Raw genomic sequence first — 60948 nt, 5'->3', positions numbered from 1 at the left:
TCCGAGGTGAGCTCACAGTGTTTGGTGGAGAACCGAACGCTGGCCTTTTGCAAAGGTATGGGTTCCTAAATTACTCATCTTTTCTAGCGAACTTGCAGGCACTACGCACACACACAGACTGTACTACACACTACACATAACAAGACAGGACTCAATGCAAAAGGCGAAGGAAGCATGCATTTTTATTCCAGTATTTGCTGCTGTACAAAAGGGTACTACGTGTTCCCTGCTGTGTAAACAGTTATAGGCTGTATATAGGCGTCACGGAGCGCAGCAGGTTCAGACGAAACACTGGTTTTGCATTTTGCTATTGCGCCAGTGTTCCGGTACATCATGATGGGACAGTAGCGCCAGCGACCGAAATTACGTCTTAAGTGAGCAAGGATGGTCATCCTTATACTTTTTGTTTAGTGTACAGTTGTGGAAACGTTTTTTGTGTTACCAGATAAGTACCGCGTCCTTTGCTGAGTTCTTTGCCTATGGTTTCTCAACACATCGTTTTACTGTAATCAACATCATGCTGATTAAAAAAAAAGACCTTGTAGCTAGATATTTAGAGTACCGGTCTTTATATCCAGATACCAAAGGTTGCACCAGCAGTGCATGGTGTCATTTGCATTTACGTTGTTATCTTTCTGATGACCACGAACTGACCAAATTTTTGTTCTTTTTTTTTTTTTGCGAGACGGTAAAAGAAACCGGCTGAAACTTATATGACAACACCTACAAAAATTTTTCTGGGTAGTTCTATCTACCGAGACTTTACGAAGCCCATCGGCGCTGCCACGTACGCGCGGTGTTTTTGTGTCCTAGTGGAAATATTTTCTTGAAACTTTCGTCTTCTATGGGCCACAGTACCAGGCAGCTTTCCTGTCCCGAGCAACTCAAATTGCTGTTTTTTTTTATTTTTTTTTTATTTATTTATTTCATACTGCAGATCATCTTACAGATCCAAGCAGAACAAGATAACACAGATACACGGGTAACAAGTAAAATAAAAAGAAATAACAAGTAAAATAGAAAGAAAAACTAAAAATAAAAATAAAAAAGCATGGAGTATGACTATGCGCTTACATTTTATCATGTCAGAGAATTCCACTCACTGATGGTACGCGGGAAAAAGGAAAATTTAAAAGTGTCAGTTCTAGCAAAGTACGGGGTAAGTGAACCGGGATGATGGTGACGTGTGATGCGTGTAGCTAAAAACGATAAATAGGGTGCAGGATCAAGAGCCAGTTTGTTATTTATGAGCAAGGAAAGAAATTCTCGTCGAATATTTTTTCTTCTTACCTCAAGAGGTTGGATACGGTTAGATTTCATTAGCTCAGACGGAGAATCAAAAGGTGAAAATTTAGAATAAATAAATCTTATGGCTTTTCTTTGGATTCTTTCAATTTTCTTAATATTAGTATTAGTATAAGGATCCCACACCACGCATGCATATTCGAGCTTAGGCCTGATTAGTGAGTTAAACGCGAGAAGTTTAACCTGAGGGGGAGCTTTGGAAAGTTTATTTCTTAAAAAATAGAGTTTGCGAAAGGCTGTAATTCGCAATTACAGCCTTTATCTGCAAAAGAAGCCATGCTCCAAAGAAGCCATGCTCGGCGCTGCATTTTTGCAGCCGAATCCAGCGAATGTTGCTAGTTGAGTCTGCAAAGAGTTCAGCAGAGGTTCTGTTCAAAGCTTCCTGACAGGAGTCACGTCATTGATCGGATGTCAGCTGCTCTCCGTACTTCTTTTTCTGCTGCATTCACGCCCAAAGTGATGACGCTCTTGACGCAATCTGTTGTTTGCGGTGCAGTACACTTCTTTTAACGACAACGAAGCTGCAGAAGTTGGTCATTTGTGGCGCAAACGACCACTCTGAAGCGTCGGGGGCCTTTTGCGTTTAACTCGGGGGTGGGTACGGGAGCGCGGCCGAGCCCAGCGGCAGCGCGGTGTGCCAGCGAGCAACTATGGCCGCGCTCCACGGCACCCGGTCGATCTGGGATCCTGCAATCGATTCAGGCAGCGACATCCGCGCCGGCGGAATGCAGAAGCGGACGCGGTAAACAACCAGGCCTGGCTCCGGAAAATGGTCCTCGCGTTGCACGCTCCGTCCCTGAGGTTCCTGGTGCTCTTCGGCGTGGCATGTTTCCACCCGGCGCGGGTGACACCCAAGGGTAAGGCCGTCCCCAATCCCTCCATCTATCGCGGCTGCTACACCTCGAAAGTGGGGCGCTCTTTCTAGGTGTGACACCGGACCTAATTACATGCGGCCGGAATTTCCTCCACATTCAGCTTTTTCTTTTTTGTCTGCGCTGCATCTGAGGCAGTTCGTTGTCGAGTGCGGCGGAATATCTCGCGACTCGTAATTGCGGGCACACTCTGCCCGGCTTACAGGGTCGGTTAGTGTAAGATGTGTGACACAAGCGCGCACGATGCGCTCACGCACGCATGTACACAGGCTTTTGGCCCAAGTTGTGCGTCATTTCACCGAGCCGTTCTGGGCCTTCTGAGAGCACGCTTTCAAGCGCGGTTGGTCAGTTGGAAGCTGTAAATACTGAGCGCACGACGCCTGCTCGAGAAAACTGACAATTTAATGGAACGAGGCGGTCTCTCGGTTGTCGCGGACGATTCCAACAAGTACCCCTGGTGCGTCTTCTTCAGTGCGGTTCTAGCGAAGCAGACGACAGCTAGCATGGGAAGGCATTCGCCAAAGCGTGCGAGACCGCCTTAGTCGGCGTGCTTGGGACGACTGCACGATCACATAACTAGCACTTTGGGACCACAGTGTTATGCCCGCGCATTTTGATTGCTCTTGGCGTACCAACTGCTCACATTTCCCAAGCGGTTTCGTTGAAATGCAAGGGCAAAACTGAAATGCAGACGAGCGGAAAACTAATCCTGCCTTTCAGTCCTTTCTCTCTGCTTTGGTATGAAGAACAAAGTTTGCTCGACTTTGCCTTTAAAGCTTATCTACATTGTATACTGACACGAGATATTTTGCTCTCATTATCTCTTCTACAAATGATCAATGAATGATGGAGCCTGTATGCAGAAAGAAAGGCATTAAGAGAAAGGTGAAATATTTAAGGCGAATTTAATCTGCGTAACGTTCAAACTGCCAAACGACCTGCCTCCTCCTCATTTTGTCCACTTGAGCTTACTGCCCGAGACAACTCAGTTGTTTACGCGCTTTTGGTTTTGGCAGTTATGCTGGGAACCTTTTAGATTTTAAAAGGCTCCCAAGATAACTGCGGCAGCTCGCGCAGACGTGGTAAGAGTAAGCCACTCACTTACATCATCATATCAGTTGTTGTGACACCTTTTATACTTCTAAAGACATTCATAGTGCTGTTCTCCCCACGAGTTCAGTTTCGAGGCTGTGTAGCGGTTTAAAAAGAAAAAAAAAGTACATCCAAGAGTTCTCGCACATCTCCGAGGAGAAGAAGGTGAGAGCGATGCGTGTATCGCATCCGATCTGATTCCTCACAAGCGCAAGACCACTCCCAGTGAGATCACTTGATCGCAGATGGCACTTGCGCGAATACACTCGCACTCTAGTCCAGAGCTCTGTGATCGTATACCACTTGCGATGCTCTCCGTAGGACCCATATTTTGAAATCCGGCGCTACGACTGGGCCAGAACTTTGGGTTTGACAGATTGCCACGCCACTTGCGGCGCTGAGATGAATTGCTCAGCGCCGCTTAAAACACGAACATGGTGGAGAAATGGCAGGCATGACAGCAGAGCTCAAGGCGGCGCGAACGTCTGATAAAATCCGTGATGTGGCCACAGAGTCTACTCAAGGTTTCAGCTGTAGTTCCCCAACTGACGGGATCAAAGAGCTCTCGTCCACATATCCCTTCTGGTTAGGGCCAGCTGGACAGCACTTTTTTCAGTTCAGGCGGCAGGTGAACGCTGGTGTTTTAGTGACGACACGCGAAGGCGACGCCTCTTATCTATCCCTTTGAAAGTCACCTGTACAGCTGCCGCTGTACTGACGCAAGAAAATTGCTAGGTCGCTAATTTACCATTACCCGACGACATTGCGATAGCATTTGGTCTGTTGTCTGAATTTCCCTGCTTCTAATCTCCCGCCGTTTCACGTGTCTTGATGCATGCTCGTCTGAAGGCGCTTCCACGCACAGGGATGGAAGGTTATGAAGATGACGGCTTCGCAGTTTAACACGTGTGAACGCGGTAGGCTGGCGAAGACGACGACATTCCAGGCACAGTGCGAAAGACTTTCAGTTAACACGCGGAATGTTAAGCTGCAGCGACGGCGTAGTTTTTTTTTCTTTATTGCTTTTATTTCAGAAAACAAAATACAGACTGGACGAATTGTAAAGGCGATATGGTTCACAGATAACTTGGTCTTACTATAAATGATTCAAGTTCTTCACTTTCTGCAGTGCACTTATCGAAACCCCTTCGAACGTTTTCCAAACGATTTCATGAACAGAATCACCAAAATACCGACGAATATCCCTGACATAAACATAAGCATGTTGAGCAGCAATTTGGAGTTTCGGCATGATATATGTAAACCCAATAGCATTAGCATATGATACGGAACTGATCTGTACGCGCCACCGCGGGTTCGGATCCCATTCACCGGCTATTAAGTTTTTTTATTTCCCAGGTGTGAAACCGGTAGACACCGGCTTTTCGCTGCATGAGGCTCTTAGGCTGTCGCGTAATATCTGAATTGCATGTACCAGGAAATAACGCCAGTGAGCGTTGCGCACGCGTCATTTAATTTAGGTCTCCCTCTCCTCGAAAAAGTGCGTGATGCATATTTGAAAAAAAAAAGAAATTAGTTTCTCATTTGTATAGTCTAAACTAGAAGCTCACTTCGACTCTGGCACATCTGGGAATTCTTGCCGTGGTACTACTATCTTGGTCGCATGCGGCCTACCATCGGTACCTGCCAGTGTGAGATGGGGACCTCCGAGTAAACAGGCGTGCTTCAGTGGCAAATGAAGTTTGATTTTATAGCAATAAAGGTCACGAATATAGGATATTTACGAAATGCGGATCAACAGGTGGCACTGAGCGCAGGTCCTGTGGTTTTAGTTGCCTTTCTATGTCTTCGCCTCCTGTTCCGTCCTGTTCTCTTCAACTGATTGGAAGTGTTGCTGGAATGTGGAATGGTATACGGGGCTTAACGTCCCAAAGTGACGCATAGGATGTGAGGGACGCCGTAGTGAAGGGCTCCTGATTAATTCGATCACCTAGGGCTCTTTAACGTACACTCCAGTCTAACAGTGCACGGGCACCTTGCGCTTCGCCTCCTTCGAAATGCGGCCACCGCGGCCGGGTTTGAACCTGCGTCCTCGGGCTCAGAAGCCGAGCGCGCTAACCACTGAGCCAGTGGTGGTTGCAGGAAAGTATCTGCTGTGCTATGTGCAGGCGTTACGCCTCGCAGAACACTTATTTATACTTGTGACAAGCGATCCGTGGTAATTTTCATTACTTATTTCCTGACAGCCTTCTCACGCGCTGTCGATGATCGGCTGGCTGCCAGATTCTGGTGCTCAAAACTTTTATGCGCGCCTCTAGCGTCTTCCATTCCAGTTCCGTAGAAAACAAAGTTGTTTGGAATTTCGTTTTTGCATTTTCTTCATTTTGCTTGTGTCGTTTATCCCGTATTAAGACCTCAACTGGGTTCAGGCTAAAAATACCGCCTCAAGAACATTCGCGGAAATTTCTGGCGACTGTTTGTGTTTCACAACAAACACTCGTCATTTGGGAGAGGTGGAGGGACGTCACTGTACCATGACACAGCGAGAGTCCATCACGAACTTTACAAGTACGTAAGCTTAAGAAGCTTATCGGACTTACGATCTCGCTTTCTTCCTTTACGCGCTTACGCTTTATTATTTCTTTATTCATTTGTGCGCGCGATACAGAGGGGACAAAAGTGTAGAAATAAAAATGGGGATACAGGAAAGGAGAGCCGTGCGAACTTCCTCTTGAGGGTTGCGCTCTTTCGCGCCCAATAGTGCAAGCGCAGAGACGAGGGCCGGCGCTACCAGGTACCGAACGCGTTCGGAATCGGCTTTCCCCCGAAGTGCCGTGCCAGGGTTCCTGAGAAATGAAATGTCGGAACGGTGTCGCCTTCCCTCGTTCTCCCACTGTGCTCGCAAGACGTAGTGCGTGCGCCCCGTGGACGCACTGTTGTCGCGGGTGTTCTGCGATGCATGGCGACATTCGTTCTCTTCTCTTCCGCTGCCTCCAACCCTCCAACCCTCCTTTCATCGTTCTCTTTCTTCTCCGGCTTAGTTTTGTGCAGGCGAACAAAAGAGCAAAGAAAAAGGAACAGAGAAAGCGCCAAAAGGACTGCAGAGTTCGGGGAACGGTCGTCCTCCAAAGCCGCCACATCACAAACACCTCACAACGCGTGTTGTTCGCTCGCAAGCCTCTTATCCACAGGCCGCTGCCGAGAAAAGCGCTCGGGCTATAAAACGGCTTGAGCCGAGAACGTTTCGTTCGCACTATAGAGCGCCGCGGGCAACGCAGTGTCAGCTATAGGTCCCGCTATCTGGCTCAGCAGTAAAACCGTGACGGCAATAGGATATAGCCACTGCGACTTGACGTAAAGCATGTTCGCTGAGCGGAATGAATAACAGGTGCTGCATTTTATTGCTCCGAGCGGGCAAAAAGGAATGATGGTGGTGAATGCCGACCCCCTACTCGCCACTTTCTCTCGCTCCTTTTTTTTTACCGCGAAGGAGTTGAGAAGAGCGAGGTGCACATAAGGTCACGCGCTCCGCATGACTGACTTTTCCATTTGCTGTTGTTATGCGTGACGCGCTTACATAACACGTACACGTAGGCATGGTACGTAAGCACGCTAGGTGATGTCGCTTTTTTTTTTCTGCGCAATAAAGCCCCTGCCGGTTATGGCGCATCTATGCTTGGACAACCGCGCGCAGAGAATTTTAGTCTGCAGACGGCTGGCTAAGGGTCAGAAGCGAACTGCCCCAATATTGAATTGTACCTGCGGTACAGGAACTAGAGATAAAGGAATTAGCATGTGTAATGCTTCGAAAAAACTGCATTTTTAATTTGAATAGACATGGTACTGGCATAAAAACGTTACAGTCAGTGCAGCAGACTCGAATTTGTGCTTCAAGAAAGCTGCGTGCAGTTAATTGTGATAACAGCCAAGGCAGCAGATGTTGACAATGGGATGGCTAGAAGTGAAATTTATGTTTGAAAGCCTCAACGTCGCTTCTCAGAAAATGAAAGCCTTGAACATGACATGCGTACATCTACAGGTAATTCAGTTTCGACGTACGGCATTCTTCCGTACAAAATTATAAATCCCCATCCCCCTACCAATAGGTGACAAGCGCTTTTTCTGGCTGTTAATGACTTTTCGCTGCTCTAATTCATTACCAAAACAAACTCTTCATTTCAGCCACCTTTGCAAACTGTCGTTTTGGGAATACACAACACCAGGGTATCAATCCGTTGCCATTTTAATCAGTCGACCGGCTCAAGAAATCATAAATTCTCCGCGAAATGCGGCGGGGTTATGTCATGCGCATCAGCAATGATTTGCATGCGTAGGAGCTTGTCCAACCTTGTTCCTCGTGCTGTATTGTAGTGAGCGAATGGGTACGGCACAAAAAGGAATCGCTGACCCTTTGCAGGGCATCATCAGACATGCTGCGAAATTCTGCAAGCAGTGTTTCCCACACATCCACAGTCAGGATGTGGCTAATAATATGGCCGTGCTTCAAGAAAGTACAAAGCAGCGAGCACTTGCGCAAGAAGTTGTGGCAGCGAGGGAACTAAGTTTCAAATCTGTTTGTCAACGGTGGCGACATTTTTGCTAAGAAAGCCGAGAACGCCTCCTTTATTTGCATCACTAATGAGCACAATGTCGATCAAATTAAGTGAACAGCACAGTGCAGTGCTGCATGCAATTTTCAAACTTCAGTGAGCTTATTACGGCTTAACTCCAGGTCGAGATTTCACTTTTGTGAATACCGGTGTAACCTAAGGTAGTACTGTGAAGAAATGAAAGCTGCTCTAGACTATATTACTAATTATGTCGGCGCGTTTCACCTCACTGAAATAAATTCCAAAGGCTGCTGTTCCGATCAGTTGCAGCATGCATGAAGGTTGCCACATTAATTTTATGACCAGGGCTTGGCGCTGTGTTGCTCGGGTCGGCATCTTTGTTACAGACTAGTAAAAAAAAAACAGCGTACCACCTAGAACGGTATCTTGCGCATGACACGTACTCCGCCGAGTGGCATTTACCTTTGGGTGCTATGGTCTGTTTCGCTCTTCTGCCAAGTGGGTTTTTTTTTTCACCGACTGAGCGCCGAAAGTCGTTGTGCTGCAGCGCCAAGCAGAATCTCGGAATTGAGTTTTCGAATTTTAACCACTTACGCGGCTATTGCAAATGGACAGCTACAAATCGTCAGACTGAAGCGCCTAACCATAATAGTTAAGTATTAACGTTTAGAATTTACTTAACTAGTTTACTAGGCTTGCTAGTAGATGCTATTCACCTGTTTTCTGACATCCTTAAGTGTTTATACTGCGGTTGCGAAGAGGCCATCTTCTTACCCGGAAATCTGAATTTCTAAACATATTAGCGCAAATATTCTATGGAAGCCCCGGCATAAGCATGATTGCGATGCAGGTCTCAGCTTGGTGAGCATCATTTTAAAAGAAAGAATAAAAAAAAAAGGCACACATGGTGGCCGTCAGCTTCAGACGAGTTGCTTGACAAGTTACGCTGTAACCGAAACCTGCCGGGTTGAGCATGTATGCACGCTCAGCTCACGCCCGCGCTGAGGAACTTTTTCCTGTTACTGCGAAGCGCGTGTACTCCACGCATTCATGCTCCGAGTGTCTCGGCGACCTACCGCCGTGGCAGAGCTCTCTCTCAGTAGGCGTCGCCCTCCCGTGCAGCGGTGGATGGCAGCAGCGGGCCAGCGACCACGACCAGCGGGCCGCCGCAGCCCGTGGCGCCGAGAACCAGCTGCCCGCCGCCGGAGATCGTGTTCAATGGCTCGCTTTTCCAGACCGACGGCACAGCGCAGCAGTTCGGCAACGTGTACGAGGTGCGCTTCATGGGCCTCTTCGGAGGCGTGGCCAAAAAGCGCGCCTGCAAGATCAAGTGCGTCAACGGGGTCTGGCTCGGGCCCCTCTGCGCCGTTGAGAGCCAGGCCGGAGGTAGGGGCGCCATGTTTACTCTCTCACCCCTTCCTCAGCACCTCGTCATTACCATCAAGCATCAAAATCATTATTGATATTGTTATTGTACGGTTTGGAAGCAATGCTTAAAAATACACGGACGGGAAAATAGAGGAGAGAAAAAGAATAAACACAGAGCTCACTATGCGCGCTCTACACCACATCCCTCACAGCGTAAGAAGCACCTTCAAGCTGCTTTCCGAAGCACATGTGAACAGTACACATTTGCGCCATGCTGCCGCGGCATGCGTAATGTTTGTAGCTTACCTTTTTCTTTGTTCTCCTGAATTGCCGTCCGGGGAAACCTGCAAAAGTACAGCAGGAGTTTATGCTTTGGGGGGGGGGGGGGGGGGGGGGGGGGTTACGTCCGCGCGCGATTCAGGCTATGAGGTACGCCGTAGTCAAGGGCGAGAGTAAAGCACAGCATTTGTCAGAAGTTTAGAGCCCAGGGGTTTGCTTCTGGGCCACACTGCTTTGCTCGTAATGCGCGCTCAGCGTCCCAAATCTCCTGAAGGTAAGAATATTTTTTGTCCTGCTCCCTCCGATGCGTAGGACTTCCATGAGTGCTACAGGAGCGCTACAATAGTGCTTTGAAGCAAACCCCCTGGGCTCTAAACTTTTGACAAAGGCTGTACATGTAAAATAGTGTGTACACACGGACCTCATAGGCGTTTTCGCTTTTGTCCAGAAAACTACGACCATGGTGCCAACAGGGTGTTATATGTTATATATAATTATACCTGCTCTTGTATAGCTGGGTCGTGACTAATTTAATCGCGCCTATTCAGCAACGTTATTCAAGGGAATGGAAAGTGAACCGCTGTAGCATTGGAAAAGAAAAAGCAATACTTTTGTAACTGAGCTGCCTTCAGTGTTCAACACAGAGCGTACAAAATTAACTGCAACGTCATCAAAGGCGCAATATTGCGTTAATCCGAGCCGGTAAAGTCGGAAAGCTTTTTGGAATTCAAAAGCATTTTTAGGGCTTAGAGGAGCAAGAACATTGAATTGAACCTTTAAAAAAATCTAAAGTTTTTTAATATTCTAGCTTATACGTTATAAGAAGTCTGTCAGATTCCAGAAAATTAATAGGTAATTCCATACAACCCGTCCCAGCCATGGCGGCCGACCATCTACATTTCTTCCACGAAATCTTCAGCTTTATGTGAGCGATGTTTCGGAAGATTGTTTGTGAGGGAAAACTTTTTTAACGATGCGAGCGCCATTTCAATTTTATCACAATGCACAAAGAAACAATTTTTCTAGTTTCACTGCCAAAGACCAGATGTGTTGTACAGCTAGAAGCATTATTAGAGGGAACACAGGAGCGCGTGGCCACCGCCCTTCGCTCAACACCGCCGTCTACAGCCAACGAGAATGGGCATGCACGGAAAAAGGAGCGGGCCATGCTTGTATGCACCTTTGCCACCGATTCTAGCCGCATCTCGTCGTCAGTTGTTTGCGAAGTGCGGCGGCCTCGCGCTCTCGTGTTCCCTCTCATAATGCTTCTTGTTGTACACATATCACAGCCAGACTTGCCTTCTTATAACATATAGTGATTATCCTCTCTTCGTGAAATGATGCCTTATTATTTGCCTTTTTTACGATTTGATTTATCATGATTTCTTGTTATTTTTATACACTACCAACAGTTGACAAATTAGGTCGTGGTCGAACGTTTTTTAGAAAACATTTTTTAGACTGGAAAATGGTTACAAAACAAATTTTTAGAATATAAACTAACGTATGTAATATTTGTGCTCAATGGTCGTGAGCCGTTGTTTTTAAACTTATTTTTACATCTGTGTATTCAGTTACAGCAATGAACGGCGACAAAGTTGTTCAAATTTCTGTTTTGTATTGTGTTTACCCGGTAAATCCACCTCATGATCTTAGAAGCAAACATGTGCTGCTTAGTTAATCTTATCACCATTTTATTTTTTACCTTATATATATTTAAAAAAAACTGATGTCCTTTCAATCCATGCAAAAAATATTTTTTAAGTTGTTTTCCACCTGTCAGATATCATAGCATTATAGTTCGCTCTCGCTGTAAAGTACCTCAGTCTCAGTAGTGTAGAGAATTTATGGGCCGGCGCGCCCGCATGTGAGCTCTAGAGGAACGTCTATGGTGTTATTGACTTTACGATTGAATAAATGCACAAATTTTGATTGAGAAATGGTTATTTCTTTGTTGCTGTACATACAACTGTTGCAACTCGGGCGTGTGCGAGGATCAATAGATATTTAGTTATTTTTTTTAAATTTTTCCTGCTGTATGTATTTGTAGATCTCGGTGGTTCAGTTATGTTTTCTTGTATTCGTTTTATCGCTCTGCGAAGCGAAACAAAATATTTCATGCTGTCAAAGTTCATGCCGCCGTCTAACAACGAATGATGCCTTGGCAGGATTAAAGGTGTCTCAGTTTTAAGGAGGCGTAATGTTTGCTGACAGAAAGCTGAGCATAATTTTGCGCCATATTTTTGGCTCTGTACAGATAGCTCCAACATAGAAAGGAAGAGTCAGTTTGCACTTGAAAGAGAATGTAGTTGATATATTTTTGCAGTAGGTTTGGAAATCTGGTTATTGAGCATCCAGAGGAAAAGTACGAGGAAAACAGAAAAAAAAATGTGTTCGGCGCTCATATTTACACAGTAATCATTAATTGAAGGCTCGTAATGTGTTCGTACATTGGTTTGAGCTACGCGAAGCGAGGTGTTTAGTATGGTTATCGTCGCTTACGTGTCTACGTCTTAAGGCATCGTGTAAGGAACCAGTGCCCTAACCAGTCGTTCTTGTACGGGCGGGCTTCGTATTATTTCCTTGGCTGGAGTGGAAGGAGATGCTACCATTAAAACCTGTGAGAGTTTTTTCTGAGCGAAAACACTCGGTACGTCTAGACAATCCGCTGATGGAGAAAAATGTTCCTCAATTCATGCAACCGCCTTTCTGGGTAAGTGTTATTTAACAATTTAAGTTTTAAGTTTTTATGTGAACGTTAATTTTTTAACAGTAAAAAGAAGAGTGAGGACGTAGCCCTCACTGCAGCAAGATTTTTAGCCGGCGAAGCCATAAGAATTGCTGAGAATTGGTCCCAGCGTAAAAATATTTGCACTCCTAAAACTGGCGGGGCTGAAGCGGGCGTCCGAGAAAAGGGTGAAAGAGGGGAAAGATGGAGAACACTGGAGTGTGTTCATATTAGAAGACGACGACGTATGTGGATAACTTTGGGGGTAAATTACCCTGGCTCTGCAACGACAAGTGGTCAAGTAAGCGAAGCCCTCTGTTATCATAAAGAGGTGCAAGACATCCCCACGGTTCAACTCCTAGAAACGACGCACCACCTACAGTTCACAAGCGTCGAGCCAGACCAGTGTTTTTTGAACGACTAAACAAAGGTGAAAACGGAGGGCTTTCTATTTTCGCGAATTTGCGGCTTTATATTTCCTCCGTTGTGGGCTATGAGCTGTTAGTTCAATTTTGAGACGCTGGTGGGCAGTTGCCATAAATTATAATTTACCGAGAAGGTAAATATTTTTTAAACAGTTTTCTAGCACACCCCAATTTGGTCGCTTTTATTAACGTGTAGCAAGCTTATTAGGGCGTGAAATTATTTTCTGATGAAAGGAAAATCACTGAAGATTGTGGAAAGACAAGGTTGGCGGGCGACATGCCATACCTTTGTATTTGGGATAATGTCCTTTGAGCACAACCAGATTTAGAGTTTGTAAATAAAGTTAAATCGCATTTGCCTCAACAAATTTACTTTAAAAAATATTTTGCAGCAACTTGATCTGCCCGCCACCGTAAACCGAGAAATCAATGCTTGCGGCTTTAGTCCTTCCTGAACCTAACCATAAGCTAGGTTAAGGAGCAGTGCCCGAAATGTCAGACAGTGCGTAAAAAACGCCAGTCGCCGACGGAATTTCACGTAATAGGGCTAGTAATACTTTCGCATTAAAAACGAGAGCGAGGACACAAAGTTCCACGGGCCTCATCCTGTTGTCATATTTTCTTCAACCTGTTTCAAGTTGCCACCTATGCCGGGTCGACTATCTCAGTTAAAAGGCTTGCCTGTGTTTCCCCATCGTTACGTCAGCTTGCCCGGGACGCGCAAGTTATTTCCTCTCAGGACCTGTATTCACTAAGTGGTTTCGATCACTTAAGAACGGATTGCGATTGGGCGGCGGATTGATTTCTGTCCCGTTGTCTGATACGTAGTCGTGCAGCAACCATTCGCGATCCGTTCCTATGTGTGAAAGGCTTTGTTAAACCGGATCTGCATTCTGATACCTATGGTGTCTCGTTTCGCGCTTCAAGTCAACCCTTCTGTGAGCTCAGGGCGGTACGTCGCGTTATTTAATTTTTCTTATCACTGGATAGCAGGGTATCACTGGTTAGTTTATTATGTTCTCCGCGAGAATCAAATGGATGTCTACGAGGTATATCGGAATATGCTTGATGGTTTTCATTCTTGGTTCGTGTCCTGCACAAACACATCTTTTGCGCAAATCATTATTTACCAGTATCTTACTCAAGCAAAACGTGGAAGGCACGCGACTGCACTGCTATTTGCACATAGTTTGAACCTTTTTTTATATGTTGGTCTTCCCTACTCGTTAGCTCCTCTTAACGGTGATCCTGTGTACTCGCTTCATTTACTTCTATTTTCTCGATTAATTGTCCTGTTTCGTAGCAATTGTTTTCAGTACGTTTTGTACTGGCATGGCTTATTCAGTTTTAAATTGCCCGGTGGGCACATGTCTGTTTGTTCATTTAATCTGGCGTATTAAGCTGATTGTCTAGCTGGCTTACATCTCCGTCTCTCATTAGCCTTGCCTATTCTAGGTCCATGCCTCGCTTACAAAAGTAATTAAACACTGTAGCTATTCACTTGCGCAAGCATGTATTTTTCAGTTTCCCCGGGACAAATACTGCTGTGCGCTTTTCCTCATTTGAAGGGCTGCTTATCCCGCACCCTCTCGTTTACTCTTCGGCCTGCAGACATCGGACGAGGCCCTAATGCCAGGCACGCTGGAGCCCGTCGGCCAACTTCAGGACCTAATTGTGTCTCTGCGCATGGTTTCACATGCCGACTGTTAAGCCCTCGGAATCTTTCCTTCCTTTTTCCACAGCACTCTCGTGAATGCACTGTTTCCCGTATAGTGATTGCTCTGTGATCTCTGACAACCACGTTTTTTTTTTCTTGCGGTCTTCTTCGTGAGCGGGCAATTTGTGCCTGCTGTCCTTTTTCCAGGCTTAAGGGTGTTTGGCATTTTTTGTTGCCTATATCCATCGCATTCCAACTCGATCCTCACCCATCACTTTTCCCCGCAGTTCACTTGATTTGAACCCCAGGAGTACAGCTTTGATTTAATTGCACATGTATGCCTATGTGAAGTAGCCGGCGATCAACACAATGCTCACGAATATACCACACCTCAAAGGAGGTATTGTTCGACAATTTACGAGCTTCAGCTAGGTCTTAGGTTAAGTTACCAGGCTTATCCAGCCTTTCTTTATTTCTACAACACAAAGCATGAGCAGCAGCTGGTAGTGTTAAGCGCGACTGTCTTGGAAGTGCCTAAAAACAAAGCCCTTCTTCAAGAACAAGGGTTCCCGGAGGTTCAGAGTTGCCGGCAGACCATTTTTCTCTCCCCTTCGCAATTGTTGATGTAAAGAGTTATAACTAGACCTCTAATCTGCGTTCCCCAAAAAAGTACGCTTCTGCCATATCAGTTTAGTTTTACACTGTTGGTATAACTGAACGTGTACGCTTGCATTTCCTTAAAGCGAACATCGTAGCGACGCCTTCCCTATAGCCAATACGCTGCAAGAAAATGATGACAGATTTCTCAAATGAGGCATACAAGACATGCACGAGCAATTATACCGCTTGTCCTGAGGGCCTAGAGCGGCATCACGCATCAGTTACCAGCTACCGACACCCTTTCGACATCGGCATGCAGTCTTTCTTGGCGATAGCGACAGTAGCGACAATAAGGGGCGGAATCACTGTACTCTGACCCGTATATAGTGAGCAGTGATTCATGTTTCGGTCATTGCTGCTGCTCCCAGTGAAGTTTTCCCTTTCCACCAAGGAAAGAAAGGAGTTTGGTGCCCTAGATATCTCCATAGCACGCCCCCGAACCTTTTCGGGTCACTCGCCTTCTCACGACAGCGACTCGCCTTCTCACGACAGTGACTCGCCTTCTCACGACAAAGTTTGCTCGTGCAGGAGTAGCTTCAAATGACCACTGTGAGAGTTGCGCTGTCGTTCTCGCAGACGGCGGCCGGTTCCACTCGGTGCTGAAGCCTTGCCCTCTGCGGCCCCAGAAGCCGCACCTGGTGGTCCACCACGATGGGCGGCCCCTCGCCGTCACCGGACTCACGCAGATGGCGCACGAGAGCACGCTCAGCTTCCGCTGCGCCCAGCTGGGTCGCTACAAGTTCGTGGGCAACGCGACCGTGCGCTGCCTCAACGGCCAGTGGTCGGCCGCCATGCCCAGCTGCCTCGAGACCTCGCAGCAGAGCAACCTCTCTGGTGAGAGCCCCGGGCACCTCCCTCTGGTCACGCGTACTGGTCGCCTTTGGAGTTTTGCGGCAGCGAGCTCTCTAGACGCTTACCGCAACCTACGAAAAAGAGCTGTCCTAAAAGGGCTGATCTTCAAACTTGGACAGGACAAGCAGTAAGAAACCACGCGATTCGCTTCCTGGAGGTTTAAATAATAGTTGTATGTTGCCAGCACTCACATATAGATATAGGGCAGAAACCTGGAGTCTAACGAAAAGGCTTGACATTAAATTGAGACATAGGAAGGCAGAGAAAGGGTTATTCCTAAAAAAAAAGACAAAACGGCCGGAGCTATAATTTTCTGGCCTGCTAATCCGCGCTGAAAGTGGTGGGGCGGATGTGGAACAAAGAGGGTTGTGATGGGTGACGATGCGGATTGAACAGAGGAGCGAATGTATGCAACCACGTCATCTGTGTGCCTGATCGCAGCCGTGAATCGAAGTCCGCGCTGCTTAGGGAGCGAAGGAACGCTCTTGCCTGGAGAGCGTGCCAAGCCTCTGGCCATGTACAGTCTTGGTCAAAAGTCCTAAGACCACAGCGTTCACCTGCAGCGAAATGAATGTCCCTAGAATGCTCCCTAGGTGCTGCAGCGGATTCAGAATCCAAGCTGTTGAAGAAACATTCCGCTTTAAGTTACAAAAGGTGTGATGCGATCATTATAATCATGCCTTTTGACTCCGTGGGAAATGGGATGTTCACTGGATGCTGCCTGTTTAGAAAAATAATGGCAGAATAACAAAAAGTTGTAGCCTCTTTTTTTTTTTCATTCTTTGCTACGATTGATTTTAAGCCCATGGTCGTCATACTAACGAGACCTGTTCCCGGCCCCACTGCGCGCGCGTGTTAAAGCGCAGACTATTAAAAAATTTGTTCCGTGCGTCCCGCTTTTTCAGTGAAGACTACCGCACTAGCGGCGAAAAAGATGGCGTGATCGACACTGTTAAACAGACAGCGTGATCGAGGCACTGACAAACTTACGACTGCCGCAGTGAGCGTCTTCACGCCGGCACTCCTTCGAGGGTTGTCGCCTGCCACGTGCTCTTGACGTAACGTGCGTGAGCGTGAGCGGTTCGACTAGAGCGCGAAGACATACACGCGACTCGGTGCGTGAGCGTAGGAGCCTCGCTGACTGGTTGCGACAAAGAGCGAAGGGCAACCGGAAGAAAGCACGTGCTGTCACGACGAGTTAGGAGGCTCAGCCTTGCGTTCGCAACTCCATGCACCCGGTAGCTGCGCTATACAACATTCGCTCTTGACTTTGCACAATGCGGATGTTGAAAAGCGATGCAATTCTTGCTGCATTAACCTTGCGGATTAAAAAAAAAGGAACCTGCTTCAATAACCTGTCGGTGCAGATTAAGTAATTCGGCAACAACATACGTAAACCAGGCGGCCTTAGGCGCTCTTGCGCCTTGCATAAACTTAACGAGAGGGGGCGGGTTTTCTTAATACTTTGAAGCACTGCAGCAGAGTCACTGGACAACAGCGCAATGCCGAAAAAAGTGCAGCATTGGCCACAGTTAATTTAAAGGAAGACGTTCCGAAACCGCTACAGTTTTTTTTTGCACGTTTGAAAAGAAGAAATTGGCAGCAGTTTCGAAACCTCTTTCTTTCAACTGTCTGTAGTAGGAGGCTGCTGTTTTATTTTATCGAACAATTCTTGACCAGGCGGATTTTTGTAGAATTCTTGACTACGCTGGTTTTTTCACCGGTAACAGAGGTCCGCTTTTTTCTGATTTACGGAATCAATAGCCGCCATGCTGCCAAAAAGTTTTTCAACGTTCATAAAGTGTTATTGTCTCTCATCGCAAAACATTTCCTTCTGGCGTCTCTACCGGGGCTCAAGGCTAGATAGAGACGAAGTTCACCTTCGTGCGAGGTTCACCTTCGCTGCATTCTGTGGGACTTGGTTCATGTGGAATATGACGAGCTGTGTCATGAGGTGAAACGATGCTCGGACCACCAGGGAGGAGTCGGAAGTCACTGTTATCTATTGTAAACAACCACAAGACGAAAAGTAATCCACCCTCACACAAATCACGAAGCTTAGTATACTTTTCAACACGCATACATCACTGCCTCGCATTGAATGAGTGGCCGCTAAATTAGAACCACAGCACATGATGCGCCATTTTACGCTTGAACCATTGAATCACAGAGTAACAGAATTCAGAAAACTTGCTCGATGCTTTTGCGAGTGGTCTATGCTTTGCAGATTCCATTTTATGTGCCGTAATTGCACTCATTGCAAATCGTGGTGAAGTTAATGTCACCTGAAAAGGCCTGCTAAAGTTTCGGATCTTCCATCTCATGGGCAGCAGCATCCTGCGCCACACGGGGAACCTAATGGAATGTTCGACCTTATCAGGCTATAAATGAAACCGTGTCTAGTACGCATGCAGCTTAGTCTGCCACGCGTTTGGTGGGCCACTGAAGTGGGTAACGCTGCTAGATAACGCCAGTAGTTTTCTTACGCGCTGGAGCACGTGCTAGTTGACCAGTCACTCTCGAGAAATTCCCGCTTACATTTCTTTACTTTTCTGACGTCCCGTAAACAAGCCGCTTACCTTCTCGCGGAAAGGCCTCGAGTGAGTCCGGAGTGTGGCGGCCTCTGCCGCGCAGTGCAGGTGCCGCCGACCATCCTGTACTCGGTGGAGAAAGGTGACCACGGAGTCTCCGAAGAGGGCGAGCTGGTCGTTTACCCGGAAACCAACGTCTACCTCTACTGTCTCTACCAGCGCTTCAGCGGGAACCCGCAGTGGGCCTGGACCTCACAGAGGTACGGTACACGCTGAGCAGTCTCTTCACGAAGCGCCCCGCCTCTTCTCAGTCTTACTGAGTCGTAGAGCCTGCCGCACTGACTTGTCGCGTCGTCCTGAATGTTGGAGGAGACACAGCTATAAGTTATCGCCAGGAATGGCTAGCAGAAATTGATTTGCTCTTCGAGCCTCTTTCAATGTTTAGTGGCGCAGAGAATGAGCCGTTAAACATTGTCCCGACGCTTATCGAAGCGGCTCTAAGAAAAACACTAAAACAGTTTTCTTTCGACGATTTGTTCACGTGTGTACTTTGGTACCTGCTGCGAAGGGCACCGACAAATTGGAAACTTTTGATTTCGAATCTAAATTGGTAAATTATAATAGTAACCTTGAAAACTGATACAAAAATAAGGCAGCGTTTAACGCTCTGGGGAAGGAGCTTAAGTTTGCGATATATATAATGTTGCATTCGGAATAGAGCAAGTATATTTGTGCATTGTTTCTTATCTAGCAGTTTCTGTAAGTCTAGATCATGCGAGAAATAATCAGGAGAATAAGAATAAGTTGAAGCACACTTGGTGGGCTCTTCCTAATTTTTAATATAATTTTTTATTACGAACATCCCAATGCACTTCTGGGTTCAATACGTACTGAAGTTCTCGAGTGCTCTAAATGGGAGAAAAATTAGCAGCAGCCTCTACAGCACTAGTCCAAGTACTGCAAGTTGCATACGTTTTTTCTAAAAAACATTCGTTATTGTACAAATTTCTTCCCTTTGAAAAAAAAAATTGCAGAGGGCACTTAAGACCACTTAAATGTGAAAACATTGTTTTAATTCTTATTCCTTTTTTGTTTTTATTTTTCTCTTTCCAATGACGCATCTACTCATTAGCATACAGTCGTAAGGCAACGCATACACCAGGTTCACCTTTGTTCGCTAGGAAGCAATGTTGTTTTGTGGCCCATGGGTTGCGTGCTCGCCTCGCAATTTGAAAGATGGACGACTCGCCGTGTCGTCCATCCAGCAAGGTGGGAAAGCGGTAGAAAGAAAGGAGTGTTTCGGGCGGATGTGCATAAACGCGCTACATTTCTCACGTTCTAGCTGTCCGGAAAAATACGGCAAGACATGCAAACGCAAAGAAGCAAAGAACTTGTATCAATGCTAAATGTATTCCTTGAGACCTATCGTTAAATTTTTTTCTATCAATATTGCGTGCTTTACACACTGATGAGGACCTTATAGGAGCCAGGCAGCAGTGGCCATTCTGTCGTCTGTACCGTCGTATCGCCGGACGTCGTTATAGTCGATGGCGTCTGTTTTCCCGGTGGTTGGCTCCGAGGTCGATTGGGTGGGGAGGTATAAAAAAGGGGTGTGTAGCGACATCGCACTATACGTTTCCGTGGCCACTGTGCCTTGAGGTGCGCTCATTTGGGGCGGTACCCAGTACGAAACGTCAGCGTCAGGAGTGCAGGCTTCGCTCTCGCTCTCGAAGCGTTAAGCCTCTACGCTGCTCTCCTCCCTCGCTTCCTCTGTTGTAAAGTGAGCGCACAAAGAATGCCGCTTACTGGGTGGCTGATTAATCCGTGCATTATCTAATGCATTCGTATACATTAGCCGTACAGTGAACTAATGTTGATGCGTGGAATAGTTTGAAAAGTATGGGACCCTTTCTCATTCTTATTACAGTGGTCCAATTTTTCCAAGAGCCGTGATGCGAAATTTTCCAGGCATCTTTGTTACCTATATTAACATTACTTTTCGTGGTTCGCCGAAGGTCGCTTCCTCTCATAAACACTCTCTATGTGGCAAAGCACGCTTTACACCACGAGGGAAATTATGCTTGAGGCTTGAAGCTCTTCCACACCATGTTCATTCCCTTTCGTTCTCTGCACGCGGCTCCACTTCTTCCGTATTTTCGGGGCGATCTCTTCATTCCTCCCCACCTTCTATCTTTCTCTCTCTTTTTTTTTTTGCTTTCTAGCCCCAGTCTTCTCGTTTTCAGGGAACTTTAAGGGCGCTCGCTCTCTCGAGTCGCCTGCTCCGAATCACAGCGGCACAAGGAAGGGGCCGCCGAATTCCGCTGCGCATATGTAAAAGGTTGGAGACGCAGCAAGGAGATCTCCGTTTCGCTGCTCCCTCTTTCCGCTCTGCGCGTAATGTTTGTGCCGCGCTGCTGGCTCATTGAAAATTCACCCTGCACCGCCCTGGGTCGAACGGCATGAAAATGTTCGCACATTTCTTTCTTTTTTTTTGCGGCTTTTGAGCCGTTTTTTTATTTATTTTACAAGCCTGGACGTCAAACAAGCCGTGGTGGGGAACATTTATTGGGCTCATTTAGAGACTACGCCAAGGGCTGGATCCTGTCCGCCGACGAGAAACAGTGGCGCTACGAGCTGCTCATTTACAAGGCGAAAGAGCACGACTCCGGGACGTACACTTGCACGACGCCTCGGGGACAGACCAACGAGATTCACGTCAGAGTCAGGGGTAAGCCACACCCTTCTGCGGTGGCCTGCTGCCTTTTTCTCTCCATTTATCTCGCGTGTGCCTCGTTCTCTTCTAGTAAACAGCGAATTGATTATTCCGCTTTAAACAAAGTAGCGAGGGATCGCCTCCGCTATGCAGAATTTATGCAGCAGTTTCGGGTTTCTGTTCCTGATTTAAATACACCCCAAAATTGTTAGTCGCTGACATCTTTGTCGTTTTCGGTTGCAGAGAGGCTGAAAATAGTTACATTTTGGGATCAGTGCAACCTAGAAAGTGTAGCGAATATTGGTTGCAGGTTAACAGGCCTGGCAGTCAGCAGCCTAGTGAAAGAAATATGAGCCATAGATGACACGGTTTGCGATTACGGGCTTCGCTGCTTGGTAGCTCAGTTTCAATGGGAAAGCGTATTTTTATTCTTTACTTCATGTTGTTTGTTCTATCTCACAGAATACTGTTTGATTGCCGTCGGAGAATCGTATTGTGGTTGTGGCTGCATTGAGATTGTCGTCTCACCAAAAATTCCGGCTTCTTTGTCACGAAGTTCCCTGAGTGGTCGTGAGAGGTCACGTGACCTCTTGACGTCATCATAACTTGCCCACCTGATTGTGAGCAAACGGCCCACCGTTGCCAAATTCGATGCAGTTACCACCTGCCCATCATGGCACCTGCATGAGTCTTACGGGAGCTTGTGAAGAGCAACCTGGATCTCACAAGCCCCATCGGCGGCTGTGCTCGAAACAGCCACCTGCCGGGACAGTGGTTCATCGCTTAATCGCTGCACCATTGGGCCAGTAGTGGTATGAGGACTCCCCGCAATCTATGAATGTGATTGTGAGGGCCGTGACGTCACCAACATCACGTGACTACCAGTGGACCAATCATAGGGCGCCACAAATTTTGAATATCTAAAGGCCTCCTAATTTTTGGAAGTAGGCCCACCCCAAAAAATGGATTAAAATGAATTAGTGGGGATTGTCTGTGAATTAAGGTGGATTAGTGGGTCGATCTCATATGGTAATTCAATAGAAAGTACTCGAACATTCTAGAAGGTGATGACTGATGCATACCATATAAGGGTAATGAAACCGGTTCCAATCGAAGCTTTGGCGGGAAAATTTCAAGAACAACACCAAACACTCACTGTAGAAGCTATAGCAGGCATCCTAAATGCTATCGAATTTTCTTCTTTAAGACTCTCGCTAAGAAGGCCCCCAAGTTTGTTTGTTTTTCATTTGCTTATTATTTTCACCAGGGATGTGCGAATATTCAAAATTTTCGATTAGAGGTTAGAATACTGTCCTATTCAATTCGCCGAACGAATCAGATAGTGCATCGTCAAAATTATTCGAAATGAACCCAACGTGTTCTCAAGTTTTTTAATACTTTTAGAATATACTGGCATGAGGTTAGTAGAAGGCACTCCGTATTTTTCTTCGATGACAAGTAAAAAACAGAGCTCACTCCGACGCCGTACAGAGTGTAGCCGCGATGGCTCTGCGTTGGATGGAGAGTTCAGCGCAGCGACGTAGTCCATTTGTGCGGCAGCATTCATAAGTCTCATACAAAGTCTTTACGGTTGGAGGATGCGTCCCTGTACAGGCACATTTAGCAAGCCCTATGTTAATGCCTCAACTTGGAGGCTATGGCTAATACGTAGCTCTCGCTCCCTCTCTTCCACTGAAATATGGCTTTAGTTCATTACCTGTCGTAATATATACCATAAGGTAGTTTTTATTATACATATAACGTGACGGCCAAAGAGTTAGTATGCTGAATTTGTGTTGCGTGCCCCCAGTGGAGTGCAGTGTTGAGTGTTTTGACTACTGTAGCTACAACTGCATAAGGTTCAGCGCCTACCGAAGCGCCGCTGCTAGCAGTTCGCTGTTTCGCATGACTGACCGTTTTGTATAAATATTCGCCACTTGTGTGAATATTTGTGATTCGTATATGACTCGGTTCATTCACTATTCATTTCGTATTCAAAGCGATTGCTAGCTACACTGTTCGTATTCGACTCGGTCTTGAAAAATTACTATTAGCGCACTCCTATTTTCATCCCACAAGTAAACCAAAACTCTTTGGTACAGGCCCTTGAGGGACGTCACAGAGACTGAGATCATTAACTTTGCTGGAAAGATGACTGTGAGGTGAAATGTTCTCAAAAGCAATGATTCATTGTGGCGTATACGCAAGACCCCTTATCAAATATTTGTGTAGTAAACTCCATAAATATCGAAGCTTTACGTTATTATGAAAATGCGAGCTTGTTTCGAGTGTGAGTGATTGTTTTAAGGTGACAAGTGTTCATAGGGAGTCTGTTAATCTTTTTTGGTTTGTTTTACTATGCGGTGTTCGCAGACGTAACCTGCCCGCCGATAGAAGGCTACGGGGACGAGAACCGCGTCACCAGCGACCATGGCAACCGCATGCATAGCAAAGCCAAGTTCGCCTGCATGGAAGGATACAACTTGGTCGGGTCAGAGGAAGTCGTCTGCAGCCCTTCGGGACGCTGGTCCGACAAGGCGCCACACTGCGTAGGTGGGAACCACAGCAGTGCTGCTCATCATTTACGCGAACTGGGTTGGGTGGCACACACGGGGTGGGTGTCCCTAGCGCGCCAACGTTGAGCTTTGACTGCAGGTGCTGCAGAATCACAAACTGAAATTGTTATAAGGTCGGGCAGTTCGGTCCTGATGGAGCAAAAATAATATCTTCATTCACGTCTGTTCGTTCACGCATACGATCGCATGCGTGCATGCGTACGTGCGTGCGTGCGTGAGTTGAGTTAGTGAGTTAGTAAGTGAGTGAGTCGGAGTTAGTGAGTTGAGTCGGAGTTAGTGAGTTGAGTCTGAGTTAGTGAGTTGAGTCTGAGTTAGTGAGTTGAGTCTGCGTTAGTGAGTTGAGTCTGAGTTAGTGAGTTGAGTCTGAGTTAGTGAGTTAAGTCTGAGTTAGTGAGTTGAGTCTGAGTTAGTGAGCTGAGTCTGAGTTAGTGAGTTGAGTTTGAGTTAGTGAGTTGAGTTTGAGTTAGGGAGTTTGAGTTTGAGTTAGTGAGTTTGAGTTTGAGTTAGTGAGTCTGAGTTAGTGAGTCTGAGTTGAGTGAGTGAGACTGAGTTGAGTGAGTGAGTGAGTGAGTGAACTTCCTTGCCTGCAAGAACAGCAAGTGCTTGTTAGTACTTACCCGTTACCTTTCCTATTAGTACCACCTATAATATTTTTCTGCATTAAACACGAAGGTAAAAAAAAACTAGGGAAAACCATTATTTTTTTCAGATCTTGACCTGTGCAGGGCAGTGGCAGGACTTAAGGTTACTCCGGCGGCAAGCAAAATTTTGAGGTGACAAACTAAAAGCTCTGAAAAATTACATTTAATTGCGCCACAACCGCGCCGGAATAAGCTAGTCAAAAAAGTGTATAGGGCGCAGTTTGGTACTTTATGCGCATGCTCAGTGACACGGTTTTCTGAAGCCCCAGCATTACATCTCCTAAGCGCCGTTAAGGTGCCTATCAACGCGCCTTAATTCGAAGTGTGCAGTGCAGGGATCGCGAGTTGTGCGCGTTCGCAACGTTCAGACCGACCTGCTCCATCTCGCGGCTTTTCTCGTGGTGCTTTGTAGGCCTCAACTTGTCCCATGAAGTTTCTCAGATAGGCAAGTTTAGAACGCGAGAAACCATGGCTCTCCATGCATCACATATAGCGCTTCAGTGCGGCGACCTGTGGTTGCATTTCAGGAACGGACCGAGAGCAAATAAAATAGAGTGATGTTGTTGCATGGTGCGCAGTGATCCAGTGCCCGACGATCCCAAGCCAGGGTAACCTCAGGATGAGCACCCAGAATAGGACCTACGGGATCCGCGTCCACTTCAGCTGTCCGTCCAACTACAGGCTTGTGGGTCCGCCGTTCGTCACCTGCTGGAAGAACGAGTCCTGGTCGGATACGCCACCCACCTGCGAGCGTGAGCCTAGAGGCCTTGTTTTTTGTTGTGTGTGATTCTGTGTTTTCTTTCAGCTTGAGTTTTGATAGCCGCTTCAATTAAAGTTAAAAATAATAATTGGTCACCGAATTTCCATCCACAAATTGGTATGTCAAATTTTTTGCAGTTATCTTACGAGTTTTGCGTTCACTCTATGCAGCGCATCGGGTAAAGGGAGAGAGGGGCATGATTTAGCTTCGCGGCGGTGCCCTACAGCGTTTGGTTTTTTTTCTCATTGTGGTGACGCTGCGACAAAATAAGCACTGGCTGTTGAGCAGGCACATGCGTCACGGACGTCTCATTGGCCCGGCTCATTCCTGAGCAGCCCAGTGTCATCGCTGCAAGCTGTGTTTACCCGTCAGTGACGTGTTTAATGCAGATTTCTTGTTAATGACGTTTTTTTAATGTCCTGTCTTTTTAACAAATACACTTTTCAAGGGATGAACTCTTCATGTATGCCTCATCACATGCCCTGGCAGTTTAACTGTCCTAAAAAAAAAAGAAAACATTGTCAGTGATACACTACGATTAGGATGTGCTGTTTTTTTTTAGTTTGAGTGCCGTTTGCTTGACTAGTTACATGTCTATTAAGGTGCTGTCTTTATAAAGTATTTCCGTTTTGAGGTGTGGCGGACCTCCAAGCGTCACTGAAATAAAGCGGAATTTTTAAAATTAAGCTGCACTGTGCTTGCTTGCAGCAGCAATGAACGCAATTTTTGTTTTTTTACGCGTACCCCAGGCAAAGATAGGGGAGGGGGGGGGGGGGGGTGCACCTGGTAACGAGATGTGTTTATTTTGAGCTGGAGATAGGCTGCTAACAGCGCACTTTTTCTACGGCTATACCCAAGAATCTCTCCGACCAACGAGTGCCGTATGGTTAGGCACCGAAAACTGAGTGTTTTGGACGCAACAGTTGGGCACTTAAGTAAGGCTACGTTTTTTTTTATTATACCCAAAACGGTCAACACTGGCATTATGGTGGTAGCAAGAATGGTGTTCTCATTTTTTTTATCACTGTTTATTTTTTCGCAGTGCAAGCAACGGCGAAAGTTCATAGAAGGCTGTGAGTAGAACATTGGTAGGGTTTACAGTACGGCCGAGGCGCCACAACGCGCGTGCACATTTGCATACTTGTGATGCGCACCCGTGCATTGGAGTTGCACCCATGCTCGGCCTGCTAAATGAATCTCTGACCCTTTGCTACAGTCAGTATTCACGAAACTAAACGTTCAGACATGACGTACGAAGCCCCGCGAAGAGCTCTCGTGGAGTTTCCATATGCACCTCGAGTCGCTGCATTGGGCGCAATATAGACTGCTAACAACGTATGGGGCGAGGTTCACTGAACTTTTTGGTGGGTGTGTTTCGTGATTGCGCGTTGGCTGTAATGATTGGGCTCTCGTGACTGGCTGGAGCTTTGTGCCGGCTTGTAATGTAGTGCTGTTACGCGATGGAAGTTTTATGCATTTAGTGCCTCATTTTTTTTTTTCGCCATGTTTAGGCCTTTGTGGCGCTTTTTGGCAATATAGCATAGGAGCACTCAGAGTCGACATCTAGATAGCATTACAGAAGCCTTTTTACAGGAACGACGGATCGGATGTTTAGTCATCTGAAAAGTCATTTTAAGGCCTTTAGAAGTAAAAGCCATATTTATAACTTGCAGTTGCAGTTAGTGTCCGCTTGAACAGGGTCTTTTCGAACGCTTTGCGAGTTTACAATCTTGTAAAAGGCATGAAGGCCGTTATACAGTGGTCTTCCACTGTATCGTGGTAGGCCATGATTACGTATTTATGTTACATTTAATCGTTCCTCATAAGGTAGTAACCGTTGTTACATAAATTAGGTCATCCACATTATGGATTCAGTTTTTATGCCACACCGACACAGCACACCGTCAAGCCGCTGCGGTGGATCAGTGGTTACGGTGCTCGGCTGTTGACCCGAAAGATGCACGTTCGATCCCGGCCGTGGCGGTTGAATTTCTTTGGAGGAGAAATTCTAGAGGCCCGTGTACTGTGCGATGTCAGTGCACGTTAAAGAACCCCAGGTGGTCGAAATTTTCCGGAGCCCTGCTCTACGGGGTCCCTTGTAGCGTGGGTCGCTTTGGGACGTAAGACCCACTTAAGCCTTAAGCCGTAAACTATAAACAGCACACCGTCATGAGGAGCCACAATTGAAAAAAAAAGTGTGATGTAGGCAACTTTTTAGTGACGTAAAACGTCCTTGAGCCATAAGCCATTAACCATAAACAGCACACCGTCGTGAGGAGCCACGATGGAAAAAAAAGAGTGATGTACGCAGCTTGCTTAACTATGTCACAGTCTAATTCTTAGTGGTTTTGCAGTTGCCGCTATTACTGTACTAGTGGAAACAGCAGCAGCAAGTGAAATGCTAGGTTGCCGCGGTTATTGAGCTAAATCACAGGGTTTCAAGTGTCCGAGTCGTACACGTATTAAGAGGACGTTTGAGGCATCACGTTTGTTACAACGGATTTTGAAAGGTTAACTTTTCATGGGAGCAAGGAAAAATAAAGGGTGGAGGGGGGAGATATTGCCCTGAAGGGTGGCGATGGCGGAAAAAAAAAAAAAAAGAGTGCATTGCGAAAGTATACCATCCGCAAACCTTTCACTCTGTTATGTAGGGACCGGCGCTTTCTATGAGGCAAGTAAAAGAGTTTGAAACTTTTTATGCCAAACACTCTTGACGACAACAATAGACCGGGAAAATTTGGCACCTTCGTGTCATGGAACGCTAAAGGAGCCACAAGAAGAGAGCAAGTTCTTTTCGGCGCAGGTGAGATCTCACCAGCTGTGCCTAGCCACACTGAGGAAAGGCGCCTGCTGTGGGGAAAAAAAACGATAAAGAGAGAAAAAGTCTGAAAAACTAGCACGAAAAGAATAATGCTACGTCCATTTGGCAGTGCTGAGCCGATTCAGCTCGAAATCCGATTTAGGCGTTTTTGTTTGCTCGGCACTCGGAGAGTTAGCTTCACTGACTCCAGGATCTTAGACCGGCTGCTGATTCCGTTGGAAGAAAGAAAATACATGCCTGCGAAATAAAGCCCAAATGAAATGTTTGAATGCAGAGGCGTCCAGGAAGAAAGCTGCAGAACAAGGCGGATTGTAGGGGTAGTTTTTGCAGCATGCTTGGTTCAGTGACAGCGCAGGGAGCAGACGACGGACAAGAGAAAGAGAAGACGACACAGGAGATCAAAAGACTCGCTAGTCAGCGCTGTTGCGTCATGTTCTGTTTTAGCTTGTCTGTGGTCCTCGTTTTTCTTTGCGTTAACAGAAACAAACTGCAGCGCCGAACTCGAGCGTCGCGGCTCAAAGGCGAGGCTGCGAAACTGGTGTATTTGGGACCGGGTCTTTGCAAGGCTGGTTTAACTGGAGTCCTTCGCTGCGCGAGGCTATGGCGGTCGGAGAATGTTTTCTTAAGTCGACTCACCAGTGTTTGAATGCTATTTGTTGGTGTTTTCTTTAGTTTCTGTAACACTGGATTCTACTTTTGTAGCTGTAATGTGAGTTAAAAGAGCATTTTGTGCAAGCCAACAACTGTTATCCTGCGTCAACGATGAGTTAATGTAGTGAGAAAACGCCCGCTAGACGGCGACACAAGGTCTCTCATGCTTTTTTCTTTGAGTCCGATGTCCCAAGTGACACTCGTCACCATGTGGCTGATTTTACTTCTAGCTCAATGCACAGTAGTGTGAATGTCCTTCCCGCCATACGTAGAGCCGAAACTGAGGTTGACGTGACTACTCGGATGATCACCTCTCGCGGAACTGCTACGCTGTAGAAGAATACGGACGGTGTTTGCGTCTGCTGAAGATTACAGTGGCGCATTTTTTTTTTCTGCCCACAGCGATCCGTTGTCGCAGCCCGCTTCCACCGGCGCACGGTCGCGTGCTGTACGGAGGCCGGCAGTACCCCGGTGACAGCGTCCACTACACGTGCAATGCGGGCTACGTCCTGATTGGAGAGTCGGTCAGCGTCTGCCAAGCCAACGGCACTTGGTCCAACAACCTGCCGAAATGTAAGCCAGTACTGCAAGCAGAATACGAACTTTGGCATTTTTTTCCTGCAGAAAATGCTTCCTGTGCCACAAGAGGCAATGAAAAAATACAGGGGGGAACTTCGTTGACCTAAAGTGCGTTGAAGCGACAGCGTTTTTCGCGGTGTTGCTGCTTGTGTCACTGATTTGGGGTTAAGATGTTAATTTAGTACACATTTGTTTGTGAACCTTAAATGTTGGAGACACTGGAGGGCGTTTGGGAGGCATCCGTCTGATTCGATGCCTTTCTACAAACACTCTCCAGTGTCCTAGACAAGGAGAAGTACACATGCGTTGTCAGGAAGTAGCGTATCCCTTAGCACGCTCGGCTGCAGAACGGAATGGCGGTGGTTTGAATCGCATAGTGCAAAAAGATTTTTTTTTTCTCGTCTGACTAGAAAAGCGTGACACCTTTCCTGACAACCTTCTGTCGACAACGATGAGGCATTAAAGGCTTTCGCCTTAAAAACACACGTGGCGGCACCGTGCACGTCTTTTAGTCTTTTTTATATGAAGGTCACTCGTCGTGGCGACGACCGAACGCTGCCATAACAGGCCGTAGACATCTGGATGCATTACCTTACAGTACATGAGCTAGGCTTTATTAAGTGGAGCTTATTCTTCGTACTGCGGTCTCCAAAATATTCATACCTGCCTGCTCCTAGGTTGCTTCCCTGAAGGTACGATGGCACACTTAGCAGCGCAGAACTCGCCTGTTTGCATGCAACTATTCCTTACGGTGGCTGCATGAGGAATAATTTGCTGTCCCTACGTCGTTGTTTTCGTCACAATCTTAAAAACAACAGCAAAAGCTGAACTGCGTCACCATTTCCAGATCACTCCGTCACCTTGTGACCAATGACGCTGAGGCACTGTCCCGTTCGCAGGCCGGCCATTGTGCCATCTGCGCTCAAGTCCTCTATCTGCGCCTGCACCTGGACCTTGACTGCCGGGGAGTGGACCGTGCCACTAGAAGAGAGCGGGAACACGTGGTTACATTTCCGATAGCGCTACACTATTGCCGTCGCTTGTTTGCTCAGGCGGAGGCCTCGAAGTCTCGGAAGATTTCTTTCTTTAACGCGATAGTGTTAAGGAGCCCGTGTCGCAGAAAATCCGGCTTCGCCCTCGGCGTCATTGACCGTGAGCGAAAAATCAACGAAAAATTCCCTGAGAAGCAACCTAGGGGGCAGATGGGTGCACCCTGCAGATGGCAGTTAAATTAATGATTGGTCGCGGAAGGTTGCTCGGGAAGAGCAACCTAGATGTCACAAGCCCCGCCGGTAACAGCACCTGCCATCGCAGGGCAGTGGCGCATCACTTAATCTCTGCACCGTGGCACCAGGAGTGGTATGAGGACTCCCAGACATCTATGATTGTTAAGTCGGCAATGACCAGTTACGCATGTATGGACATTAACCCATTAACTATATCACATCGTACCCTTAAGGTGGAGCTTAAATATCCCCTTCATTTTTTTTTCTTTCTCGTACTTAAATAACGGTATCAACCGTAAATTTTCTAGGCCCCTTCACTAATGCTTCTCTCGTAATGATGCTTGGTTCTCCACCGTCTACACACAAACGGCAATCCTAGTTGTTCTAGTGGGCAAAGCTGGCGTGTCGGTGCCTGGCGCATGATGGAAACAGCGAGCTGTGATTGGATTCCGCAGGAGTGGCGAAGAAAGACTTAGAAATAGTTCACAAGCGAGTCCGTGCAATATATGGAAGCTGCACAGTTAGCAGGACGACTGTTAATTCAATGCTAGACTAAGAGCATAAAAAAAGAAACAGGGGTACATGATGAGTCGACGGCTTATACGTCGGGATTGTCATGATCACTGTCTTCTGAAGTGTTGAAGGCATGATCCTTGTAAATATCATGTCCATGAACGGGACGATAAGTTCAAATGTATGCTTAAAACACCATTCAGATGCTATATCAGTGTTACTGGCTTTTTTCGTCCCAGAGGAAATTCCCAAACCATTTTATTTCAACTCTGCAATTCCCGCCTATGCGCAGGCTTGAAAACAATGATTTCGACTATTAAAAATGATATTTCATGACGTTTCGGCTCCCAGCACGGGGGCCTTGTTCATGATAAACACATCACCAAAAACAGATCGTTTTAAATAGGTTTGAATAATCACCGCAAGATGTATGTATAAATCGTGTTTAGATTTCCATAGGTTCGGTTCAACATGTGTGATGTGGTCTGTATCATTAAGGGTTCCAGATGTCGCCGTGATGCTATCAGGTTCTTGGTTGCGACGATTCTTGTCTACTCGCTGCGGATCTTGCGACCGTTTACGACTGCGTGCTCTGCGAAAGGGCTATTACGAACGTTTTCGTTTCTACATCACGAGCGTGCTGCTACACTCGCTTTTTATAACTTTCTGATTCACCGATGTAAATACCGTTTGTCTGCGCTGGGGATTGCATAAACAACTCTGGGGAGTTTTTCCTTTCACAACTTGGCCATCGCACTTACCAGCTGATGACACATTTTTTTTAAAAGACACATGTTCCACCTGAATGTCATACTCCCGTTAGACACGGACGATATACATTCACTTTTTTACCGGAACATACGGCACAGCAGCCCGTTTCTTAGGAAGGGGGGGGGGGGGGGGGGGGGGTGCGCCCGGTTGTCCACGTCGTGACAGCTGTCGTTCCATGGGTTGGTGAAGTGCCTTCGGTATCCGCAGCTTCCGAAGCCGTTCCGTACACTTGCCATGTCCAGAGTCATGTCCTCGGTCTTCGTGCATTATCTATTGGCGTGCTGCATCGAAGTGCTAGCAACAGTCCTCTTGTGGGTGTCGGTGTGCACCGACCTGAAATGTACGTAGCGATCTGTGCGCGTCTCCTTTCGGTATGCGCTAAAAGATAGTTTCTGGCCTTCCCGTTTCAGCTTACATTTAACCATGCTCTCCGCTGTCGTGCCAATTGACCAAAAACCTTGCAATGAATGCATTTCGATAAAGAGCTCCGAAAGATTACAGTTAGCGTCCGTCGGCCGCCGTCTTCCTCGCCGTCATATGAACACGCAGCAGACGACGACTCACGTCGCTGTAGTCATAGAGTTTCTTACTATTACCTAGAGGGAAAGCTGGCAGCGCTGCACTTCAGCCACCATGGACGCTCAAAGCATCATGGGGCGGTGAGCTACTTGTTGCGGGACAGTCGTATTTTTTCGGGAACGTGGAGTGGTACTACTGAGATGTTTCATTCCGAAACCACTGTTCGTGTGTGCGCAGACGACTTTCGCGACAACGCAGGGTGTAAAAGCCATAGTAATGAAAACGCAATAGCACACGACGTCAATAAAAGGTTTCACTTTTCTGAAATGCAATGAAAAACCTCTTAAAGTGTTTAAGCTACAACATTTTTTTAAAAACATATTTACTTTTAAAAGTGCGCCTGTTTCGCACGAAATATTAGTTTTTGTAGTGTTCACTACTTGGCTAATAGGAGAGCTAGCCGCCTCTTATTTTGGGCAAACTTTGCATTCACATGCTTTTCTGCTCGTTTGTTGCAATTTACAGACAGGATATTGAATGTTAGGACATTCCTGATTATCGAATAGCGTTTATTTTAGCATTATTTTTTGGCCAAAAGTTCTGCAGTTGGTAGCTCACCACCCCATGATGCTTTGAGCGCCCATAGTGGCTGAAGTGTTCTCGAGGGACCTACATGCAAACTCCCATAGACGGGTTGCCAGCTTTCCCTCTAGGTAATAGTAAGAAACTCTATGGCTGTAGTAGGAAAGAAATCCAAAAAAAAAAAAACAGCAGTAGGTAACAGCGGCCACAGACCGCGGCGTCCTGTATTACTGCGCTGGCAACAGTAAACGAAATCAGCCTTTTAATCTTAGACTATATTAAACAAGCAGGCATCAAAATTCTAGAGCTCATAATTTTTTTTCTTGTGATTAGCTTTTTGTTTATGTAACAAGAGTTCTAACAACGGACTACTTTTTTTTTATCGTGGGGGAATTCGCTGCGGGGGTTCCGAATGTGGGCGGAGCTTGACTGCTGACTTAAGCTGTGTCAAACTGTAGCGTAGACTGTCAATGCTACGCAGCAGACCCATTGCTGTATTTCCTGACCCGTGTGTTGCGAGTCAGACACGCTACCGCAAGGCCAAGCAGACATGTTTGTACGGCTTGATTAAAGTGGGGCTTTATACGATATGTATGTCGTGTAGTCTTTTATATAATGATTGTGAAAGAAGAAACAGTGTCTGTGTGGGCAGGAGGAACCGCTGTCGCGTCGTACCCTTAAAGGCGGCGTTTAAGAGCCCCCAGATTTTTTTCTATCTCTTCGAGTGTATTGTATACTATCATCTGCCTAGAAAAATCTGAAAATTTGTCTCTCTATATTTTGTGAGGTTTAAATAGGAGGAAAGATGCATTTCCCCCTTTAAACTGCGGTTGACAGCCCACACTGCCTACCCCATCCCGTGGTCGCGCGCGCTACCGAGCATGTGCTGACCACGGCGGGCCTTGCCCTGAGGGAAGAAAAGAACGACGGCAGTGGCTAAAACAGAAAGGCATTTATTGCTGCAACAACAATAACGGCAACTAGCAACGAAATTCACTAAGAAATCGAGGGCGTCCGACTCACCAGCAAGGTTACTAGCGAATGTTCACTCACGCTAGAGAGGGGAGATGCAGAAGAACAGAAAACTGAGCGAGTTGGTGCATATTGAAGAAGTAAAAAACAGCGCAGCGATGACAGACACATAGAGTTTCTTACTACTACCTAGAGGGAAAGCTGGCGGCGCTGCACTTCAGCCAACATGGACGCTCAAAGCATCATGGGGCGGTAAGCTACTTGTTGCGGCACAGTCGTAGGTTTTCGGGAACACAGAGTGGCAGTACTAAGGCGTTTCATTCCGAAAACGTAGTTCGTGTGTGCGCAGACGACTTTCGCGCGAACGCAGTGTGCAAAAGCCATAGTAGTGAAGACGCGACGACACACGACGCCAATAAAAGGTTTTACTCTTCCGAAATGCCATTAAAAAACCTCTTAAAGTATCTAAACAACATTTTTTTTGAAAACATATTTACTTTTAAAAGTGCGCCTGTTAATTACGAAATATTAGTTTTTTTAGTGTTCATTACTTGGCCAATAGGAGAGCGAGTCGTCTCTTATTTTGGGCAAACTTTGCACTTAAATGCTTTTCTGCTCGTTTGTTGCAATCATTAGACAAGATATTGAATGTTAGGACGTTTGTAGCTATCAAACAGCTTTATTTTTTTATTATTTTTTGGCCAAAAGTTACAGTTCCGCAACAAGTAGCTCACCGCCCCATGATGCTTTGAGCGCCCATGGTGGCTGAGGTGGTCACGTGGGGTCTCCATGCAAACTCCCATAGACGGCTTGCCAGCTTTCCCTCTAGGTAATAGTAAGAAACTCTATGGACAGACAAGACAGAAGAAAGAAGAAGGACAAGCGGTGACTAACCACTGAGGTTTATTAGAAAAAAACACATGTATTGATACCCTCCAAAAAAACAACCAGGACGCGTGCTACTCCGCAAACACTTCTAATCATAGGAATCAAGATACTTAATCTCACAGTCATGGAGAAGCACCGAGGCAGTGCTTACACACGTGTCACCACTTCCGTGGATGTGATATGCCTCACACAGTTCCCTTGTTAATTTATCGCTATGCCTGCAAACAACTTTTGTTTCATTGAAAAGAGGAGTGCACATCTTTTTATCGGGGGAACCCGGGATATTATTCAGGGGGCAATGTCTGTTATGTAGCGGGATGTTGGACGATGGGAGACCTTTGACGAGGTATTATCCTGACGTAGACGGGTGTTGACACAATTTCCGGTTTGGCCGATGTATTTCTTGCCACATGAAAACTCAATGTCGTAGACTACCCTTTCAGCACATGGCACGGACTTATTTCGGCGTTTTATCTTGCAGGCTCTACTACCGGTTGTTTTTTTTTGTTTTTTTTAGCCTTTGCTTTCCTATCTACTATGGCACATATTTTTCCAAGTTTTTTCGGGGCTGAGAACAGGACTTGAATGCCATATTTGGCGCCTACACTATTTAATCTATGTGACAAAAGGTGAACATATGGTATAACCGCATGCCTCTTCATACCGGTCGGCTTAGGTGGATAGCAGTTCTTAAAAGGATTTAGTTTCCTCAGAATTTTATTGCATGCAAGCAGGATTATCTCTTCCGGAAAGGCTGCCGATTGTAATCTCCTAACCTGCTGACAAAAACTATTTGCCATTCCATGCACACAAGATTTTGAAAGCGCTGATCCTAAACATGCAACGGCTATTCCACATTTAACTAACTTAGAATGGGCTGATCGATAACTTCGCAATGGCTTCTCTGAGCGCTGCTGGAACGACCAGCAGTCGTGATCACGGCTCAGGACCAATCTTAAGTCCAAAAACTGTAGATCGTTGTTTTCCAGGACTTCGAGCGTAAATTTTAACCCTTGTCCGCAACTATCAAAGACCGTCAGAAATTCTTCTACATGGCGCTTGGAATCCATAGGCTCAACAAAAATTAAATAATCATCAACATACCTAAAGACCTGTTTTACGCAATTTCCAAACTTAGATTTTATCACCCTATCAACATGACGCAGAAAAATATTACTTAGGACCGGTGCTACTTTAGACCCTATGTACACCCCCGCTTTTTGAGCAAACAGTTTACCTTCCCACTCAAGAAAAGTTGACTGCAGGTAGAACAACAAGAGTTCCAAAAACGACTGAACAGATATCCCACAATCCGAAATAAATCTCTCTTCATCATTGTCAATAGTTATGCTTTTCTTAACACACTGCAGAAGCTTATCCTGAGGTAGGGAATAAATCAAAACCTGTGCATCGATGCTAAACGTTCCACTCGAACCCGAGTTACAGCGTTGCAAATACTCAACAATGGCGACAGAATTCGAAACAAGAAACGGATCATCAATCACAAGACTGCTGAGGTGCTTTTGCAAAAAAAAAAACTTGATATCGAATGTTGCCAGGTGTCACGGTTTGTAACTATACATCGGAAAGGAATTTCGGGTTTATTAGTTTTCGCAGAAAGGAAAATATCTAGACAATTTTTTTGCGAACTACTAACGGAACGCTGAAGCCCTACCAAATTCATTTTCCCCAGTAACCGCATCTGTCTTCTGTCTATTGACGTTAATACTAACTTGCTTAATGTTTTTTGCGATGGAGTTCTCGGCTCTTTCCCGAAAGAGAATCTCTGGAACAACAGCAAAATGCCCTTCTTTATCAGATACCAGCAACTGTAAATCCTCCAACTGTCCCCTTCAAAGCCTCAACACACTCCACCACGCACCTCGGCTGTTCCTCCTTCCGGGCTTGGCGGGAAACACTCGTTCCAAGGCACAACATTTCTTCTTTTCCTAGGGATGGTTGGACACAAAATTTCGGACCTTGCTTGAGAACCTTTTGGAACCTTTCCGGCACCTGCTTGTCACCCAGAACCAGTAACTTGCCCTCAGAACACGGAGGTTTCGTCTTCGCAGGAATCCAAGGGCGTGAACAATGCCAGAGAAATTACATGTGTTGCTTCGCTAGGTCACACCACTCACGAAAACGTCGCACTCGGTGGTTGTCCCTGCCACATGCCGCCCAAAGGCAGTCCTTGTAGAACCGATGCTGGTGCCACCACTTCGATGCTATTATGCGGCACATTTGGCGACTGTGTCCTATCGTCGGGAGCAGAGCTCCGCACATCTGTACCTCAACCGGGCAAATGGCACGTCTAGCATGCCAGGAAGCCAGGCGAGCTTTTAAAGCAGTAACTGTGATTAGAGAAGCCAGGGCAGCCTGATTGTCGAGAAGAGCGGTGTTCACATAGATTGAAGGCATATAATAGCGGTGTCACATAGATTAAAGAGTGTAGGCGCCAGATATGGCATTCAAGTGCTGTTCTCAGCCCCGAAAAAACTTGGAAAAATATGTGTCATGTAGATAGGAAAGCAAAGGCTAAGAAACAAAAAAAAACAACCGGTAGTAGAGCCTTCAAGATAAAATACCAAAATAAGTTCGTGCCATATACTGAAAGGGTAGTCTATGACATTGAGTTTTCGTGTGGCAAGAAATACATCGGCCAAACTGGAAATTGTGTCAACACCAGTATACGTCAGCATAATGCCTCGTTAAAGGGTTCCCCATCGTCCAACCTTCCGTTACATAACAGAGATTGCCCCCTGAATAATATCCCGGGTTCCCCCAATAAGAAAATGTGCACTCCTCTTTTCTATAAGACAAAAGATGTTTGCAGGCATAGGGATAAATTAACAAGGGAACTGTGTGAGGCATATCACATCCACGGGAATGGCGACACGTGTGTAAGCACTGCCTCAGTGCTTCTCCATGACTTCGAGGTTAAGTATCTTCATTCCTATGATTAGAAGTGTTTGCGGAGTAGCATGCGTCCTGGTTGTTTTTTTGGAGGGTATTAATGCATGTGTTTTTTTCGAATAAACCTCAGTTGCTAGTCAGCGCTTGTCCTTCTTCTTTTTTTCTGTCTTGTCCGTCGTCGCTTTGCTGTTTTTTACTTATTCAAGGAGGGGAGATACACGGAGGCCGACCTGGATGAGTTTGTGGGGTTCGTTCCTGCGAACCCTCGCCTCGCTGACGGAGAGCACTGGGCCGCGTCGAAACGTCCGCGCGCGGCAAGTGGCCGTGGCTGAAGAGCGAGAGAGCTGTCCTCACCACGCCCGCAACAGTCACGCCGTCTGTTGGCGCTAGTGTCGCTGCGGCGCTGGCGTGCTGCCTCGTTGGTTACGGTACCTAGGGAGGACGACGTCGCGGAGAAGCAAACCCAAAAGGGCGAAGCGGAGCGAGTTCCCAAAATTTTTAACACCCCTATTTCACAAAAATAACATGAATGGCTCCAAAACCTTAGGAATGCACGCACGCCGCACACTTCCACGTTCACGCAACTGCAGCCCTACTTCAAAAAATCTCATTTATGCCCAATTAATTACGTTATTTATCATCCGAAGCTGTTCCCGGAACGAAAACTTTGCTACAATGTCTTTTAGTAATACATTCCATCTCGTGAGAGAAGAAAAACGTTACAGAAAATGACAGCGCTTCCTAGGCGCTCCGCAGAAGTTTGCGATGTCCATTTTTATTTCTTGTTTTTTGAAAAGCGATCCTTTTTCAAAAGCGCAAATGGATCTGAAACGTAGCCGGCATCACTGACTTCGTGAAAATAGCTCTAGACGTTAAAAAAAAAAAACATTGAAAATCACGCACACAATCGTGGACGACATGCTGCAACGGGTTGCGTATATATTCTACTGCACGGATAAAACCAAAGCTTGACATTACTGCGGCGCTAGCAGACGAGCAAATCTTTCTGAGGTTATGGTTAACAGTCCTCGTAGGTGGTCGCTGGAAACTGAGCTGGACACTTCAACCAAGCTCGGATGGCGAGGTCGAAGCAATTTAATCCCAGCTTGAAGCGAGGTTCGTGAAGCCAACCTGTTGGCGTTTTGTTCGCAGGCAAACCGGCCTGCGAGTTCCCGGGCCAGCCAGCGCATGCACGCGTGGTGCCCTCCAAGTTCCACTACGACATCGGCGAGCTGGTGACGGTGGCGTGCAACGCGGGCTTCCGGCTTCTGGGCTCGGCGCAGCTGCGCTGCTCGCGTGACGGCCACTGGTCGCACCCGCTGCCCCACTGCCGGCGCCTGCTGCTGCACAAGTAGTACCAGCGCGTGCAAGGGGGCATCATCATCCAGCACATGTCGCCGCCGCACCGAACCTGATCCCTCGAACCCGCGCCAGCTACCGTATAGCTCCCCGTCCGCGGCCTGGCCCGCTCTTAGATTGCTTCTTTTTTTTTTTTCACTCTCGTTTTATTTCTCAGGAAGACATCCTCGCTCTCGCGCGGCCTGCGGACAGGATTGGTGGTCGAACCAAGAGAGGCGCGGCTGTTTTCGCGCGGCAGTGAGCCGTGATAAAACGTGTGGCGCACCAGAAGCAATCTGGCCGTAAAGTTTTCCAAAGACGGCTGGAAAACATTCCGTTCTGGAAGAAATTGGCGAAAGCTTTCGAGGCTGTCGGAGCGTTGCCGATGTCCTTTGTTAGCGTTAAGGCTCCAGGAGGTGAAGAAAACTGAAAGCCTTTTTCTGTTTCGTTTATTGCCTTCATCATTCGTTCGAAGGAGCACTGGAAATAAGCTTAAAGGAAGCGGCGAGTGTCGAAGCCGGGGCGAGTTCATGTCGCGGTATTTTTTTCGGCTGTAGTTTCACCTTCTTTCCAGCTTTTTTTTTTTAACGCACACTGCGTCACGGGCCTGGTCAATTCAGACTCCGCGTTATGCGATGAGCCGACGGATGGCAGAAGCTCAAAACTATTTTTTCTCGGTTTCCGCCAGTGCTAAGCTTCCGCCTTGAAATCTTCTGATCACACAGCGGGTGCGATAAGTGGCGCTGTTATCGACTTGCCTCGTGCAGGGTATTCAAGTGTCTATAAACCACACGTAGAAACTTTCCTGGCGACTCGCTTAGCAGCATCGCGATAGCCTCGCGGCGAATCGTGTTATGCAGCTTCCAACTTCCATGTGCAAAGCCCACGCGCTGAGCCAACGGGCAAATACTTCTACCTGCAGACAGATTTAACGATGTCTGAAATGGTCTTTGTTATTTCCACCAGTACCGTGGTAGCGCTGACATTAGCTGTCGTTTATTTTTGCGGGCGTTTATTTTTATATCTATCATATATCAAGAGAGGCCAAAACTGTTTCCGGATTTTGTTCCTTCAAAGACACGTTCTCGCGTGAAACGTCTTCGCCAAGAAAGGCTCACCGACAGCCTTATCATTCATGAGAAAAAGAAATGATCGAGTCAGTAATTTATTGTGCAGAACATTTTTTTTCTTCGTGCATTCGAAGTAACGCAGGCGTAGTTTAAAGTTAATAGAATCTTTTTGTGTGTTTTTCATTCTATCTTATTGTACAATGCCGTGTCTGTGGAGGAGTCGACGTTTTCGGCGGAATAGTAGCCGGGCCTAAAGCGAAGTTCGGACTTACGGACGCTATCGGGGTGGGAGAACGAACGCAGCGCCAATTTTCCGCCTAGAGGTAACTGTATAAGGCATGGGGCGTAGCTTTCAGAGGTGAAAGTCGACAAAAACAACTCATTGAACGCATTGGAGCACTGAAATTAAATAACGTTTCGTACCATACATTTATCCGCTCTCGCTGCGCGTTTAAAGATTCCTTCGGGATGACATTTGTCGTTCTACGCCTTACTGGTTATAATACACTCCTTGTATCTGACAGCAACGTGTTTCAAACAACATACATACATGTAATTTAACTTTCTTACTAATATATGCGCGCCTTATACTATATTTTTTTTTTCTCATAGGAGTCTTTCCGGGCGGCAAATTTCAAAACGTGGTTTCGTTTGCGAATAGTGCGTTGGTTCTATGCAATGTGCCACTACAAACAATTCACTAAGGCTTCCATGTTCTACTGCGGTCAGATTCGATGTGCTAGCACAGACAAGACGGCTTCCTGAGTAAGTATTCGATGTATAGAGAGTGTTTCAGTGAAGCCCGACTGCAGTTCTTGGAAACAAACTTTTTGATCCATAACATTGGCTTTAAGGCATAGTAAAACCAGTAGTGGAGGGTGTCGCAAAACAGGTCAATAGCGTTAGCTTGAAGCTGGTTGATGAAATTATAATACTTTACTTTTCAACGATTACACCTAGGCGCCAGTTTTTAAGTAGAGGTTCGTAGCTGACCGTTAGTAATAGCCGTAATAGTTTTTACAATTTCGGGATTGTGATTCTGCTTGTCGCTGCGGCACAGCAAATTCACGTCCTCCGGGCGCGCGAAATGAAAACTGCGCGGCCGCTTTGCGCGGGGCTACACTCACAAGCAAAAGGCACTCGGCGGCGCACATGCCATGTGGCCCTGGCTTCGAGGGGGGAGAACTGGAGAAATTAGTAGAGGCGAGCAGCTGCTCAAGCCCTGAAGTGTTCGAATTAAAAGAAAAAAAAAACTGCTCGAGCGGGACAGAGCAGGTATCACGTGACGCGTACACCACCATGTGACGTTTGTTTGTGCATGTGGCTTCGCGCGCTCAGCCGCCGCGTGGCTTCGATTGACGCGCCGGACACGCCAGAACTCGTTGTGCTTTGGCGACAAGCAGAATTGCGTTTTTGAAATTGCATAAAGTGATATGGCTGTTATTAACGGTCAGCTGCAGGGTGCTAATCACAACCAGATACTTACTGTAATGGTTGTGAAGGCAACCATTGCAATTAAGTTGCCAGCTTACAACGTAATACGAATCGCCTTTGTTGTTACGTACACCGCTAGTTGTATTGCTGTGGCACAAAAACCGACTTTATTTATCCTCAAAAAGCCTCCCTTTAAAGGGTCAGTCTACTCGCCGAGATGAGTGTATAAATAGTGGCATATTCTGGTAGTTGGCACTCTATAACATCAATAACGAGAGAACTGCTCTCGGTTTCGGAAGGAATTTATATTTTAATTTGGCGTTAAAAGTCGCGTAAAAATGCATGATGGTGACCCCAAACGTTCATATTGTTGATGCAGGTGGTAGCCTTTTTTTGTAGAAGCATAAGTGAATATACTACGTACCGTTAGTATGCCCCAATGTCATAGAAACGTACGTTTTGTTCGAGTAAACTGTAGAAGGCGTACCGCTCGCTTGTTCTGTAAATCACATGAATATTTATAGTTATACGTACGCTCAACGCACGCACATTCCCACTTTTAGTTCAGCGTATTCTAGCAGAGACACAAAAATAAACTCAGCCTATAGTGGCGCCATCTGATTGTCAGGACGGGAACCATTTCTGTAAACAAACCGACTCTCCACTTAAGCCTAGAAGCGGCAGAATCTTCACTCTGATTATTAAAATAAAGCAAATTTATCACTTATACGTTTTCTTATAGGCAAGATGAGACGAAGCGAAAGACCGGCCCCCATTTATGGCCAGTGAACGCACTGAAAAAGGCAGCAACAACGAGAATTCAGTCTGAAGCTATATGTCCGGCTTCGACGGGCGCCACCATGTTTGTCGCCGCACGGCGGAAATCCAGATGGTTGCCAGATGAGACTACCATCTCATACAGATGTGTTCCCACATCAATAAATTCTGTTTTAAAATGTTCTTCCGCACTTCTTGGCACCCCACCTGGCTAAACGGTAATTTGAGTAAAGAGCTATCGGTTGCCGCAAAGAAAATATGGCCGATAAAAATCAGTAGACTGACCCTTTAAAATTATTACTGACGGTCTTAGTTAAAAATCCATATCTAATACATAGGACGCAATACTAACCAAGGAGTCTTATCACCTGACGGTTGCTGTAGAAAGCGAAACGTAAAAAAAAAATGGAACATGTGCAGTGCAATCGACAGGGCCGCGCTTTCCTTGTATAACAACCTAACGGATACCTCCAAATGCAAAAAATGTAAAAAATAGATTTCAATTCAAAAACGGTCTTTGTTCGTAGCATTTTTTTTTCTTTTTTAAAAGGAAGCTGCCAGTAAAAAAGAGAGAGAAAGAGAGAAAACCTAGGAGAGCTTCTTGCACGTATAAATTCAGCGTTTTTGAGTGCGCACGTAAAGCGGAAAAAATGTGAGCACAAATTTGGCCCTTACCCGAAGCACCATAAAAAGGCGGGGAAACGCGCCATTTTTGTTTTATGCCTGTCATTCTATGCGCTGTACCGGAAGCTATTGCGCGACCATCAGCTCACGTGAATGGAAGCCGCCCCATTCTGCTGCAGTGTAATGGTGGAACGAAACTGGCTCTCGAGCCCATAGGTGCTTGTGTAATAGCATCACATAACACCTCCGCGCGTTATGAACAAAAAAGGACGTGATGGAAGGTGGGGCGTAGTTATGCCTATTCCCTGAAAAGGCGCATCGCGCCTAGTTTGGAGCGACACACTTAAATACAGGCAGACGATCCTTATACAGGCAGTTCAGGTTTAAAAGGAACCCGAAACACATTTATCGCGTTAAACACTCGCGGGAACTGGCCTTTTGAAGAGCAAGTTCGTGGACGGTGAATTCATATGACGGAGGCACTTAGTGTGGGTGCCAAGTCACGTGATAAATAAGTGCGTCACGTACGATAAAATAGTATATAGAAAACAAAAGTAAACCTGGGGCTATTGGCCAGGACGTTCCCGTCTTGCTTATTAGGGAAAGGGATTTGTGCCAGCACCGCGCTTTTGGTGGGCGGATATGGGTGCGATACTTGAAATTAGCTGAACAGCATATAGTCTAGACGTGAGTGGTATTACTTCACCTACAATAATATACCCAAGCCTGTTAAAGCTGACAGGATCGATGTCTCGGATTACTCTGCAAGATTACGCCATGTGTCAGAGGCGCCATTTTTGTTTTCGTTTGTAATTTATTATTCTATTTTCCTCCACACTTTTTCCCTCATCCTTATCCCGGGCTGCGGTCTAACGCAGAAAAGTAGCGGGTAGTGGCATTCGCGTCAGCTTCTCCTTTGGAGTGCGCCGAAATTTTCAAATGCGCATTTGCGACTCTGACCTGGGTGACTGTCTTTTACTTCGTCTAGTGCGTGTGGCATCCAAAGACGTGTGACGTGTGCGGTGACATCCTCCATGCCTCCTTGCAACAGGCGCCACCGCTCTGCAATACGCTGGCTCTGTCTATGTCAGCCATCGACAATAGTTTCACACACGCGAGAGATTTCTAAGCGGAGGAGTGCGTCTTGGTCGAAACGCAGCTGTGGTAAAAAGCTGTCCAGGTGGCTTCAGTACTTTCGTATTTATTAACGATTGTTGGCACGATCATCGATGACAACAAAATCGCGGGAAAAAAAGGTCTACCCCAGCGTGTTTAACGCCCTCACCTTCGGTCACGTCGTACCTCTGTCGTGTCTCGCACTCCTGCTTTCCCTTAGACCTTTTTGTGCCAACGTCGGTGTCTCGGGCGGCCAACTAGCTGTTGAGGCGCTCGGTTGTGCAAGTACGTTGGCCGAAGGACGGGCAGATGAGCTGGTTGGAGCCGTTGCATGACGATGATGGGTGCACTGGGCGAGAAAGCTGCTCGAATCAGGGGCCAATGTAGTGCCAATTTAGCGTGGCTGCTCGTAGCGATACTAGTTCTTAAAGCGATATCTCGCGGCACATCCCCGGGTAGCGCCTCGTTCGGGGAAACGTAGTCCCTCGTTTGGTCGTAACTCTGCTTCGGTCCTCTCGCACGGTATGTATAGAGACCTCCCGCTGTGTTGTTTGGCTTTTTGCTCCTGTACGGTTTACTGTTGAATGTATTATTCCCGCGATTGTACAAAGGTGTTTTTATATGCACAGTGCGATTTATATTTGCGTACTCTGTTAAGAAAAACTCTGAAACTGGTGTCGTGCAGGAGGTAATAAAATACTTGTTATACCAGCTAGACCCTGTATTTTTTCCTTATGCGCATGAGAAGCAGTTAGTAGATTTCCGTACGCTGAGACAGTTGCTCCATGCGCGCCTCTAGTTCAACGCCTGCTACAGCTGCAAGATAAGGAAGATAGTGGGAGGGGCCTGAGAAGCAGCACTACCACAATGAAGCGAATTCAAGCTCCGTGCGATTATAAGCATTCTCTTCCATCCTCCAGCTTTTGAGGTCATTTTATAAACTAAAGCGAAATTCTGAATGCAAGCACGATACAATTCAAAATTCTCATTGCGCACCACATCTTCACTTCCAGTCTTCACAAATTAAACAAATTCAGGGGGGCACTTTGTTGCCTAAACTGCGGTCAGGCGAAAGCCTTAAGCGCGGTGTTGCTACTTGTGTCCCTGATGTGTGGTTAAGATGTTAAGCTTCGACTCTAAGAGTGGAACGCGACAGCGTCTTGCAACGCTGCCAGAGAGTCCACAGAACGCCATCGCCCGTTCGGCTCTACGCCTTGCTCGTCGGTAAACTGGTTTTTGAGGAAAGGAAATGTGTCTCGCATAACTCGGTGGAGACTTGAACCTCGCCGTAACGGGAAGGGAGGAAGATGGAAGTGAACGAAGACACCCTATTCTCTAGACGCGCCTTTGTTCATTCCAAAGCGTTGAGCTGGCATGGCGGAGTGGTTGCGCGCTCGTCTCGCACTCCGGAGACCCTGGTTCGATTCCCTAACTCGACCAATTTCGTACTCGGTTTTATTTATTTATCTGGCCTGACTAGAAATGTTAATTAGACTAATTGGTTAACGAATCAATTAACTAAACTCAGTCCCACTTACTTGGAGCATCACTAAATTATCCCTTTAATTAGTTGCATGGTTACTAGCCAAAGTGCAATTGGCCTCGTTTGAAATTCGCGTGCTGTGACGTCACGACCATTTCGACTAATTGAAAAGCGGGACATTTCTGTCGACAACTCCTGCTTACAATGATGAGGCATTAAAGGCTTCCGCTTTAAAAAAATAAGTGGTTAAATGACTTTCACACTAGAATTTAATGCATCGTTCATGCTCTAGTTAACGAGAGAAAAAAACAACCAGGCCATGCCAGTCAAATGGAACCACTGTCTTAAAAAAAAAGAAGTGTTTCCTTTTATGTGTTGAACTCTGAGTATCCGTGGTACTTGTTGCTTGATCACCAACTTGCCCCTGGTAAGTGGTGTTGAATCTTTGGCTATTCACAGCTGGCAATATCGTTTGTGAGGTGATGTTAAATCTATTACACGACGAATAGGCAGCTCAAGGTCACATGTTAGAGACAGAGTAGAAAACATGTCTAAAACACACGCACGCCCCCCGATATAATACGATGCGTGGCGCAAATTAACAAGCCGAGGTGAAAACGGGAAAAGAATTGTAAATAGTTAACTATAAAGCCGGCGGGGGGAGGAGGGGGGAGGTCACGTGCATATATACCGCCAGTAACATAATCGTAGAGCGGTTGATAGAACTGTTGTAAAAGGTTGCTCGATGAGTATGAGCCCCTCAACGCCGGTCCTTGAGGCGCCACTTACTGGGTGCAAGTGTCTGCATCCCCTGAATTGGGGAGGAATAGCCCTCATCATGGCGTTAAGTGAAATATGACAAAACACAAGTGAGAGAAAGCTCTCAGGACTCAAAGATGCAACGCGTACGCAGTTGCGAAGTAAATATATACAGATCGGAAAGAGAATTTCATACTTCTCGACTTTTACCTTTTGATGATTTCCAGTTAGTTCGAAAGGCTGAAGTAAAATATCAGAATTAGGGTATGGATTCACACAATTTTTTCTTATGTTTACGTACTATCAGCGTCCAATGAAACGCGAACAAAACAACTGGACCGCGAGCACAAAAAATCAAGCATATTAGAGGCTGGAGATGAAATACAGGCGTGGGCTTTTAACATTTCAGAAGAGCGGTCTTTTCGGCTTCGATGGGAAAATGAACTGCTAATGTATTTTGCCTCCCTAGTATAATATCTGCGAGTTGTGCTGTTCGTGTTTCAGTTGGCTTGTTCGCGTTTCAATTGACGCTGATAGTACATACACAGAGTGTACTGCACGCGGCGTGTGGTACTAACACGATAGCGTTAAGGCTGCCGTTGTGCAGAAAATCCGGCGTCGTTGGCGTTGTCGGCACTGTGAACGAAAAATCCCCAGAAAGCAACCTAGGTGGGCAACATAGGTCATGTGACCTTGTGGCACTATCATCATCATCATCATCATACCCTGCCCACCAGATTGTGAGCAAGCTGACCACCGTGGCAGGTGGCAGTTAAATTAATGATTGGTCGCTAGGGAAGAGCGACCTGGGCTACAAAAGGCCCACCGCTGGGAGCACCTAGCATCGCAGGGCCATCGCTTAACCGGTGCACCACTGCGCCAGGAGAGGTGTGAGGACTCTTAGAGATTTATGAATGTTAAGTAGAGAATGACCCATTCCGCATATATGGGCGTCAATCCATTAATGCTATGACGTCATACTCTTAAGGCTGAGCTTAAGTGTCCCCTCCGATTTTTTGTCTTCCTGAGATAATTACGCAACTAATCTTCACCGATAACAAAAAATGAAAGCACTTTCCTATGCTTCCCTTGGTTTCAGTGACTGTTGGATTCATTCATACGAACAGAGAGTAGTGAGGAACACAATGAGAAACGGAGTTAAATAAAGTAATGCAGGCCTCCTACGTTCATGCGCTGCGCCATTGCCAAGTTTGAAAAACATTTTTGTCAATCGTTCAGCGCGCGCAGTTTTCTGATTTGATGAACGGTTCTCTGACCATTATTAGTATTTTGTTGCGGGTCAAAATTTATGTTTGGGCACAATCACAATAAATGGCAAGCTTTTGGCGCAGCTGCGCGGTTAACACTTCGGCCATGCTAGAATATCCACGTGTGCGTCCACAGGTACAGGTAGCGTCAAATTTGAGAGTTGACCCACCAAGAAGCCTCCACAAAAAAGCGATGGATATACGTAGGACGGTTTAATGCCTGCGTGAGCCAACAAGCATTAAGAGCAAAATCGGCGAGGTTGCTGGCACTTGAGGCGCGTGCGCTTTGTCAGGTGGCAAGAAAGAGTAACCGTTTCCCATTTATCTTAAAACGAAAAATAAATCAAGCTCATAGCACTATAATGAAATGGCTGACAGACTGGCTGGAAAAATAACCAGCTATAAAATTCACAGCATTCGCCTCCTGTGCAAAGTGAACCCGTGTGGAAGCGAGTGCAATGCACTTGCGAAGAACAAACAGTTTGGGGATGCAGACGCATTTACTAGGGACACATGCATTTTCTCATGCATACAGACGCACGTCCCCGTCGCCAAGCCTTGAGTGCATATACAGGTAAGACAATGTGAAAGCGAAACCTTAGCATGTAGACAAGAATTGCTTCACACGTGTGAGTGACAAGCATACCCTTTTAGACCAGTTCCTCACTAATAGATGTACGGCCTACACCCTATAGGCGCCTGCGCGGGCCGTCTGAACGCAAAACTGAAGCGCCTCACAACGGTCGCAGCGCGAAGCAAGGAGGGCGTCTACCGCCAGTTATCACAGTGTACGTATTACGAACAGCGAAACCAGGTGGAGAGGGAAAAAAAGGCCCGTGTCCGCAACTGCAATATGAGTACCGAAAGTGCCCATCAAGCGGCACTCTCTTATGGTGAGGTCACGTGATTTAAAGGAACATGAAAGGACACGACGCCCTTTTATACCACAGGCAGCTGTTTTGTACTTTCTGAGCGGGATTCGAAACCACACCAGTGCGGAGCAAGAACTCCGCTTGGTTAACGCCTTATACCACTCGGCCATCACGACGAGGTTGTTAACGGTGCGTTTAACAGTTATTTGCATGCAAGAGTCATGGTTTGGTCTATCGGGGTTTAACGTCCCAAAGCGACTCAGGCATGAGCCATGGCGCCTGCACGCTCGGTGGCAGTAGTGCTGCACCCGATGGTTGGGGCTGGATGATTCGACGACCAACAAGCGTCTCTAAAATCTAAAAAGCAACGCGGGATTGACGCCGCAGAAATGAAGTGCTGGACAGCTCGTTAACGGCAGCAATTTGCGTGAGAAGGGGGGGGGGCATGTCTCTCAGGCCGGGAAAAAAAAAATTCAGGGGGGCACTTTGTTGACCTAAAGTGCGGTGTGGCGGAAGCCTTAAGCGTGGTGTTGCTGCTTGTGTCACTGGTGCGTTGTTAAGATGTTAGGCTTCGAGTGGAACGCGGCAGCGTCTTGCAACGCTGCCATCGCCCGTTCAACTCTACGCTTTTCTCGTCGGTAATTCGGTTTTTGAGGAAAGGAAATGCATCTGTCTCGCATACCTCGGTGGACACCTGAACCTCGCCGTAACGGGAAGGGAGGAAGATGGGAGTGAACGAAGACACCGTATTCACTAGACGCGCCTTTGTTCACTCCAAACCAGCGAGCTGGCATGGCGGAGTTGTTAGCGTGCTCGTCTCGCACTCCAGAGTCCTTGGTTCGATTCCCCAACTCGACCAATTTCCTACTCGCATTTATTTATTTATCTGGTCTGACTAGAAAGGTTAATTAGGCTAATTGCTTAAGTGAGCAATTAACTAAACTCAGTCCCACTTACTTGGAGCATCACTATACGATCCCTTTAATTGGTTGCATGGTTACTAGCCAAAGTACAATTGGCCCCGTTTGAAATTCGCTTACTGTGACGTCACGTCCATTACGACCAATTCAAAAGCGTGACATTTTTGTCGACAACTCCTGCTTACAACGATGAGGCATTAAAGGCTTTCGCCTTAAAACAAAGAAAGTGAGCGAAACGAACGCCAACCTACACACCTGGCAGAGACCGATTGAGAGTTTGCGGCTGGCAGTACCTATGACTCGTCATAGAATGTGTTGTGTACACCCTCCGAAGAGCTGGCCTTGAAAGTTTTCACAGCTATCGCTGGTTAGGGCATCTTACGTATCGCGTAGGCTGTCGGCAGATTGCCATGTCAACAAATCACTCACATGAGCACTTTAACAATAAGTTTGGTTCTTTAACACAAACTGAGTTTTCTTCTCCACATTGCTCATATCTGCACGCAGAATTCTCGGGTTATTCTTATTCCAGTAAACCCAAGAAAAAAAGTAAAAAAAAAAAACTGATGCAGTTGAACAGCGCCATTCGCACAGCGTGGAGTGCCCACTTGTACAACTCCACGCACTCACTTACGTCATCTCGGAGTCTCACTTAAGGGGACATCAGAATCTTCCTCCCGTGAAATGATCAGTTTGGGCTATTTGTTAGTAGCACATAACCAATACTTTCTGATCCAGTTTCATCCAAGCTTTCCAAACGCGTGTTGAGCACACGGGCTGCCTGATGTCGCATCAGGCAAACCATGCCTTTTATTCAAAATGGCATGCTGCCTCCGTACAAGTACTGCTTGTTATGTGGGTGCATGGCTGCTTGCAAGCACCATTCCTTGAACTGGCTGGTATCTTTTCTACCAAGGCTCCAGCTCACGTCGAAAGCCACTTTCTAACAGGAAATTTGCTATACAACGCGTCCATCGTTAACAGCAATGTGTCCATTTATTAAATTATTTAAGCAACGCTACCGGTTGTGAGCGCACAATCTCCATAAGACAAAGCGCTCCTAACAGGTCGATAGTGAGATTTTCTGGAGTTTACATACCTTCAGAATTTGCCTTGAGCTCTACTGATGACCAAACCTCACGTGGCGCTTTTGGAGTGGCATCTGGTGAAGACGCCAATTGTTACAACTCTTCCCATTAGATTGAGGTCTAAGATTCTAGGAGCAAAGTAAAAGCGAAGTGTATTAAGCAAGATCGATATCTAAATACACTAGAGTAAAAAAACTATTAATCTGCACTACTGGTATCACTTCTTTCTTGCACATCTTATTGAATTGTCTTTGCGTACATGAACCTAAACTGTACTCTAAGAAAACCAAGCTTGGAGAGGTAAAACCGCGCTCATTCGGACATGAAAACTATGAATTTCTTACGACTACCATTCCGAGGGGTCAAGGCGCAAGGTGCCAAGGAGTGCGGCAAGCGGTTGCGAGGAGCGAATGCTACAAAAGGAAGCCCACCACCCCCCTCCTGTCAATCGTGCAAACCGCAAATGCAGGCTGCTTATAAAAGTTGAAATACGTTTACGGGGAAAATTGAACTGTGGTCGGGCGCACTGTACTGACAGCGTTCCATTTGGAGAAGGTCTACTTCATCTGCACAAGTGCCCAAGCTGCATTTTACGGGCCAAGAATTACATTCTTTATTTGTATAAACGTCGCTCTGCGTTGGCGTCTTCGTCGCAGGACGCGAAGCGCCCGCAGTTCAGCGGCTCCTTCATCTTTGGAAGCAGCCAGTAGTCGGATGGCCATGAATTGGGTGAGGAAGAACATCAGAAATATGATTATGGCACGACACTCGAACTCTGCATTGATGTATTCAGGAAATTTAAAGCTTATTGTCTCGTCATCTATGGTGCCACCAGCATAACAAAATGTCCGCCAAGAGAGAAAGTTTCGGAATTTCATTTGAAGCTATCATCTTTGAATTCTATAAATTTTCAATTTCAGACTTGCCCGCGTGGCAAGTCTTACTGAGTACACCACGAGCCCCGTTTCCTGGAGCACCTCTGGAGCCCCGGGGTCTAAAGAAAAGCTTTTAAGCCCCGCCGTATATTCCACAGCAACGTAGTAGGTCTTTCTGTGCGGCTGCGGAAACGTTGCGCTTTCAAAAATGGAGCACCCTGAAGCCAAGATTTCAACAACTAAAAAAGCCACACGATGAGGAAGACCGGAAGCGCAGGGCGAGTCAAAAGGTCGCGAACAACTGACCCCGGTAGCATCCGAGTGTTTTTGATGGGTTATAGCTACTCGGACATAAGAGAACTTTGTTGGGCCAAAAATTACAGAAAGATGTTCCGAAGTAATGCAGCTGAAGGCATCGGCTGATATTTTGAGGACACATAGAGGGCAAAACGCTTGCCTATAACACGTTCTTGGCGTGTTTCGGGCTCAACACGTGAAATCTAGCAATAACATTAGGTTTAAAATGGCCTGGATGTAAGCATGTTCAGTTAAACTCTTAGGATTTCGTCGTCATTTTTTGCCTTCCTGGTTGCAGCGGCTTTGGGAGCTGCGGAACACACAGTTCGGCTGTTCTAGACATGCATTTTGACCTCTGTACACAGATTCTACTGTAGCAGTAGCGATAATTCACAAACCAGTGACGACTTTGTACTGGACAAGTGGCCAGGCTAGAAAACTAGGACTAGGAGATCTCCTTTGGAGGAAACTCTAAAAGCCTGAACTGACCCCAGACAGGTGTTAATATTCATGGACGATGTCCTTTCTGCGGACGTTCGGAAAAATATCATTTTAAAAATTTCTGTAAGAGTGATTGCGCTTGTAATTGTTATCGCAAATAGAGACAAAGATACAATAGAACCAGCGCTGGCACTGCGCTTAGTATATAGGTAGGAAGCTCGCAAATATAGCTATTTCTGCCCTCCTCCGCGACGACAGACAGCTAAACCGCATTTACACGTCCCCCACTTCCCCCACCCATTCGGACCATAGATTGCATCTTTCCGAGGGAGCCCGCACGCTCACACATCCCTTATGCCCAAGGCCGATCTGAAGCGCATTGTTGTTGGCCAGCAGGTGAACTTTGGATAGAGGAAATCGAAGGCAGGTAGGTCAACCGGAGGACAATTAAAGCTGGCTACCCCGCAGTAAGAGAAGGAAAAAAAGGTACAAAATGGGATAGACTCAAAAGAATAATGAAATACGCAAACAAAAGAACGCGGGAAGCGGGCGGTGCTGTCGCTCCCTGTCATGCAAGCGTGACATCTGCGGGAAGCTGAGTTGTGCTTTTCAAGCCTTCAGCCAGCTTCTGCTACCGTCTGGGGTTTTAGTGCGACAGCTTGAGAGTTCTCAACATGCGATTTCGCGTCCTGGGTCTGTCACAAAAGTCGCTGATTGATCAAGAGTGGTCAAGCGACCTTGTAACGTCATCACAACTTGCCCACCATGGCAGATGGCGATTAAGTTAACTCAGGTAAACTCAACGCAATTGCCAGCTGCCCACCACGGTACAGAAATTAAAAAATTAAAAACATGGGGGGAGTGCGCCACCGGTAAAAGATAAGACAAGCAGTTTGAAACAGGTTCTCGGGGGACTCACTGAGCGTATGATTATTTGTGTGCAAATAAAGATACGACGACAGGGACATTTTGTACGGGGTGAAAGAACTGACACAGACATATAAACATGTAGCAGCAACGCTGCTTCTATAATGATGTCGCATTGCGCTCTTAAAATAACTTTAGCGCCTCCAATTTTTTTTTTGTCCTACGTCAACGGGCGAGGTTTCGGGATCACAGCGCTTGTCTTTTGGTACTAAACACACGGCATACGCTAAGTACGTGTTCAATTGTCTCGTCACAGACGCCGCAGGCGAGGCTGTCGGCCATATACTATCGAGGAATAAATAATCGCTCGCAAATGCGACGCTGAGCTACAGACGACAAAGCAAGTTTTGCTCCACTAAGAGGTATGCCAGCCGAAATACGAAACTGCAGGTCAAGGTCTGTGCAACGTAGACGTGAATTAGCAAATGTTTTCAAGTCCCAAAACGACAGCGTGACCTCATGCACCAGTGAGCGAAGCACTCCTGCGTCGTCCACATTCCATATGGGGGTGTGCACACACAGGTCGTCGTCGTGTGCAGACGGGGCGGCTTCGAACGCAGGCAACAGACGATATGGACGCCATAACCACCGGAGAAAAAGTCCCTCAGGAAGCTGTCGATTTGAAGGAAGAGCAAGGATGTCATTACATGGAGAAAATAGTGACTGCAAAATCAAAAGATGAAAAACCAAATGTCAAGCCTTGGATCAGCGCAGGACGTTTTGCACTAAGGCTTCTAATGCGGTGACAAGGAGCGTGCATCCTCCTTTAATAATGTAGTAAACAACAACGACTCGACAGCGTCGGGGCTATCCGATGGGGCAGACTTGGGCGTTTCGCGAATATCTTACAAATAATAATAATAGTAATAAAACTCTGTGAATATTCACCTATTCCTCTAAGGCGGAGAACTGCGAGCGGTAGCTGTGCCGCCGTCCCTGCCCCATGACAGCGCTCGCTTCAAGGCGCACATGGCCCCAGCTTAGCTGGATCGGATGAAGACACGAAGCACGTCCTCGGGAGCATCCACATTTCCACGGCACATCTGAGCAACACTGCCCGTGGCTAGCTGGTGAACGCTTGTGTTTTCGGTTGCTCTATACTATAGCGTCGACGCCGTCTAGCCCAGAGAAATTCCTGTACAGAGCTATAGTTGCAAAAGCTCTTCCATCTCAATCAGCCATGGAAACAAAACGTTGAGGGTGTCCCACTCAAAGTCAAGAACGAGCCGCATATGTACGAGATAGAGGACACAAACATGCTGCCCTGGTGCGAACAAGTTACAGCTATAGTTGTACCGCGGCCACACCCGACACACGCATTGATGCAGATGCTCGCAGGCTCACCTTTACCATGTGATCACATGTGGTGGCGCTTCCACAACAGGGCGCATTCTCCCCTCCATGTCTCCTAAGTCTCAAGACCACCTGAAAACCCATTGTCCCTGGACAGCGGGTGAACACCGGAGTTTTTAGGTATACGTCATACTGCGACGCAATTTACACCGGAGAAAGCCCTCCGAGGGGCTATTACTCTTCAAAAAAAAAAATGTCAGAAGACATTTTTGCCCAGATTATGAGAGGCCTATTTTGGCTTCCAAAGCGTATACCTGATAGGCAGGTTAATGAAAGTTCTGTGTTCTTTCCGAACACAACGAGTGAGGTAGATGGATGAGATAAGGATAAGTCCGCAAAAGAAAAATATTGAATTAGCTGATCGATTGATTTTATTTATTTATTTATTTATTTATTTATTTATTTATTTATTTATTTATTTATTTATTTATTTATTTATTTATTTATTTATTTATTTATTTATTTATTTATTTATTTATTTATTTATTTATTTATTTATTTATTTATTTATTTATTTAATACTGCAGAGTCGCTCGTCTCCAAGCAGGCATTAGCACGGGCATGAGCACAGATACAAATAAAAAAACAAGATATGCACGAACTCCATGCAAGAGCAAACGATGATGCGAAAAAAGAAATCAAAAAGACAAGGGTTTCACATAGAAAAGGCTCTCAAATTATCAACAAACGTTTCTACATTTGGACTGTTCACTACACACTTCGGCAATTCATTCCGCTCTGCAATTGATTCGAAAAAAAAAATCAGTGTTTAACTGTGTTCGAGTATGCACGAAATTCTTGCAGCATTTTTCCATGGTTATAACGCGTACTTGCTCGTGAAACAGGAGTAATATAATCATGGGTGTTTATTCTAATCAGATTATTATATATTAGGTACAAAAATTTCAATCTTGCTTCAGTGCGCCTTGTCTGAAGAGATTCTAAGCCAATAGAATTGATCATAGCTGATACACTCTCTGTTCGTTTGTATCGATTGCAAATGAAACGGGCCGCTGTCCTCTGCACTCTTTCCAATTTGGAGATATTCTTGGCAGTGAATGGGTCCCATAAACAACAAGCATATTCCAGACGAGGCCGCACCAAAGCCTTATACGCTGCCAGTTTGACATGTTTTGGGGCCTTTGACAGTTTAGGCCTCAAACACCACAGAGTCTTCAGAGCTTTCCCGCATGTAATATCGATGTGAGCATCCCAGTTTAGGCAATTAGTTATCTGAACTCCAAGGTATTGATTGACTGATTGAGATAAAGTTTTTTACAAAATGTGCAAGCTCTTTTAGGAACCATAGTCGCAGGCTAGCTGAGGTGCCAAGCACGGAAAATCTGGACAAGCGCTTCGAGTTTGTGCAGCGGACACAACCTGCTGCATAGCTCTGAGCAACAAAAATGGCCGCCGGGATTTTGAATGCTTGATGCACCCAATTCATTTCCTGTGGCCGTAAAAACTCTTCGGCGTGAGCACAGCGCGCATTTCATGTGTGAAATTATGTAGCGCACAGGAAGAGTAATGCCATCAGTACCAATATCTTCCCGCAGCACTCTAAGGCAGGCTTTTGCTTTCTCTCAACAGACATCTCCTGGCCTACGTCACGGATGATGACTCGGAGGAGGTGGGAACGGAGTGGCTTACCTTGGTTGGAAAGACATTCCGCAGTTGGCGGCGTCGTACAGTGGATTAAATATCGTGTGGGTACAATTCACCGTGTTTTTCTTAGTGGCGTGGAGTTACTGCGCAGTGGAATGCACTTATCGGTCGACGAAGAGCAGCGGAATACATTTCTTCCGCTTTCGGAGCAGTGAAAAGGGGCTCAAAATGGATTTCGGAGCCGTGCAAAACGCAAAGTGACAGACGTCAGGCGTCGGCAGCTGGGATCTGTGGCGTGCACTTGATTCTAAACAGATTTTCTGGGTATACTTTTCTTTACACTTGACCCGGTATAGTTTGCTTTATTATCCTTCTGCATGGATCGTACTGAAAATTCTGGAATCATAAAAAATCGAGCGCTCAAAGGCCCGGATGGCGTGCGATCGCTGGAAGTACTCTAATAACTTCTTGTTTGGCGTTTAGTTTATTCCAGTGCAGTATATCGCGTTGAAGAAGCTAGGTTTCGTCACAGGACTTCTTTCAAGGGAACGCAAGCAGCAAGGTCGCTCAAGTGCGGTTGCATTCTAACACGGACTCAAGCGCGTTCGAGTGCTGTCGTGTCCAAGTCGGAAAGCGATTTTGCTCGCGTCCTTTAAGTGAACTCTTGAATATCAGTGCGTTCTTCATTAATATTATGCACTGTGGTGTAAAACGCACTTAATTCCTCCCCCATTTTTAATGCAACTGGTTCCTCACATTCGCTGTTCCGCACTACTCTAGTTTGTGTGGTGTACATTTTAACAACAAAACCTGCAGGAGGGGACGCTTAAGCTCCGCCTTAAAGATGCACTAAAAAGTAACCTGAACTCGTCTCTTTGCCGCAGGAACTCGATCTACACTCTCCTAGCATTCTTAGAAACTCCGAAAGATTGTCCTGTGCGGCCTATTTCCCTATTGAATAGAATTAAACGTACAGGCTCCCGGCTTTTTAATTTGAACCCACCTTCGAAAAGAGAAGTCAGCAAACGCGTGCAGTTCTTTTCAGCGAGTCGCGTGGCGGCTTCGGTTTCGCGTTTATTAGCTGTTTAGGTTTCCGTGAATAGTTTCAGTCGCAGACTACATAGCCGCAAATTAGGCCCAGGGAAATAAAAATACGCGTGGACTCTTTGCTTTCGCCGATCGCTACGTATCACTCCGCCGATGGCAGAGCGGCAACCCGCCACGCGGCTGGCTTTCGACAAGTTTCGACAGCACAAGTTTCGACAAGAGCAAGAGGACGTGTTTTCGTCTGGGCGAAGCCTTCATCTTGGCGAGGTTTAAGTAGGGCCTTCACTTCGAGGAGGAAGCTGCGGTGAGGGGGAGGGAAGCCTGCTGAGGGAAGGGTGTTAGGAGGAGGAGTCTAAACTCGAAAACCTTGTCCAGGCAGGATGACTGCTAAAGAGGACTAACCGGTTGACCTGCAAAACAGAGATAAAGAAATACGCCAACTCAGCAGAAGGGAATCCGGGGGGGTTGGTGAGGGTGGAGAGATAACAAACATGGGCTTGAAAGTCTGCGTGTCCACGCATAGGGAGCTGCGACAGGTGGCCTGGCGTGACTGGAGAAAGCAATTGAGCAGCACTGCAGAACAAAATGCGGGGAAGCGAAAATAAATAAATGGGTAGCAGGTGGTGCGGAGATAATGCGAAAGGAATGGGAGGAAAGAAAAGGAGTGCGACAGCCAAGTGTTCGTGAGAAATGATAGCGGCAGGTGCAGAGCACGAGGTAAAAGTAGGTAGGAATAAACGATAAAAAAGAAAAATGAAAACAAAAACAAAAAAGCAAGACGACGGGTAGAGGGTATGGTGAAAGAAACGATAGAGAGGCGATATGAGGAACTGGTAATGGGCTGGTGTAATGTGTTTTTCCTCTCGCGGTGTTATTTTTGTTCTCACCGGGCGCAAGACATTTTAAAAGAATTGCTTCAGAGCCGGAATATATCTGAAAGATTCTCAGTTTCCTTTGGAGATGCTGATCCCTGCTGGCTATGAGGTTTTAAATTTCTGGATTAGACATCTATATCTGCATTTTATATCCCTTGCAGATTTCAAGCCCGATTGAAGAATAAATAGTTAAAGTTCATCGAAGTTGTGACCACGTTTATTAAATTTTCCGAAACTGACTTTTGGGCGTTATTTCTTGTGTCAGCACGGTAGCTATTTAGACTCGCGCGCAATGGTTGTCCCGATATATTGTTTCAGACAGGGTGAGCTTTGCAGCATGTAGATCGACATTAGGCGACGCGCAGTTAAAGTAAGTCTTTATATCGAAAATTAAGTCGCTTGCCGTGCTTCTAACAGTAGTGTTGCTTTGCATCTAGGTCGAAAGCATGAGCTTGTTGTCGACGGGGGTGTCTTGTCGAGCCTAGAGTGCACTAGGATGGTATTTCCGCAGAATATTGTTTGTGATAGGAAGGGCGTTCGAGCATTTCGTTATAAGCGCAGGGGGCCGTTCACTGTTAAATTTTGGTCGTCTTTTAGGTACATGGTCTCATTTTAGAGTGGTTGCTTTTTGGAAAGCACAATTAAGGGAGTGCTCGGGGAAGTTACTATCAGTTAGGGTGTTTTTAATGAGCGGATATGTTCTAAATAGTCGTCGTCGTCGCAGGTACATATTCTTTTAAGGCGCATTCCCTGCCCTAGAAATATGCCTCGCTTATAGTGTCTTGGATGATGGGTACTGAAATCTAAGTATTGTTGTCGGTCTGTAGCCTTCCTGCAGGGCGTGGTTTTTTAAGCTGGCGATTTTCTAAACGAACAGTACTATCAAGAACGGTACTGACTTGCGTTCTAGAGTCGTGAAAGTTAAATTTAATGCTAGAGTGGAATGAATTAAAGTGCGAGTCGAACACCTTTAGGGGCTCAGACCCGAGTTTCCATATCATGAAAATGACGTCTATGCAACGAAGGTTTACGAGCGGCTTTTCTAAGAATGAACTCAGAAGTTCAGACTCCAGTAACCCCAAAAAATGTTGAAAAAGGCGGTGCGAAGGGAGTTGCCATACTTTTTCCAAGTACTTGAAAGTAACGATAAGAATCTAACTCAAAATAGTCCAGCTTGAGTACCAAACAACTGCAGTAGTGAAAAATGCACTTCATTTTTATGCTGATGTGGATATTGAGTAAGCATTCGAGATCCCTTCATTCATGAAGATATCTGCGTAAAAAAAATATAATAATCGTTTCCCATAGATTTTTTGTTTCGGAATAAATTGGTTTCCTTGAGTGATTATTCTTTTACGAAATAGAGAGACATGGAAAGGGCGGTTGTACCTCGCGTCCGAATGGAAATAGTTGCAGATTTCTAAAGAAAGGCTTTGTGGAATCAATGAAACTAGATTTGACTATTATTCTTCACGTAACTTAACTGCAACAGACCGATCAGCTTACCGTCCGTTGTCTACAAGGTATCTTACTAAGGTAATCGGTAACAGAGTAAGGACGACCTTTGACTTCAATCAACCAAATTATCAGGCAGGATTTCATAAACGATACCCGACAATAGACCATATTCGCACTATTAGTCCGGCGATAGATATATGCCCAAAATATAACCAATACCTATATATAGCCTTCACTTGAGAAAGCGTTTGACTCAGTGGAAATCTTAGCAGTCATGCAGGCATTGCGGAAACACGGTGTAGAGTAGTTTTATGTGAAAATACTGGTAGATGATACTACTGCACAGCTACCATAGCCCTCCATAAAGTCAGCAATAAAATTCCAATACTAAAGGCTGTCAGGCAGGGAAACACAATCTCGTCAATGCTATTCACCGCTTGTTTGTAGGAGGTATTCGGGGGCCTGGATTGGGAACAGTTGGGATAATAAGAGTTAATGCAGAATACCTTAGTAATCTGCGATTCGCTGATGACATTACTTTGCTAAGTCACTCAGAAGATGAACTGCAAAGCACGATCAAAGAGTTAGACAGGCAGAGCAGAACGGTGGGCCTAACAATTAACATGCAGAAAACTAAAGTAATGTTCAACAGTCTCGTAAGGTGACAGCAGTTCACAATTGGTAGCGAAGTCAGGAAGTGATAACGAAAAACGTCTACTTAGGGCTGGTAGTGGATATGTGGAAATGTGGGTGCTCCCAAGGACGTGCTTCGTGTCTTCATCCGATCCAGTTAAGCTGGGGCCATGTGCGCCTTGAAGTGCGCGCAGCCAAGGAGCAGGGACAGCGGTACAACTACCGCTCACAGTTCTCCGCCTTTGATGAATAGGTGGAAAGTCCCAGAGTTTTATTACCATTATTATTAGTTTTTGTAAGATTTTCAGGAAACCCTCAAGTCGACCCCGTCGGATAGCACCGACACTGTGGAGTCGTTGTTGACTGCATTATTACCTAAAGGAGAATGCAAGCTCCTCGTCCCTGCCTTGGAAACCTTTCCTAGTGCAAAACGTCCTGCGCTGATCCCAGGCTTAACATTTGGTTTTTCATCTTTTGATTTTGCCCTCACTATTTGCTCCATGTAATGACATCCTTCCTTCAAATAGAGCCGCCGCGGTGGCTCAGTGGTTATGGCACTCGGCTGCTGACACGAAAGACGCGGGTTCGATCCCGGCCATGGCGGTCGCATTTCGATGGAGGCGAAATGCTAGAGGCGCGTGTACTGTGCGAAGTCAGTGCACGTTAAAGAACCCCAGGTGGTCGAAATTATCCGGAGCCCTTCACTACGGCGTCCCTCATAGCCTGAGTTGTTTTGGTACGTTAAGCCCCCATGTACCACAAACGTAGCTTAAGTGTAACTAAATGTTGGAAGTTAGATACGTCGTATAGTTGAGTCCCCGAAATTCAGCACAATATACAAGACTACAGTTGAGGAATAAAAAACTGAGAATGCGCAAAATAACAATATCGAAGTAATAATGGCTTTATAACAAAGCACTGCACTCTAACGCCATGCGCGTATATGCAGAGCTTGTACGCTCTCGCCAATGCAGTTTGTTTTCGAAATATAACGTCCAAATACTCAAATGTGCGCGTTTTCTCCAGCATACAATTATCATTCATTACTTTAACAATGTCAGAATCCACTTTTCTTTGTTTAGAACTGAGCATAATATATTTGGTCTTTTTACAGTTGACCGTTGATTTGTTTGAGGGAAACTGAACAGATTTTTTCATGTGCAGCATTCTAAGTCTGCCGATTATCAGCCCCACTACAATGCACGTATCATCCGCATACATTTTTTTTTTTTGCCAATACTGTAAGCCTTACTTCAAGGTTC

General features: G+C 46.2%; 1 protein-coding gene across 1 annotated transcript; it reads left to right on the top strand.

Moving 5' to 3' along the window:
- Positions 1 to 1963: 1963 nt before the first annotated feature.
- Positions 1964 to 44500, top strand: LOC149353186 (locomotion-related protein Hikaru genki-like). The gene is made up of 9 exons (XM_089582391.1): positions 1964 to 2162; positions 8924 to 9187; positions 15495 to 15752; positions 18405 to 18561; positions 20881 to 21029; positions 23388 to 23567; positions 24810 to 24983; positions 28866 to 29036; positions 38579 to 44500. Exons 1-9 carry the CDS (start codon positions 2075 to 2077, stop codon positions 38779 to 38781), a joined length of 1644 nt encoding a protein of 547 aa, XP_089438517.1. The 5' UTR covers positions 1964 to 2074; the 3' UTR covers positions 38782 to 44500.
- Positions 44501 to 60948: the final 16448 nt, after the last annotated feature.

This window comes from Amblyomma mixtum, chromosome 3 (assembly GCF_055824585.1).
Source record: "Amblyomma mixtum isolate Tamu chromosome 3, ASM5582458v1, whole genome shotgun sequence".
Taxonomy (NCBI): Eukaryota; Metazoa; Arthropoda; class Arachnida; order Ixodida; family Ixodidae; genus Amblyomma; species Amblyomma mixtum.
This window is presented reverse-complemented; position numbering and strand designations above follow the sequence as displayed.

Coding starts and splice junctions, on each gene's coding strand:
- LOC149353186 (XM_089582391.1), top strand. CDS start 2,075: ATGGTCCTCGCGTTGCACGCTCCGTCCCTGAGGTTCCTGGTGCTCTTC. Junction 15,753..18,404: donor GCAGCAGAGCAACCTCTCTG/GTGAGAGCCCCG, acceptor TCTGCCGCGCAG/TGCAGGTGCCGCCGACCATC. Junction 24,984..28,865: donor TACGCCACCCACCTGCGAGC/GTGAGCCTAGAG, acceptor TTCTGCCCACAG/CGATCCGTTGTCGCAGCCCG.